Here is a 72,089-nt window from a genome sequence, read left to right as displayed (position 1 = left end):
AACCACAAAATTTCCCACATGTAGTGCTTACAGTACATGTTGTAAGATCAAAATGTGAACTAACTCCTTGTTTAGAGCAGATTGCCATCAGTTAAATGGTCCAGTTTTAATCCCATCCTTTCTCAAAGGAGACGGTCAGCATATAGTTTATGATTGCAAACTTCTAAAACCTTTAGAGTAAAAAAAAATTCCTGTAAGCATTGTGGTCTGATAAATTTATATTAACTAAACTTTTGGTGTTGTTTAATGCTCCAATTCCCAAATGTGTACCGATGTCTCAAATCCTATTTCTATGAAGTTTAGTAACAACAGCCAAAAAAATAAAGAATTAGACAAAATAGTGCTATTAAGATGAAAACAAAATAACCACAGAATATAATTACTGGATAAAACTGAACTTATTATTAGAGAAATGTTTATCTATATTTTATTATAATTTTATACTGTGTGGCCATTTAATGAAACTTATTATATAGTAAGAATTGATGTAGACACTGGTTTAAATACTTATTTGTTTTATGTCACTGTCTTTGTTGCAGTATATAAAATTTCAATAAAATATAAAACATACAAAAGTTTGTAATATTAAGCTCCACAATTTTTATAACTTTAATTAATTTGCTACATATAAAAATTACTGTGTAAAGAATTCCATTGCCTGCAACTGTTTCAATTAATTAACTGATTAATTATTTTAACTTAATTAAATTATTTACATGGTTGTCTAGGAGGTTTGGCTTTAATCATCTGATGAAGTATTATTTATGTATTCATGTACATCTTTATTTACTTATTTATCTGTTGTTGACCATCTAGTAGCTTCTTTTCTAGAGACCCAAGGAGACATTTGGCGAGAGCATGGGAAATTATCCCCTAATCTTTTAATACCCATTCATTTCTTGAGCAAGGGTAACTGGGGGATGAATGTGCCAGAATGGAAGAGTGAAATATGAATTTACCTGTTTGGTGAACGCTAAAGACAAGACAAACGTGATGGTGAAGAGCTAGGAGATCATTATTACTGGAGTAATGGAGGCTGGACTAGATAATTATTTATTAGTGCAAATATTGGATGACAAGGAACCATGGGATGATTCTGGGTTGTTGTGGGGAGACACTGGGGTGATACAACCCTTTACACAGATGAAATGTTCAAAATCAAGGTGTTTCTGGTAGAGATTGAAAAGATATTTCTGAAGACTAAGATTGAAAAGAGATTTTTGAAGGCTATCAGGAAGAATAATTGGATTGTACAGAGAAAATGGTAACAGACAATGGTGTTGATGATGATGCCAAGGGAGAATCAGAAAATATGTGTCAGATACAATGAGAGAAGATGAAGCAGACAGAAAGCAAATATATATGGCTCTATTTCAGAAGACTGAAAAACCAAAAGACCAAATCCCAAAAGACTGAAAATTCAAAGTACTGAATGATGGAGGTTGCCCCTTCCCCACTGCTGTGCAATCTTGGAGTTGGTATATATAGTTAACAGGGGGCTGAATGAGGCATTCAAGGGGGCTTCCCCTGCATTAAAAATGTGTTCAGTATTTTGAATTATCAATGTTTTGGGATTCAGGATTTTGGTTTTTCAGTCTTCTGTAGACCCATATATGTATACGGATATATATATATATATATATATATATATATATATATATATATATATATATATATATATATATATATCTTGTTTTCAAACCATTAGTAGTCATTCTAACAAAGACTGATGCACCAATAAGCATGCATGACTTATGGGCTGAAGTAATTTTACCATTAAACTTTGTAGTAAAGGACATAGAGGCCTTACACCTAGGTGCAGAGAAATTTTGTGAAGTGACATTTGAAAATTAGGTATTGTCAAAGCTGTGTGTCATGTTATTTAATAATAAAAAAAGACTGAGATTACATGGAGCAAGTGTTGCACCGAAAAACTTTCAAAGTAAAAAAATATATATATTGTACAGTTCAGTACTGTTGAACTCTTTTGATAAGATATATTGACTTAAATTTAAAGAACTAAAAAAGAAGAGTTGCCCAGGTACCAAAAAAAAAAAAAACTAAAACATAACTCAAACACAGGGTGCCACTCGACCACAAGACTTTCAACATGGTTAATTTGCTTAATATAGTGATTTTTGCTCAAACACACTGGTAATTTATTTTTAGAAATTGTTATGATTTTCTATTCATATATTTATAAGGTTACAAAAGTTAGTTTTTTGTAGTCATCCTAAAATGTTTAAATTGGCACATATATTTTGATATTCGGTTCAAAATATTTTTATTTTGTTTTTATGTGTTCATCTTTTATGTGTTTATTTACTGCTGCTTTTATATTCAACAATAGTGCACTGATTATTTTAGGAGGTTGTACCACTTTAATGATGGTGTGTCTTGATTTATTCAATTAACTGGCATGATTTTATCTATGTAACTATTGATTTAGGGTGATGTGTTTGTTCTGATGAAGTCCCATAAGACAGTTTATAGGGACAAAAAGCAGATACACTTTAACTGTTGTTTTTTTATCACATTAAAGTGGAATTGTGCATATCAATTGGCTTACAAGTTGGTTTATTGCACGTTTTCCCTGCCGAGTGGTACCCTGTGTTTGGAGTCATATTTTTAAAGAAACAAATGATGTTTTTGAGAATATGATTCTGTTGGGGGAAAGACAATTGTAGACTAGGCCATTAGCAGTGTAGGTGTCATTGGAAATACTGAATGGTGCTATGAGCAAAGGGGAATACTGCATTAATGTGGTCAATGTAAATAATGCTATTTTTGGTGGCATTATTACTTTTTGGTAAATTAATGCAATAAAAAAGAGGCTTTCACTATATCAAAAAGAGCACCATTTATGGCTTGACTGTGATACAGTTAGAAATTAGGAAGAAAGAGAATGCAATGTTACTGTGGAAGATTGAGATGTGTAAGAATATTGAGATGAATGTGAAAACACAGACGAAGAAAGCTTCAAAGGTGGAGAACGGCAGGTAAAACAATAATTGTACACAAGTCTATTAATAATAAAGCATAGATCGTACAATTAACAATGCTTATATAGTTTTGGATATTGAATTTAATGAATTAAATGACAGTGAGCAAGGTGAAGAGGAGAAAGTAATATATATATCACCTAATAATAGGGATAGCAAAGAAAGTGGAAATTGAAGGAGAAATGGATTAAATACAAAATTATTCAAAAAAGAAAAGATAGCAAACATATTTTGGCAATAAATGTGAACACTATTAAAGTGATTAATAATATTAATTAATTAATTAATAATAATATTAATAATAATATTAAGGGAAAATTGTAGTGCTTTTCTGATATAAAAGGGTGACAGCAGACATTATATGTTAATTAAATTTGAGATTTGTAGAGGAGAAATAGGAAAGGCTTTCTGAAAGATTACTGGGAGGAGAGATATTGTGAATGTTTAGGCATGAGGTGTGTTTGGGTATAAAACGTTTCATTAAATATAGGATTATAATGATATTGGGTGTAATAGAAAGTTTGTGGAGGTTAATTATATTAGATATTACAATGCAGACCAATGTCTAAGAATAACTGTACTGTATGCACAATCAAAATTAATTATTGGTGAGACTGAAGGCTTTTGCAAGCTTTAAGGATTTTGTTATTGTAAACATGTGTTATTATTGTGGGAATTTGTAAAATAAGAGGAAGGGAAAAGCAGACATGGGATGTGAAAACTAAAGAAATTATCAAAAATGGAAGACAAAGTCGAGGTAAATAAAGATACTTGATTTATAAAAGAGGACACATAAAAGCTGAAATAGAGCATTTCATATACTCAGGAATAATGGGGGAGGTTGAAGGTGGAAAAGGGAGGTGCATGTTTTTCAGAACTTATTGTTTTTTTGTGCATAGTTTAGTGAGAAAAGCCATAGAATAAAGATAGGAAAAGGTTATAAAAAGTTGACAGGAGAGTGTTTTAAAAGGCCTGAAATTACCAAGAGTATGGTGCATAGTAGGATCATTCAAATATTTAACTTTTTAAGTTTTGGAAAGTGGTGGGTAGTACTTAAGAAGAAGCTTAAAAGTGATTACATTGATATAGAAAGGAAGATGAATGTTAAAGAAAATGGGAGATATAAATTAATGGTGGAAGAGAATGACAAGTTTTTAGTACAAAACAAAAAAATGTTTATAAAACTTGAGGAAGATAAAAAGCAGAATAAAGTAAATGCAAAAGAACTGTTTAATAATATTGCATTTTAAGAGGAAGAAAATATGAAGCACTGTCTTTTTAGGGAAAACTGTAGTCTGAAGATGCATGCAGAAAATTAGGAAAATTAAAAAAGAGATGCGCAAACTTTAGAAAGTGTTAGTAAGGCAGTTCAAAAGATGATAAACCATATATAGGCATAAGAATAAAAATAAAAGAAAATAGCATGGATAGTAGTTTACAGAAGCTAAGCAGAATGAGATTAATACAAGTTTTATGAAAAAAGAATCAGAAGATACTATAAACAAAATTAAGTCAGACAGTCCACCAGGGCCAGATGGGATAGACTATAACATTTATAGAGAAATGGATAATGAAGTTAATGATATGTTTCTTGCAGCCTTGAATGTGGTTAGAAAAGGGGTAACAAGAAAGGAATACTTAAATGTTTTGTAAAATTAGTTGAAGAAGAATTAAAAAACAAAGGTCAATCACTTTGTGCAATTGCAATTATAGAATATTCATAAAAATTGCAGATTAGAACACAAACAGTACTGTAGTTATTGTAGGAGAAAGAGCATTTGACATGTATTCAAGGTAAAAAGCTAAATAAATTTTAATAATGGTGAAATAGTTAGTTGATTGATTTGTACAGAGAAAATGATGCAGAAAATAATAATATGTGATTTAGCAAAAGCAAACAATTATGTAAATCATACATAAGCATACATTATTCTTGAAGAGTATAGTATTGGGAAGAAAATAAATCTGCTCAAGTTCATTTATAGCAAGTTATGTTATTAGCAAATGGATGGATAGGAGGGAAAATTAAGGTATCAAGGAGAGTAAAAGCAGGAATGCTCATGCAGTGGATTAATAGCTATTCTGATTCTGAATGTCACAGAAATTTAAAGGGTATGGGATGGGAAATGAAGGTGTGGTATTACCAGTAATGATGTTCATGCAGATGTTTTAGTTTTTATAGCAAAAAACAGAGCTTGGGTAAGAATAGTTATTTTAGAGTTAGAAAGACAATTGTGGACAGTTGGAGTAAAATTAAAAAGGGAAAGTAAGAGATTAAGCAATGTGGTAAGTATAGGCAGGCTTCTTAAATTTCTATCAAGTTTGGAAACCTTGAACAACATAACATCACTCTGAACCTGTTGACTATCCTCTTTGCCAAACAGGCAAAAAATCAGCAACTTCAGAATATCAACAGAAAAAACAATATGAGTGCTACAAGATGGAGCCAAGGAGCATATACTTCTATAGCATAACAAGAATGGTTGAAAATGAATTTGCCAAGCTGCTCATTAGTCTAGTGGTTAAATACATAACTTTGCAAATGTAGTGCTTGCAGTTCAGTTCTGTATACTCGATTTATTTTTGTTGATTTAATGTTTAAAGGCATTCGGTTTTATGAGCATTGTATTCACTGATAGGTCTAGTAAGGGAAAATACAGGGATAGGATGACTTAAGATATTTCTTTGGAAATTAACTAGACCAAATAGAAGGATTTCTTGACTGTGGTGAAAACATGATGATCGAATGAGAGAGTTGTCCACATAAGTACCCATGTCTCTTATGACCATCTCTGTATGAAAAGGAGTACCATTTATAACATATGAGGTGAGAGCAGCTTGTTTCTTGAATGCTACTACACAGCATTTTTGTTTTTTGCATCTAACTTTAGTTATTAGTATACCAGGTATGTATACATTCCAAGCCTTGCTGGAACTATTTAGTATCAAGTGTATGAGCAGATATAAGTACCTAGCTTGCAGTCATCAGCAAGCTTGGTCAACCACACTTCCAGGATATTGGCTTAGATGACTGCAAACTAAATGTCAAATAGGAGTGGGTCAGGCACAGATTCCTGTGGTGCAAAACTTATTACAATTTTACATTCAGAGAGTTTACCAACAACTTTCATAATCTTGGATCTGTTTGATGGCCAATTTGAAATCCAGCAGACAGCATAGGGGTTTACATTAACATAAATATAAATGTAAGGTGGTGTATTTTGTGACTGTGTTTAGCCTTCTTACACAGGAGATAGTTAATATTATCAAGTATTATTGGTCTTTTCTTTTGAGAGCTAGGAGTTTTATTTAAAAAAATATGTATTAGTCCCCTGGTGTCTTTAAAGAGATGATGAAGTATAAAAGACATGGTCCTGAATGTGGGTGTAATAGAAGTGTAAATAGTTTTGGTACTTGGGCTTGTGGGGGGGTGCTCCATATGCCAATTTGTGGTGAAATTTTTTTAAGAGTATTAATGGTGTTAGATATAACCCCATAGCTGAATATTCATGTAATACAGAAGGGGTAATTTATTTGTTGAAATGTTGCTACAATCTTTTTTATATTGGTGAAAGTAAAAAATCTTTCAGGATAAGATTGTAGGGACATTTGAGAGATTTTAGGAACAATAAACGTGAAAACTCCTTAGCAGTTCATTTTAATACAATTCATGGGAAGGCTATAAATGATTTAAGTGGTTGTATTTTGCAACATGTTACTGCATATAATAGTTTTCTTTTAAAAAATAAACTGTTAATTTAAGGAAACAATTTTTATTTTGAAATATGGTACACTGACACCTGCTGGCTTAAATATGGAATGTAGTTTGAAGTCTCATAACAAAATATGTTTTGGATAATTTTATTATTGGTGTTAATTGCGTAGGGTATTTAATGATGTATTTTATTGATATTTATTAACTCCTAGAAGGCCTAAGAGCCAAGGCACTAGAGAATATTTTGCATTGTGTTAGCAATAAAGAGTTTTTATTTTTGATTGCTGGCTTTGTGGTGGATTTATATTCTGTCTGTGCTTGGCTGTTTTGAAGTTTACATTAAGTTGTCTATTTTTTTTCAATAATTCCTGCATAGGGAATAGTACCAAAAGCCTTGGCCAGGTCAAGATAAGCAGTGTGCACAGTGGCCACTGTTCACAGCCTCTGTGACTTTTTCAGAGCAGATTACTAGGTTCAAGATACAGAACCTGCCCTTCATAAAACCAAACCATACAAAACTATTAGTGTCTTTAGGTCTATGTAATTAATTCACCCTTTATCACCATCTGCAATTTTACTGGACTGTCTTCTGAATCTGACCTTCAAGCATGCCTCTCAGCTCCCCATAATTATGCAGAACACCCCTGATTTTGCCTCATATTTTTGTGGGCTTCCTCATTTTTGCTTTTCTTGTACATCACTGAGGATTGCAGTAAGTCAATAATGTCACACATTAAAGTTTCATCATTCTTATTATATAGAAAATGCATCTTGATGTAAAACCTGTTATTCTGCTAACTTTTTGAGTAAATTAGAGTAATATTTAAAAGCTGCCCCTGAATGTGACCTTTTATTCCTCATTATTTTTGGCTTTGTCCAGAATTTTTGAACAAAGAAGTTGAGAAGTATGTCTTCAAGGTCTCTAGAACTTGAAATTTCTGCTACAGAGTCACAGTCTTGTAAAGAGATTTTAACATTGTTTTGCAGGATACTTAATTATTACATGCCAATTGCATTAAGCTATCAGATGAAAGTTTTAAAATGATTAAAGGAATGTGGATTTTGTTAATTTGCAACTGCTTGGTACTTTTCTCTTTGCAAATTCTTTGCACGCAGAATACCCATCTCTCCTAGGAACATTTGTACACACCACCATATGATTGCTGTTTAGTTTTCATCAGTATCAATCTGCACAATGTATGTTCATATGATTACACATTGTATCTAAGCATTTCTAGAGCTGTCATATTTTTGGCCCTCTGAGCACCTTAGGTCCATAGACTTGTTGGTTTCCATTCACGTGGACATGACCATTTCTCAAAGCACTCTTGAGTTTTAAGGTCTCATCCATGCTTGCCTCTTTAAACTCAGGTTTCTTCTTCTTTTTTTCCTGGTGTGGATGTGACCTACCACATCTTATTGCTGGAATGTGGCCACCCTTACTTGAAGCTATAAGTTGTGTTGCCTTATCTGGATGAACTTTTCTCCTCCTTCAACAAGGATTACTGCATCCTTTGTTTTCTTTGTTGTATGTCTACATAGTTTCAGCATTTCCTTTAGGCACTCTCCATTGTGTAGCAATACTCCTGCTTACCCCAGTTTATATCTTATGACTTGGCTTACTAAATGTACTTGAATTGCTTCAAGATTTGATTTGGCAGTTAGCACAAAAGACTAAAGCTTTGAGCTGCTTGCTGTACACAGGGTGAAGGGTTTGATGCCTTCTGTGGGGAGCAAGTCACTTAAAACATAATGTTCCTGCATTGACCCTAAAGCTGGGCAGTTTCTCTAGTGGTCTTATTCAGCTAAAAAATAGGTAAAAAAATTGCATTTGATTTTAATATTACTTTCCCATTTATCTTGAACATTATTATTACTTATTTAACATTTATTTACTGGGAAATTCTGACTTGGAACAAAGCCAATTTTCAGCGGAGGCCCGGGGAGAAATGCTCCAGATGCATGTCTTTGTAACATGGAAGGAAACCACAGCACCTGCAAGAAACCCACACAAATGCAGGGAGGACATGCAGACTCCACACAGAAAACACCCCAGCCAAGAATCAAACTGGAGAAACTCTTATTGTGAGGCAACAACACTATCGCTGCACCATTGTGCCATCCAAACTTTATAAGAGTTATTTTCTTCACTTTTACATGTTGTAAATAACTGTTTTTTAGGACTGCTTATTTTTAGGAACCTTGAGCCTTTTAGCTGAATCTGTTTATATCTGCCTTCTAATTTACTTAGCATTCTTCTTTTCAGGAACCTTTAGACCTGTTGTTATACTAATTTATATTTGAATCCATTTATATTTGCCTTCTAATTAACTTAACATTCTTGTTTTCAGGAATCTTTAAACCTGTTGTTATACTGATTTAAATTTGAACAACCTGTTTCTATTTTTACTTTAGCAATCAGTTACAACATTATTTAATTTAGCTTACTTGTTTGCATACAGTTGGAATTTGACATCTTTAGCTCTATATATCTTGTTGTGAGCTGATTTTTTTTTTTAATTTTATTGCATCTGTTTCATAATGCATATTATTAATATATATGGCGGGGATCGTTTATTGGCCCTTCATCCATATATCACTTCAAAACTGCCTAATCGTACTTTCTATACTTGTAAACCTGAGTATCCCTAAAGTGTACAGTCTCATTTTTTTTCTTACCTTCTGCACCATAGTGTGTGGTGCACGGAGAATAGACAAACTTTCATATGCATAAGTGTCCACATATAAACTAGTCATGATTTTAATATCATCATTGTGAAATTTGAATTTACTGCTGTAATGTTCCGGAGGTCTAATTTTTACTTTAACCCTCATAGACATCCCTAGAATGCATGTGTGTGTGTGAGTACATCCACAGACGTTAAGGCATGTGCTATAGCGCATGCACAGAGTCATGTCCATTAAAGTCTATCTGTGGGCGTAATCCTATGCAAGCCTTCCAGTGAAGTTGGTAGAGGTTTAAGGAATATTTTGTGGGTGTTTCTTAATAAAAAGTTAAAAAAAACTTTTTAATAATAAACAGTCCACTTAACATTGGTCAGATGGTGGGAAAAATGCATCATGGCACCAAAGGGGTTGGGGCTGGGTTGGTATAATGGTTAAGGTGTTGACCTCACACACACGAGGTACAAGATTTGATTCTCACCTTTGAAAGGGATATTGTCTAGGCTTAAAATGACCCACAATGGCAGCTAACCTGGTATTTACCTATGAACCTATTAAGTTAGTAAGTGACGTGATGCATATAGGAAATCTGACTGTAAACTTTAAAAACAAGGATGGTGTTGAGGAGGCATACAGAGGTACCCCCCTTAAAAGCATGTGCCCCCATGAGTGCCCCAGTCCCTAGAATACTAAAGCAAAGACTCCCGTGGCTGAACACAAGAGCAGTTGACTATTTCTGCATACCTGTTTCTTACATTACATTATGCAGTCAGGCATTTTGAAAGGCTCCAAGCCAGTTGGCAGAAGTTAGTATTTTAAACAGCTGTGAGATGACTTAAGCATTAAGTATGTGTTGATGTCTTTTACTATAATTTAAGCTACCACAGCTAAGTGCATGTGTGTGTGTGTGTGTGTGTGTGTGTGTGTGTGTGTGTGTGTGTGTGTGTGTGTGTGTGTGTGTGTGCATGTGTGATACCTCAGTTAGATAGAGATTTCTGATTAAGTGACCTGTTCAGTGTTACACAATTGGTGAATCAGTACTGGACCCTTGAGCTGGTGCCATACCTCTCAACCTCTTAGAGCCAGAAATCTGGACAAAGCCATACATAAAAGTGGGACAAGGGACATTTTTTAAACATTATTCTTACAAACTTAGAAAGTTGCTAGAATAACAGGTTTTACATTAGCATGAATTTTCTGAAGGGCGTGATGTTGTTGTTGTGTCTTTCGGCTTTTCCCGGTTAGGGGTCGCCACAGCAGAACTCCGGTCTGCTAATGATTGGCAGTAGATTTTTACGTGCTGAGTTGCCGGCCCTGATGCACAACCTTCAGCGAAGGTACGCCCATTCACGCATATCTCCACACAGCAGACACTCTAGCTGAGAATCGAACAGGACAATGTCTTACTGTGAGGTGAGAACGCTACCGCAGCACCATCACCGCAGTCTGAAGGGTATGATGTCTGAAACTCAAATAGTTGTCATTATTTTCTAGCTTAAATCTTTAATTATTTGTCAGTAATTTGCCAGAAAACCACAATTTTATAAAAAACGGACCAAAAATAGGAGGCAAAAATCTGGACATTTTTCAAAAATCTATACAGTTGAGAGGTATGGCTGGAGGCTTAATCCTGCACATAAATTGTCAGACCTCAATTACCATTTTCTGATAGAATTTCATAGTTCTCATTGTTTGTTAAATACAAGTCCATGCAACACCTGTTGTAGTTCTGTTAACCATTTAAGGGATTTAGAGTTGTCTGACATTTAAGTCTCTGAGCTGTTATTGAATTACTTTTTCTTTGTCAAAAGTATATGGTTTGAAACATCCCACATCTATTTACTTATAGTGCGATGGTTAGCAAGTCACTCATACTGTACTCCTGGGTTACTCCAAAAAGGGGCACTTTATTCAGTGGGTTTACCTGGTTAAAAAATATATAAAAATGGTATTTAAAATCTGTCCCTTTTGAAGCCACCACCCCTTACACAATTATTTTTAGTTTTGTTTAGAATTCTTAAGCAAATAAATTGAGAATTATTTTGATATGTTCCTTGCATTTGTGATTTTCTGGATTACAGTCACTAAATTGTATATTTACTGTATTTGTACTGTATACTTTTTACTGTATTTTATTGCTATTAATTAATATGCATGGTTAAACTAAAACTGTCTGTCTTACAGGGCCTGAGAAATACGTTTTTTACTGTCACACTGTTTGTAAAGCTTTATAGCTAGTTTCACTGTGTGAAAGGTATTAACGGGAAATTTTCTGTACTTGTTAAGCACCCATTTGTTTGTTCTGATTTCCGGCAAAGGAGTGTATCATATAATGGACTTGTTTGCAGTTAAAAGCATTCTGTAGAGTCTCCTTGCTCCTTTATCTGTTTAAAAACTTGCATTTTGTGATTCACTGCTGTTCTTCTGCTGTGATAAACATTTCTGTAGTGTTTACTGTCTAAAAGAATGTAGGCTAGTAGCTTTAGTATTGTTCCCCACCCTCCCTCTCTGTTGGTCTTGCTGTTATACTTGGTGGCTTTGCAGTTGCCCGCCCCTACTGTAGATTTGATATGGGACACTCCTCCCAGTCTAGTGTCATTAGCTCATTCTACCTAATACAGACAGAACATCTGAGAAGGCCAACCCACTTAGTTTCTTTCCTTCTGTTCCTCCTTTCTCTCTCTCCTAAAAAAAAAAAAAAAAAAAAAAATTGCCTGAATCTCTTTGTGTTCTGACTGTGCTTCCCAAACATTTTGGAAATATAGAGTATATTTTATCGCATTTATTAAAACTGTATTTGCCCTAATATTGCTACAACTCAAGTGCTCTAGGTTGCACTGCATCCAAATAGTTTTAGTGTGTTTCAGCTCTTTTCTGTATATATATATATATATATATATATATATATGTATATATATATATATATATATATATATATATATATATATAGACTTTTCTGTATATGTAGACTAGCTACTTATTCTACTGTATTACTGCCTCTTAAATCGTTTTTCAGTTGTGCACTTGCCTTGCCTAATTTAAAAAGTTTGAAATTGCTAATTTTGTAGAGTTCTAATTGCATTTACTGTTTAGGGCTACACAATCAAGTGTGTTAGCCTTTTCTGTGTTTATTTACTGTTTGATTGCATTGTTTAGCTTGTTTTAACCAAAAAAAAAACAAAAAAACCCCCCAAAAAAATACTTTCTTGTTTGCTCGTTTCCTGCCTTTCCTAGCTAGTATAGTCCAGATCCCAGGCTTTGCTGGTTTCAGGACTTTATTTTATGTGTTCAGAGCTATCCAGACCTTGCTGTGGTAGAGGGAAGTCCTACTGCTTACCAGTGGGAGGAGTGAGCACTGTACTGCCTAGCTAACACTGGAGGAGTGGTTTCCAGCTATGAAATTGTAATTGTATTAGCCATTTTGGGCTAATTTCTATCCCTTTCAACCTTCTGGCTTAAAAACGTGTGTGTATGTGAATTTTTCACATCATGCAGCACCACGGGGCTACAGTTAAACTATTCCAGGTGCCAGAAAGTCTGCTCTTCAAATTTTCCCTCAGAACTAGCTGGTTTCTCAGTAGTAGCATTAAAGTCTGAACCCCTTTGACTAGCACTTGATCTAGAACCTGCTAGAAAGCAATAGGAAGCCTTCAACTGATACAAGCACTAAACTCTCCTTGTTAATAAGGAGAAATTAACTGTAGGCACTAAACTGCCTATAACTGCAAAATACCTTGCAAAGGTAAGGGAAAACAGCTCTTGTACTTTACAAAAAAGCACCTAAACAGGCATATCCAAGGGTCAGTTTCCGGTGATTTCTCCTGTCCACCTGGTGAATCTGGGCATACTGGGGCAATGCAGCAACTGCCTCATGTACACAGACAACCCTCTCCTCCTACCACCCAACACTACAATCTGTGAGAGATGCGCTTACATAGCCAAACTGGAAGCAAAGATCTCTCCAGCCAAGATTAACACCTGCACTACACCTCAAGCAGCACATAGCCCTTCAAAGCCCACACCGTCAACACCCACACATAGGAACACTAAACCCACATATGCGGAGGGCCTTAACATTATTCTGCACAAGCAACAAGGACCTGCAAAGCTGAACTGCAAACAAACACCAGTCACAACCAAAGTTACACATAGCTCACAACACCAGTGTGCCACCCAACAACAGCCCCTAAGGCAAGACAACGTACCCAACACTTTAGTCATAGGTGACTCTATAGTCAGGCACACTGATGTCCCACTCACCAGGATGAACAAGGAGAAAATTACAATCAGCTGCCTGTCGAGTGCTAGGATCCACCACATAATGCATGCACTCAAGTCACTCCACAACAAGTACAAATATGACTCTGTCATTGTCCATGTTGGAGTGAATGATTTGAGATGTACCTTCCTGGACTACATGAAAAGAGACATGGAAAAGCTCTCAGATCATGTGGTCCAGGCAGGTATGACCCTAGCCCAGAGTAGCATCCTGCCTTCTCCCAGAATGATGCCACAGTATAAGGACAAAATGATTGACTTCAACAACTGGCTAAACTTCTGATGTCATTCAAAGGGGAGCCAGTATCTGTCTGCCTGGGACGATATCGAAAAACCATGATGCTTTGTCAGAGATGGTCTGCACCTATCACCCCTGGGATTCAGGTTACTGGCTAAAGCTCTTGCCACCCCTATAGTGCCTTTTTTTGGCAAGGTTCAAATGACAAAACCATCACCATAACAGATACAAGCATGCAAAATCTGAAGGTAATGCTACTCAATGCTAGAAGTCTAAACCTCAAAATGCACTCTTTCGAGGCACTCCTAAAAATGGAGAACATCGATATCTGTGCAGTAACTGAGATCTGGTTCAAGGCTCCAGAGAGCACCTCTGCAATAACAGGCTACAACTCTTACCACATTTTTCAGCCACCAAACCAAGACCAAAACACTAAAGGTGAAGGAGTGTCCTTATTCACCAAGGATATTCACACCTCCAGGCTAATTGCCCAACACACTGCATCTGAAATTCTCCAGGTGTAACTAACACTAAGTAAGACTGCAATCCAAATTGTAGCTTGCTACAGATCCTCCACCATGCCTCAAGATTCTCACTACACCTTTCTAAACATACTGGAAAATATTAAGATACAACCAAACACCCTAATAATGGGTGATTTCAACTACCCTGCCATTAACTCGGAAAACTACTCGGGTACCATCACCTTTTCCCAACGGTTCTTGGAATTCATAAATTCCAATGCCATGGATCAACTAATCCATTGTCCCACCAGGGGCTCCAATATCCTAGACCTGATCATTACCAACATGGGAGATAGATGCTCTACACCAGTGGTCACCCCCTCATTGGACAGGTCTGACCATAAACAAATCACCCTTGACATCCACATCCCACCCTCACCCCCCAGTAAGGAAACCTCCGTAAAAGAACTTCTCCAAAGCCAACTTCATGCTACTCAAATCAGAAGTGACAAACTTCATGGCACCCATGCAGACGGGAGCTGAAAGTTCGACTGCTGAATCCTACACTAAGGCACTGTACAAGCACATCCACTCATGCATGAATCGTGCCATCCCAAATAGAAACAAGACGATCTCCTCCAAAAAAGGAAGCCAATCTGGTGGTCCCCTGCCATAAACAAACTATACAATTTTTATTTATTTATTTTATTTATTTATCCTTTGTTGACCGGGAAAGTCCGACTAGGTTCCACATAGCCTGTTTTCAGCGGAGGCCCGGGGATAAATGCTCCAGATGCATGTCTTTGGAAAGTGGGAGGAAACCGGAGTACCCGGAGGAAACCCACGCGAACACAGGGAGAACATGCAAACTCCACACAGAAGGCACCCCAGCCGAGAATCGAACCGGTGAACCTCTTGCTGTGAGGTGACAATGTTAACCGCTGCACCACTGCGCCGCCCAACAGAAGGAAGAAACTGTTGCAGAAAAGAGGAAAATCCCAGGATGCAAAAAACTCCCTTTCCAGCCTCAGTAAAGAATCTGAGATCCCTCATAAAATCCTCCAAATCTAATTACAAAAATAAAACTGACAAATATTCCAAATACAACCACAAGGCATTCTATAGTTGTGTCAAGAATCTATATAACAATGTTCAGATCTGCTCTGCACAATGGCATTAAATATACTGATCCCAAGAATATTGCCAATATCCTGGCAGATCAATTTAGTGCCAACTTCACCCCCCTCTCACCCCCTAAAGGGCCCATCTCAATACCAAAAGACTGCCAAATTCCGGTAATCACAGCCACACAGGTATAAACTGCACTCTCCAAAGCTAAGAATACAGCATCCATGGGACCAGATGTCATCCCAGGTTGTGTACTAAATGAATCGGCACCTCACCTAAGTGTCATGTTTAATCATAGCCTCACCTCAGGCTTCATGCCCACTGAGTGGCACAGAGCTACAGTTATCCCACTACACAAGGGAGAATCCAATTGGATCCCAGGAACTACCGTCCCATCAGTCTGACGAGCCTGGTCTGCAAGGGCATGGAACGCATTATCATGGAACTTATAAACGAAGACATTGGAAACCTTCAAACACTGGACCCCACCCAGTTCGGGTTTGTGAAGGGCCGATCTTATCTCCTGAACCTGATTGACTTCTTCAAATCAGTCTCCAGAGCTGTGGACGAGGGTAAGGCAGTCCACACAGCCTATCTGGACCTCACCAAGGCCTTCAACACCATCCCCCACTCTGAAATCATAGATAAACTTACTAAGCTGGGCATAAATCCCTATGTCACTCAATGGGTTGCCAACTGGCTTACTGACAGAACCCACAATGTAAAAGTAGTCGACTCCAAATCCAGCTCCAGACAAGTGACAAGTGGAGTACCTCAGGGTTCAGTCCTGGGACCGCTCTTGTTTGGCATCTACTTCTCTGAAGTACAGACCAACATTAAGGGACTCTGGCTAGCAAAGTTCACAGATGATTGCAAACTGGGAGCCATTATTGAATCCCCAAATGATGTGGATAGTCTACAAAAGGGCCTTACAGAAACAGATGCTTGGTGCCAGAGCCATGGGCTCAAGCTTAATGCCAAGAAATGTATAGTTATCCCCTTTGGGAAAAACATGTATCCATGAATTACCACATAGGTGGCAGTACACTAAATGCCAAAAGTGTGATGAGAGACTTAGGGACATAGGTGGAAAGTGGTCTCACCTTCGATAACCATATTGCCACAACAGTCAGGAAATCATTCTATGTGGCACACCTCATCACTAAGGGCTTTTCATCCAGAAAAAAAGGAGGTCATTGTCCCACTGTACTCATCCCTCATTAGACCCATTATAGAGTACAACACTCCATTTGGTATGTACCTCACAAGACATCTGCAACAGCTGGAAAGGCCACAGAAATTCCTCACTAAAAGAATCACAGGCCTAAAGCAGATGCCTTATGCTGACCATCTAAAAAAACTCCAGCTATACTCTGTGGCATATTGTCTACTCAGAGGTAATCTCTGCTTAACATACAAGGCCATGTCAAACCCTGAGCTGTTGGACATGCTCCACTTAAAGAAATCCCAATCCCTCAGAGCCACACGCTCCAGGGATCTGAATCTTGTCATCAGAATGCACAAAACATGCTGGAGGGATAGGTTCCTGACCCAGAGACTCCCCATACTCTAAAATAGACTGCCCATACATGTCAAGTAGAGCACCTCCTTGGCCTTCTTCAAAACGAACTTTGACGTTTGGATGGGAGATAGGAAATTCACCCTGGGGATCATGTCAGTCACCCTGCTAGACAGGAGTCCAAGGAAGTAAATATTGTGGGAAGAAATATCCGTGGAATTGTTATAGGTAGGCTTCTTGTATAGGCCCTAGGGCCAATAGCCTAGTACGAACCTATGAACCTATGAACCTATGATCTTTGCTTTGGACTCATTGTTTTGTTGACTATCAACAGTGAACTTATTTGTCTGTGAATAAACTACACAGCATGAAGTCTACAAGTTGAATGTTAAAACATATATTTTTAATTTAATTTTGTATTTGCTTGCACAAGGATATGAAATGAAGTATGCAGGGCTGCAACAGTTTAATATTTATTGCACAAGTTACAGCTATGAACTGTTAACAAGCTGCTTCCTATAGTGCAGCATTTGATTTCCTAAGCCTCACTTTTTCTATAGTGAGACTGGCCAACAGTAACATAGCTAGGGTGGGTTAAAGGGGGGCAGCTGTTCCAAGCACAAAGTTTGAGTATGAATGGGTGATCCCAGTCACTCTTCAATAACAGCGCATACTGATTTTAGAAGCCGCTATTGCATTTCCAGTTAAATTTGAGCATTATATTGCTCTGTGTGTGGTCTAACTGTAGGAACTGCTTGCAGTGTAGAAGAAAAAAAAGTAGATCTTTTTTTAAACAAATCTGAGCATGAGCGATATAAACTGTAACAACTAGTTGATACAAATGATGCAGTTTTAAAAAGAAAACAGAGTTCCGTGTTACTTTTTTTAAACAAATATGAGGGCTGTAGTGCTCCATGACGGGTATACACTGTAGCATCTACAGACTGCAAATGTAGCAAGTGTTTTGCTACAGTTTAAAATTAAGTTTGTTTTTGTAAATAACTTAATCGCTTTAGCGCTCCATGTTCCTTGTTCATCAACCAACTGCTTTTTACAAATGTAGCCAGCAGTTTGCTACAGTTTAAGGAAAAACAAGAGTATTTTTTTTTTTTTTTTTTTTTTTTTCAGATAAGGAAGAAGAAGTGGGGGAGGGTGGGTAAATAAATAGGACCTGATTGGCTCCTGGATTTCAGTTGCACTAAGCAAAAAATCATGGACTTTGTTTTGGGGGGGGCTCTCCTGAAGTGGAGATTAGTGTAGGAAGCAGGACCTAGATGAACAGTTGGCTCCTTTAAGTCACCAGCTACCAGATTACAGACCTGTGTTTTGTATTTATTTTTTTTTGTTTTTTTATTCTCACTCCTGATGTTAAGGGCATCAGATTGGTGATGGCTGCAGGCATTGGATAAGCCAGCTATGTTTCTTCTGACCAAGTTATTTCACCAGACAGTCTTCCTGGGCTGCCGCTGAAAAAAGACACTTGTGTTCAGTAGGCTGTCCGAAGCATATGAATGACACATTTGTCTTTTGAATTCCTGCACACTTCGGATAGACCCTGATTAGTGGTTTACGATATGCTACATCTATTGTAATTACCAGATTACCAAATGCATTTTCAATGAAGTTAGTTTCAAAAGGAGAGCAGTTTACTGTTGATCAGGCTGTTTTCAGTGGAATAGTATTTTATGTTGTGCATTAAATTGCATTCATAGTTTTTGCTATAAATTTTTTAATAAAAGCTTAAAATAAAATCCAAATCTCTGTGATTATAGTAAAAGTAAAGAAGAAAGTAATATGCCTGCTAACAAGTTTAATGGTAACTTGGGAGAGACATCCAAATAATGGGATATTGGTATGGCTGTAAGTGGGGTGGGGGGGGCTCTGGCCCATTACTGTGCCTAGGGCCATACAGACTATGATCTGTCACTGCTCTTATTGATCAGAAACTGCACCTCAGTATTTAGCCTCATACGTGTGCACTTTCCTTTTGTTTTTCTATATTTTAAACCAGGCAAAGGAGAAACCCAGAAACACTGTCTGGTTAAGCAACTTAATCAAACTCACACAGAAGGAAAAAGGCAATAGAAATAATTCAAAGCCTGTAGCCATGATGACAGGAAGCAGCTCACCAAGAGTTCAAAGCCTTAGGCCTCATCAGCAACTATCAGGCCTTCTGTTGTGTCTTCATTTCTGATAAATCACTGAGGGTTACAAATAATTAAGGTTTATAGTCAGCAATACTAGTTGTTAGAGCTTCATGGTTTTTGTTGTTCAAATGTTCAAAAAATACATGTTGGTACAGAAAACTGTCCTGTTAACTTTTTAAGTGTATTAGAGTAGTTTGTGTCTTATGTGTCTCCAATTTTGCAAAGCATCTTGGAATTTAATTCATATTTATACCCTTTTGTTCATTAAGTTCTTTTTTTTCTGTTAAACCACTGAGGATTATTGTCAATCAATAATGCCAGTAATTACAGTTTCATATTTTTTTATTGTACAAAGAATGTACATCCTTGCAACACTTACTGTTCTGTTAAAATGTTTGGAGCTGTCTGGCATATATGCTAACAAATAGCATCCTGTAGTGAATGGTAAAGGGTTTGAATGCTGTCACCTATCTTGTGACTTTGAGCAAGATACTTAACCAGACACTGTTCCCAGGTCACCCCCCTGAGAAGGAGCACTTTGCCCATTGAGTTTACCTGGTTGACAAATACATAAAATAACATTTAAAAATTATTTCCCATTATTTTTGGCTTTGTCCAGAATCATTAGGCATAGAACTTGAGAGGTAAATTTTGTGGCATCTGGCAAATTGTTGAAGATTGCAGTCACTGAATAATGACAGGCACTTGAGTTTCATATTTTGCATCATTCAGAAAATGCTTGATAATGCAAAGCTTGTTATTCTATCAACTTTCTAAGTATATAAGAGAAATATTTAAAAATGGTTCCTGACTTTGCTCCTTGCTCCTTGTTTCTGATTCTTAAACTAAGAAGTTGATTGGACAGAGGGGAGCTGTACTGCATCGTTCTGACATCAATGAGCTGAGATACTTTTCTGGCCAGTATTTCTGAATTTATTATTTCACTTGATCTCAAGCAAAATTTGAGGTGTACAGTCATACAAGTGGCTGTAACTGATGTGTGTGTGTGTGTGTGTGTGTGTGTGTGTGTGTGTGTGTGTGTGTGTGTGTGTGTGTGTGTGTGTGTGTGTGTGGGTGGTCCTGGACTTTTTCAGCTTATTCTCAAGTCTCCAATGTTTGAAAAGCTGGGTGTGTGGTAAAACAAAATACATTACAACTGTTATATAAAATTTTGTCTTATAAATAGTGTAAAAGGAAAATTGTGTGTCATAGCCAACTATTCTGGCATGCAACGAAAGACCGGGGGTTATCAAAGGACTTTTTATAAGTATAAAGTCCAGAGTTTAAAAATGATGTGAGCTTCCTTCCTCATTGTTAGTAAATGTGTTTAGTTTTACGAATCTGTCTCACCTTGTGCAATGTATTATATTATTCCATATTTAAAAAATGGAACGTTGACTATGGCTATAGTTTCTTCAGTTTTTTGCTTGTTGGTGTTATGGATGGTATGGTATAGTATGGTATTCAGGATGTTGCAAGCCTGCTGTTATCTACAGCTTGATGCCAACTGAAATTGCTTGCAATCTGTGGGTCTTTTGGATAGGGGTTGCTTGGCTTGTCCATCTAGGATCTTGGATTTTTCCAACTTGAGTTGTTTCTCCCAAGAGTCTATAATGGTTGAAGAAATGGATATCAAGTAAAACATGTATAAAGTAACCTTTTAACCATGCTGCGAGCTCCCTTATTAGTTATTAGTAAAGGTTCCACATTTTGTACATTTGTTCCACCTTATGAAAGGTAATATAGTGTTCCATATTTAGAAGATGGAAAGTCGACTATGACTGCAGTTTCTTTAATTGTTTTGTTTGATGGTACTATGGATGTTACGATAATGTCAAACCATACTAAACTGTCTGAAAATTAAGAAGCCTCAACTTAAGAACTTAAGGATATGCAGTTTTAATTACCTCAGTCATTAAAACTACAGATTCTTAAATTCTGTCGATACTTGTTCATTGGCAGTTATAATAATATTCAGAAAATGATAACTGCATCATTTAAAATCCAGCACGTCCAATTAAAGTATTCTTATGCGACAATGGGGTATTGTGATAAGACATTCCCTTATGAGTGCTACCCACACTACTCAGCTGTCCCCATTTTTTGCAGAATATCCCTGATTTTACTTCAGATATTTTTCTTGTCCCTAATAACATTTTTTTATTTTCTAGTAAATTGTTTGTGATTACAGTCAACCATTACTGCCAGTCATTAGAGTTTCATAGTTCTTATTCTTCAATAAATACATATTGATGCAAAACTTGAATTAGCTTTTTAAGTGAATTAGAGTGATATTTAAAAAATGTTCCTGATTTTACCCCCCCCCCCCATTTTTTGGCTTTGTCCAGAATCCTTGACCAAATAAGTTGAGAGGTACAGTGCTACACCAAAACATTCAGATCTAAATTATTTCCATTGGTGTTATTTCAATAAACCAGAAATAGAGTCCAAAGTAATTTGTGTTGCTGCATTTGTTTGATATAGTTTTTGTCTTTATCATTATTGTTTTCCTTGTAGGGGTCTTGAACACTTATATACTTGTTTGTAGTCTCAGTAGCTCAACAGGTAGTGCTTATGTCTTTGGTATATGCAGTGCTGGGTTTTTTTCCCAACCTAGACACTTGGATTAATTTTCTAGTACTAACACTACAGTGGCACATAAGGGGGATGTTGTACTCCTGGGTATAGCATCCTTTAGATGAGATTTTAAATCAAGGCCTCATCTGCCTGAGTTGGTTGTAGCTCACATGGGTGTAAATGATCCCATGACACTTATCCATATAAGTAAGGAAGTTCCCCATTGTCCTGGCCATATTTCACTTAGTCAGTATAAATGCCAAAACCAGGTGTCCACTGTAAAGAGACTATTGACTTAGTGAGACTAACCCAATCAACAAAAAATATAAATAACTACACAATGGAGGCACTATATATTATTTTTTTATATCTTTGTAATTTCTAACAGTAGAAAATCCGAAATTCAGAAAAATGTTTGGATTGCTCAAAATACATCCTTTGGATAATCTTTCTTTCAGGCTGATTTTTGCTAGCAACAAAAGCAAAAAGAAGGCCTAGCTATTTTTGCTGATAAAATTTCCAGAAAGTGGTAGAAACAAATAGCTCTTATATAGAAGATACTTTTGTTTTTCTATCAAAAATAGAAAGCTTAGAAGTGAATGAAAATGACAGTTTGGTAAAATTGGACTCCAAATCATTATACACAGTCATTTACAATGAGGAAGGTATGAATGTAATGAGAGGAGGACTCATTAGTTCTAAGCTTTTCTCAGCAACTACAGTACAACTAATTATGGAAGCTATTGATATTATTTAAGTTACAACTATTTTGAATTCAATAATAAAATGTACTGTCAGACAAACAAGGTGGCCATGGGTGCAGCCATGGCACCATGTTATGCAAATATTACTATGCATGGCTGGGGGAAAGTAAACATTTTTGATAGTAGCTAAATCCAGAACATTCTCATATATAAATGCTTTATTGATGATGTGTTTAGGCTTTGGAGGGAAAGTATTGAAAGGGTCTATATTAAATTAGCGAACGCTTAGAAAAGCGAATGCTAATTCATCGACCCCTTTTAAGCAAAAGCTTAAAATCTCAAACACCCGGAACAGCGAATTTTTTCCCTGGGAAAAAAATTTCTGTTCAGAGAAACACACACACACAACACAAGCACACCAAAAAAACAGCAATCCACACACATATACTTAAAATCCTACATCTACCCTACACTAAACTGTACATACACTACTATCTATCCACTTACCTTAACCCAAACCCTAACTCTAAGGTCTGTCACTATCGCACACTCACCTGACCCACGCCCTAACCTTAACTCACCTAACCCACACCCTAACCCTAACGTCCGCACAATCGCACACTTACCTGAACACAACCCATAACTTTCCAGCACAGTGCCAAAAATATCGAAGCCACAGAAATGGCCAACCAAATTCTTTCCCTAGGAAAAAATTTGGTGTTCTGCAGCTTTGCTATTTTCAGCGTTTGCTGTTTTAGGGTCGATATTAGAACATTCGAAGTTTTAAAACTTTGATGTTCTAATATAGACCCTATTGAAACATTAAATAACCTCCATAGGTATATTAATAGTGCCGATTCGTTTTTAGAGTTCACTATACAATACAGTGACACTAGTATTAATTTTCTTGATGTGATGGTGTTCAAAGAAAATGGGGGGCTTATTACTAAAATCTATAAAAAGAAATTCAGAATAATGCTTATCTAGACTATTTAAGCATGCACACCAAAAAAACTAAATATAATATAGTAAAAGGGCAGTTAATAAGAGCCAATAGGCTTACAAAAAAGAATTTTTTTTTTTTTACAAGAAGGTACTAGTCAATGCAACAGATTTATAAACAGAGGATATCCAGTGAAAATGGAAGAGAATATTTTTTTGTAACTATACAACTATAGAAAACAAGGAAGTAATGAAAAAGAAAGTGCAAAAAAAGTGATTTATAACTTGTCAATGCAAGCAGCTAATAGTGTTGATGATGCATGGGAAATCAAGAACATAATATAAAGGAATATGAATATTATAAACAGCAATTCACAATTAGCTAAAGCTGTAGGTGAAACTCCCATGTTTATTCAGAAAAGAGGGAACATTTTTCATTTTATGTAGGATAAACATCAAGAGAGCTATAAAAGAGAATCTACAAACATAAATATACCACCCAAGCTGGGAATGACAAAAATGCTTTAAGCAAGCACTACAATTAAAAAAAAGTGTAGGGGGGAATTAAAATTTATTGTATTATACTATGTTGCTAGATAAGATTGCTGAAGAAGAATTGGGGCAGAAAGAGTATCAATGGCAAGTGAGAATGAATGCTTGTTATCCACCTGGATTAAACAATAGAGAATTTTTTATACCCTATCTAAAAAATAAAGAGTTAAACATTGAGAAAGCAGTTAATTGAGTCATGTGATTATGTGTTATATAACAAGCAAGAGACAAAAGCACACACTGGATACTTGGTTGTTTTATTTAATGGTTTTAAACAGTTTCATTAAAAGTCTTCTTGGTTTTCTTTCCTGAGCTAGATCAGCTATGCACTAAGAAATAAATGGCAGAGAACAAAAACTGGTTCGTAGTTACTAGATATGCATTCCAGAATACCATTAAGAAGCCTAGCCCAAATTTCGAATTCCTCCAAAGCATTGTCTGGTTAAGTGACTTGCAAAATTTCACAGGGAACAGCTCATTGGCAAGTTGAAGTTTTAGTTGTAAACATTAACTGTCAGAGTAGCTATTTAAGTAAATGCAGAAATGCTTTACAATCCCATTTTGTAGAGAAGACTTACAACAGCATTATACTACAATGACAACATAATGGATGTTGAAGATCAGATGGTTCTGATCATCACTCCAAATAATGCAGGTTTTCTAACCTAACAAACCCATTTGCAGTTGTTTGATTTTGTAAAGAAGGTACTGCAAAAATATATTACTAAAATTCAACACACTTAGACTACTAAAATCCATCATCATTAGACTATATTACATAATCCAGACATTTAATGAATCAATTCATTCTGTAGTGCAATGAATAAAGCAAAACAACTAAAGACAATATGAATGCTGCAGCAGCTTTTGTTCAACAACCCACAAGTTATTCACAAATCAGAAGTATTGTTGCATACAACATACTATTTTGGGGGAATGCTTATATGCAGGACACCTTCATATCATTTCTGACTGCCCTATGTCTTCTCTGTCATCAAGAATAGCTATCCTGACTCATATTACTCAATACAGGTTTAACCTACTTAAATGGTAGACAATGCTTTACTGTTGCAGCATACACCTCCAGAGTTAACAGAGAAGGATCTAGGACAAATGGGGCCCAATGCAGGTAATGAATCAGGTCCCTGCCAGTGATAGCAATATTCCACTACTTGGTTGTATTTCCCCAATTACCATAAACACTGTTGAAACCTGTCAGTGTACATATTATGTTCTTTTATTTGCTTTTACATTTATATCAGAGATTTAGATTTCGTTTAAAAATTTTATTTCTAGTTTTGCATAAAAAACACTGACAGCCATTTTCTAAACAAAACACTTTCACATTGAAAACAGACTTAGCATGAGAAACAGTAAACTTCTCTTCCCTTGAAACTCACATTTAGTATAATGCATTTGCTAACAGCCTGGGACAGCTCACTGGACACAAATGTCCCTCTTCAAGAGTAGTCCAGGAGTACTTTGTCAGAGTCGCATAGAAGACAATTGAAGGCTGAGGGAATTAAACCAGATAGTACTGGAAGCAGCTCTTTAACAACCCATAGCTTTTCTCATCTGCACAAAATGTAGACAAACTCTTATAGCTCAAATGCAGTGTATTTCAAACCTGTGTGCCTGCATTAAAAATGTAATCATAGTTAAAATATTAACATTAAACTTATAGACATCATGCTGTCTAATTTATTCACAGCTAAATACTAAATACATTGTCAATATTCAACAGAACAAGGAAACCAAGGATCACATCCACAGAACATGGCTCATATGATGATGCTCTAGCAAAAAGCAATCAATTTCCTTCTTGTCATTATACCATAACTACTCTGTTTCATAGGTAGTTACTATGCTTGCAGTCCAGAGGACCATTGGGAAGCTTAGCCCAAATTTCCAGTTGCCTCAAAGCACTATCTCATTAAGTGACTTGTTCAAGGACAGCACAGATGTAGACCACTCTGAACCACTTAAAAAGTTAACAGAACAGCAGGTTTTGCATCAACATGCATTTTGTGAACCACAAAAACTATGAAACCTAATGACAGACATTGACTGATTCTATTGGTGTGGAAGATCAAGGCGTCTGACTCCTGTAGCTAAGGTAAAGGGTATGATCCTAAGCAAGTCCCTTAACTAGACAGCCCTCTTACAATTGGGGCATTGTGCACACAACTTCCGCTTCTGTCAAAACAAACAGCATAAGTATACTGCAGCTTGCTTGTGAAGCACATTGCCATTCAAAAAGTGCCCTTCTCAACTCTGTTCTCAAAACATGCCCATCCTGTGCAGCAGAGAGATCAGCAGTATGGATTCTCATGCTCTTTCAAACTTACCTTCCAATATTGGTAGTTCTTGTGGATGTCTACTACTATTAGCTGCACTGTGGGAGAAGGGGGTGGAACCTGTGCTTGCTTTTCCTATACAACCAGCAATATATCACTTGTTGTGCAGTTAACCAAGTCAATTATTTTTTTTTTTTGTGGGGAGCCATGAGCCCTCCTGAAGTTGTGTGCCCTTGGTGACCACCCATTCTGCCTATATTATAATTTACCACTGCTTGCAGTTTCTGGAACCTATTTTCATTTTAACATTTTTTGCTCAAATTACTCTGAGTTTTGTTCTCAGAGCATCTCTTACCTCTTTAACAGTAGTTTGTCAATGCTCAGAAAAATAAACTAGCTGAATTTCATATTTTAAGGCTTCCAATTTTTATTCCAAGTGCTGATTGACTCTCTCCCACATTCTTCCTGAGTTGTCAAAACTATCATTGTACTCCAGGAGCTGTTAGCTGACAACTCTTGCTTCTACTGCAAAGAACTTTTAACAGATATTTATACTAACCCAGCCACTGGGGATGCACAAGCCAGTGCATTTCTTTGTGCCAGTCCCAAGCCCGGATAAATGGGGAGGGTTGCGTCAGGAAGGGCATCCGGCATTAAACTTCACCAAAACATTTCATACAGACACCAAGAACATTTTTTATACCGGATCGGTCGAGGCCTGGGTTAACAATGACTGCCACCAGTACTGTTAGCCTACAGGGTGCTGGCAGAAATTAGGCTACTGTTGGCTGAAGGAGGAGAAGAGGCGGAAGACATGGCCAAAGGTAGGAAGAGAGCAGAAAGGCTAGGACTGTGGTAGTGAGGGTCAGAACTTTGAATGTTGGCAGTATGACTGGTATAGGGAGAGAGCTAGCTGATATGCTGGACAGAAGGAAGGTTGGTATATTGTGTGTGCAAGAGACCAGATGGAAGGGGAGTAAGGCTAGGTGTATCGGAGGTGGGTTCAAATTGTTTTATCATGGTGTAGATGGGAGGAGAAATGGCGTAGGAGTTATTCTGAAGGAACAGTATGCTGAGAGTGTTTTGGAGGTGAAAAGAGTGTCGGATAGAGTGATGTTTATGAAGCTGGAAATTGATGGTGTAATGATGAATGTTGTTAGTGCGTATGCTCCACAAGTTGGGTGTGCAATGGATGAGAAAGAAAAATTTTGGAGTGAATTGGATGAAGTGGTGATGACTGTACTCAAGGGTGAGAGAGCGGTGATTGGAGCAGATTTCAATGGGCATGTTGATGAAGGGAACAGAGGGGATGATGAAGTGATGGGTAGGTATGGTGTTAAACAAAGGAATGCAGAAGGTCAGATGGTAGTGGATTTTGTGAAAAGGATGGACATGGCTGTGGTGAATACATATTTGAGCAAGAGGGAGGATCATAGGGTGGCATACAAGAGTGGAGGAAGATGCACACAGGTGGATTATATCTTATGTAGGAGGGTCAGTTTGAAGGAGATTGGAGACTGTCAAGTAGTGACCAGAGAAAGTGTAGTTAGGCAGCATAGGATAGTGGTTTGTAGGATGACGTTGGTCATCAAGAAGAGGAGGAGGAGTGTGAGGGCAGCACCAAGGATCAAATGGTGGAAATTGAAAAAGGGTAATTGTGAGGTGGAGTTCAGGGATGAGTTAAGGCAGGCACTGGGTGGCAGTGAAGAGTTACCAAATAGCTGGGAACTACAGCAGAGCTAGTAAGGGAGACGGCTAGAAAGGTGCTTGGTATCACATCTGGACAGAGGAAGGGCGGCAAGGAGACATGGTGGTGGAATGATGAAGTACAGGAGAGTATACAGAGAAAGAGGTTGGCAAAGAAGAAGTGGGATTGTCAGAGAGATGAAGAAAGTAGACAGGAGTATAAGGAGATGAGGTGCATGGCAAAGAGAGAGGTGGCGAAGGCTAAGGATAAGGCATATGAAGAGTTGTATGAAAGGTTGGACACTAAGGAGGGAGAAAAGGACCTGTACCGATTGGCTAGACAGAGGGACTGAGCTAGGAAAGATGTGCAGCAGGTAAAGGTGATAAAGGATAATGAGGGAAACATACTCACAAGCGAGGAGAGTGTGTTGAGGAGATGGAAAGAGTACTTTGAGGGGTTGATGAATGAAGAGAATGAGAGGGAGAGAAGGTTGGATGATGTAGGGATAGTGAATCATGAAGTACAATGGATTAGCAAGGAGGAAGTAAGGATAGCTATGAAGAGAATGAAGAATGGAAAGGCTGTTGGCCCGGATGACATACCTGTGGAAGCATGGAGGTGTTTAGGTGAAATGGCAGTGGAGTTTTTAACCAGATTTATTTATTTATTTTTATTTTTTATTTTACATTTGTTGACCGGGCTAGTCTAGCTGGATACATGTCCTTTTTCAGTAGAGGTCTGGGGAGATAAGCTCCAAGACATGGTCTAAATACAATAGTACAAGTTCAAACAACACAGAAAAAATATCAAATATACTAATAAAAATAGCAACTTTAAAAAGGAAAATAAAAATCATCAACAATGGTATTAAGTAATTAACGGTACAGAGTTTGTAACAGGATATATTATTGAGGACAAAAATCATAAAACAGTGAAATTTCAGGTATGCAGACATGTCAGGTTAGGTCATAGGTAAACAAAGGAAGTTAGGTGAGTAGTAATGTAGCAAAGGAGTTACTTAAGAAGAGAAAGTAAAAAGAGGATATAAAAAAGAAAAGGGGTAGATAAGAAAAATATGGTAAGATGGAAAAAAAGTAGCAGAGGCTAGTAAGCATTGGATAGGTTAGACAGATTAGTAGAAGTAGATGACTAGTCTGGTTTTGAACAGGGGCATAGCCAGTGAGTTCTGAGGAGAAGTTTAAGTCTATTTTTAAAGAGAGATAATGAGGTGAGTGAGGAGAGGTCACAAGGGAGAAGATTCCAGGATTTACCTACAGCATTAGAGAAAAGGGAATCCCCAGCTCTGTTGTTAGGTTTAGTGGTGTGGACTAGTAGTTTCTGAGATGAGTGTAAGGACTTCAGATTTGTGTAGGGGGTGATTAGGGTAGATAAACTTGGAGTATTCGAAGGTTTATAAAGGATGTTGTGGGCAAGGGTGAGTTGGTGAAATTTAATCAGGTGTTGTAGTTCTAACCATCCTAGCTGTTTTAGGTTAATGCAATGATGGGTTCTGAATGGGTTGCCTGTAGCAAATCATGCTATGTTATTATAAGCCATTTCCAATTTGTTGAGGTTATTCTTGGAGAGATTAGTAAAAATGGGAGAGGCATAAAGGAGTGTAGAGATCAAAAGTGTGTGGGCAATAGTAGTTTTAGCAGTGGGGGAAAGGAAGGGTTTTATCCTATAGAGGGTACCGATTTTTTTATTAACAGTCTTTATGGTATTATTGATGTGGATGTCAAAGCTCAGATTATTGTCAATGGTGACACAGAGTAGTTTGGTGGTAGAGTCAGGAGATATAATAGTATCATTGGTAGATGTTACTGAGAATTGGAGAGGGGAGGACTTACGAGTAGGCATGAAGAGGAGGAGTTTGGTTTTTTTAGGGTTTAAGAGGAGGCAATGCTGAGAGAACCATTGTTCAACTATGTTGAATACTTTTTGGGTGAGAGCATGAAGGTCATGGGATGATGTAGCTGAACATAATAGTGTTGAGTCGTCAGCATATTGTATGCAGGTGGCTTGTGGGATAGCTAGATGAAGGTCATTAATAAATATAGAGAAAAGAAGAGGTCCAAGTATGGACCCCTGAGGGACTCCTAGGGTAACAGGTAGAAGGGTGGATAAAGTGTTTTTGCCAAAGTACTGCTTGTTGTCAGTTGTCAAGGTAGGATTTTATGGAAAGTGGGTCTAATGACAGAGATTTCAGGATGTTTAAGAGAATTTGGTGGTTTACCATGTTGAATGCTTTGGACAGGTCGATGAATAGAGCAGAAGAAAGGTTATTCAGGTTTTGGTGCCTGTTACTATAGTCAGTGAAAGACAAGAGGGCAGTGGTAGTGCTGTGCGAGGGTCTGAAACCATGTTGACAGTTGTAAAGTAAGTTATTTTCAATTAGATGGTGGAGTAGTTGCTTATGGATACACTTCTCCATAATTTTAGCTAGGGGAGAAAGTAGGGCAATGGGGCGATAGTTTGATATTTTGTGGAATGTCCTCCTTTATGTAGGGGGATTATGTGGGAGACTTTCCATAAGGTGGGGATGTAACCTTCAGTAATTGATCTATTGATCAATATGGAAATAGGATAGGCTATGGCCTTGGATGATATCTGTAGATATTCAGAAGGCAGTAGGTCTGCAGAAGGAGAGCATGGTTTTAGTTTATTCAAAAGGGTTTGAATAAATGAGGTTGTAACAGGTTTGAAATGAAAAAGGGGTGGTGGGGTTTAGGAGTATGAGGGTATTGTGAAGGTATTAGGTGATAGTTGACTGGCTAGTAATTGGATAGTATCTGTTAAAAAGGTATTGAAGGTATTAGCTGTATGGATTGGATTATTCAGGTCTGTATTTTGAGGGTTTGGTGTAGTAGATTTACCTGGGTGGAGTAATTGCTTGATGCTGGCCCAGAATTTCTGTGGGTTGTTGTGATTAGGTTGTTGATAATGTAAGTAGTAGTTTTGTTTATCAGAGAGTATGGCCTTTTTAGTGTCATTTCTTAGCTTTCTAAATGTTAGTTGGTCAGTGGTGTTTTTTGTCATTCTCCATTTGGCCCAGTATTTATTTCTGATGTGAATTTTATGTTTGGTTTCGTTGGAAAGCCATGGGGCAGGCTTGGCCTTAATTCTTATAGATCTGGTTGGAGCATGATGATTAAGAATGGCAAGGAAGGTAGAGTTAAAGACGTTAATGGCTTCATCTAAAGGAAGATGTTTTAAGGGAGCCCAGTTGCAAGCTCTAAGTTCAATTTTGAATAGATCAGGGTTAAATTTCTTTTTGGATCTAATATGTCTGGTAGAGGTTGGGGTAGGGGTGTTGGCTTTATGTCTAATGATATAGGTGAGTGAGTGGTCACTGATGTCATCAGGGAGGGTTCCAGAGTCATAGTAGTGAGTATGATTGTTAGTGAGAATCCAGTCTAGTGTGTTAGCTTTCTTGTTAGATTTATTTATTCTGGTGGAGGAGGTAATCGTCTGGGAGAAACCATATAGGTTTATGTGAGTGGTAGGGAGGCTGCTACAATAGGCATTCCAGTCTAAATTCATATCGCCTAGGATAATGGTTTCTTGAGGTAGGTGTTGGGATAGTCAGCAGAGGATATTTTCCAAGGTGGTTATGTTATTTCCAGGGGGCAGATACATACAGATAATATAGATTGATTTAGCATTGTTAAGTTCAGGTTTAGTAATGAGAATTTCTGTTTTGGAGTCCAGAGGTATGTTACAGTTGTAAGTGGTTAGTTGAAAACCTGATTTAAATAGAATAGCCACACCACCATCTTTCTTAGCTACTCTGTCAAGCCTTAGGATATTATATCCAGGTGGGATAATTTCATTATCTTTGATGGCAGGTTTTAGCCATGTTTCAGTTAGGCAAATAATGTCAAAGGTGTACACTTCTAGGAGAGCATGGAGTTGAGTTAATTTGTTGTTAATGCTACGTATGTTGAGATTGTTTAATGAAATCTTGGAAAGTCAGAGGATGCCTGAGGAATGGAGAAAAAAGTGTTTTGGTATCGATTTTTAAGAATAAGGCTTATGTGCAGAGCTGTAGTAACTACAGAGGGATTAAATTGATCAGTCACAGCATGAATTTATGGGAAAGAGTAGTGGAAGCAAGGTTAAGAAGGGACGTGATGATTAGTGATCAGCAGTATCGTTTCATGCCAGGAAAGAGCACTACAGATGCGATGTTTGTTCTGAGAGTGTTGATGGAGAAGTACAAAGAATGTCGGAAAGAGTTGCATTGTGTTTTTTTAGACTTAGAGAAAGCGTATGACAGGGTGCCTAGAGAGGAGTTGTGGTATTGTATGAGGAAGTCAGGAGTATCAGAAAAGTACGTAAGAGTGGAACACGATATGTACAAGGGTAGTGTGACAGTGGTGAGGTCTGCGGTGGGAATGACAGATGCGTTTAAGGTGGAGGTGGGGTTACATCAAGGATCAGCTCTGAGCCCTTCCTTATTTGCAATGGTAAACTTGGGAACGCATACACAAACTCACAAAGTTCTCCAATTCAGGATGGTGCTGGTAAGTTGACACACACTGGTGAAGAATGGTAAATCCCGCTATGCAGCTCTGGAATAAATAAGTCCTTTCTTGTTCAAAGGTTATCCAAACAATTACCACGTTCAAGCATCCAAATATAAATAGTGGACAAAAGGTAGAACTAAAACCAAACTGGACCAAACAGGGCCAGAAGTTTATTAAAACATTAAGCAACAAGGTACAAAAATACTGCTTTTTGTCCTTTCACCATACAAAGACTTCTTCAGACAAATGGTTCTACACAAGAAACCAGCCTGTGTTATAAAGGCAATTTCAAATTCAAATTGTGCCCCTCCCCTGCTACAATCCGAATTTTCTCATTTCCTGATCACAAAGCATTTGTCATTTCCTCTTCCTAGTTATACACCCATTCAGTAATATACACAATTCACTTGCAAGAACAAGAATAAGGTTAAAACATTAAAATGAAATGAATAAGAGTACAATGGGTAAAAATACACAAAAGTAAATCCCCATTTCAAGTATAAAGTCACTAAATAAATATGAGTATTATGAACTACAAGAATAACAAGTCCAAACATACACATTTAAGCATTTAAACATTATGTCATTATATAATAATAATAATAAAGGTAAGGGGGGGGAGGGGAATGTTTGCAACATAATAATGACATAATGATGAACAACTCTGCTTTCTGTTAACTTCTAACAGAGTTTAATACTATGATGTATGAGAACCAGTCGATCATAAAACAATAAAAGGTAAAACCTAAAATAAACATTTTGTGACAAAATATGCTAAAAATAAAATAATGAAATAATAATATAAATGTCACAAATATATATTATGTATATATATTGAACAATGAAAATGAAGTGCGTAATTAAAACATTGTATGCTCTACCATTTCTACATGTGGTACAATGAATGTCAGAGATAAAATAACCTATCAATTCAATGCTTTCAATTTCAAAATACTAGAAATAGAATATTGTTCATTAAGCCCTGGTACTGAGCAGGCTCTTGTATGAAGTTGCCACAACAATTCTAGTCTTTCTAGAAGCAGGGGCGTCGGTCCCCCTCTATCATTGTGGACACATTCACCTATTACTCCAAAGCCAAAGGTATGATTCGAAAATGTCGCTATGTGTCTAGCTAAAGCATTGGTCATGTTTCCAGTTCGCATACTATATAGGTGTTCATACACCCTTTCCCTCAGTCTCCTCTCAGTTTTACCAATATAGAATGAGGGGCATGCTTTACAAATAGCTACATATACCACATTCTTTGAATTACAGTTGAATTTACCTTGGCTGATGTATTTCCTATTTCTCAGTGTAAAATGTTTGCCTATGTCCATGCGAGTACAATACCTACACATATTGCATTTATTCATGCCTAACATAGATGGCCTACAGTTATTCATTTTGCTTGTTTGCAAGATGCTCTTTGTATTTGCTCCCTTCCTGTATACTATTTTAACTCTATTTGGTAGTGCACTTGGGAGTCTCTCTTCGTCTAATAAGAATTTCCAATTCTTGTTAATATCTGAAATTTTGTAAGCATCCAGACTAAATGTTGTAATAAAGCAAAAACTATTAATGTCAGCATGTTCCTCCCTATTAAGTGGTTTACTTAACGTGTCACCTCCATTAGTTGTACTACTTAAATTTTCTCCCAAAAGTGGTATGTATATATTTTTCATGCGTTTCAATGATACTTCCCTTATAAGTGCATCCACTAAGGTAGGAGGATATTTCCTCCTCAAGAACATACCTCACAACAGTTCACACTCGAGGTCAAAGTCAGTTTCTCTGGATACCATTCTAGCTGCCCTCACCAGTTGGCCTTTCACAACAGCTCTCTTTGAATCACGGGATGGCAGCTAGAATAGTGTAAAAAGGAATTTGAGTATGTTGGTTTCCTGTAGCTCCTTGATACAAAGGTACTGGTTTCCAAGTCTTTTTCCAAGTATACATCAAGGTATGCAATTCTACTTGTATGAAAGCTGTGTGTAAAAGATAAAAAGGCGGTGCTATCATTGAAATGGATGAGTAATTCATCTGCAACTTCAGAGTTGCCCTTAAGCAATATAAAAATGTCATCCAAAAATCGAGTGTAATACCTGATGTTGCTGGCCACCTCTAAGTGGTGAAGTACATAAGTTCTCTCCCAGTCTGCCATCACCAAATTGGCGAAACTGGCCCCACAGGGAGAGCCCATCGCTACACCTATTTTCTGCACAAAATATTCCCCAACAAATGTAAAGTAGTTGTTATCCAACACAACCTCAAGTAGTTCACATAATAATGAAACCAACGCAGTTGTGGCCCCCATTTCGAGTAATAACTCCCTCACCCATCCGGCCCCTGTGCTTTGTGGTATCGATGAATATAAGTCCTTAACGTCTATAGTTAAGAAATTTAACTCTTGGTCGAATGGAATGGAGCTAATAGATCTCAAAAATGCCCAGGAGTCCTTACATATCTGTGGGAGCTGACATACAAATTTCTTTAAATGATAATCTATAAATTTGGCTATTGGGTAAGTTATACTACCTCTAGCATCTATCAAGGCTCTCAATGGTGGGTCCGAAATGGATTTATGGATCTTAGGGATCCCAAAAACAGTCGGGATCTTTGGAAATGCCATAAACAGAAAAATGTAAGTATCTTTGTCTATTCTAGCCTCTACAAAAAGTTCCTCAATCAGTGCTCTTATCCTGTTGTATGCTACGTTCAATTCATTTTTAGAAACACTTTGATATGTATTAGTGTTAAGGATCCGCTTAATCCTATTATTGTAGTCTGGTACATCAAATATAACAAGACCACCTCCCTTATCTGGTTGAACAACCCTAACATTGGTGGTCTGGATCAACTCTATACATTGTTTCTCTTCATTTGTAATGTTATTAGTAATTGAATTGTTACTAGGTTGTACATTATTCAAACAGTTAAAAATATCCCATTCGCATATTTTCTCAAACAAAGCTAATGATGTGTGCATTGGTGGACAAAAGGAACTAGACACATAAAGTGGATCAGGTGCTCCTTGTGAGGTTTTACTAGGACCAAATAAAAAATGCAAGTTGAGTCTTCTCATGAATAACTTTAAGTCCACCATAGTGTGTGCAATACTAGCTCTTGTAGCAGGTATAAATGTTTGACCCTTCGCAAGAAAATCAGCCATTATTTTGTCAACCTGAATGGTGGAAAAATTATAAATACAAAAGTCACCTTCTGAATTCTTGACAATTTCAGGTACTGGAACCGGTCCTGAATCAGGGTCAACATCATGGGCATCTGTTGAAGATGGAAAAATTATTTCTTCCATGAGTTCGCATACTTCACCTGTTGACCCCGCCTCAAATTGTAGTTCGAGGCAGGCATTGGAAAATGTTGCCCCTTCTCCTTAGTCCCTCTATTCCGGTTCCTGGTATCCGATGAAGGAATTGCCTGGTTGCCCTGTGTATGCTCACCCGCTACCTCGTTGTTCTCATTAAGGTTCACGTCATCCCCTTTGGTGTTATCATGTCGGTTCTCCATAGAATTGTCATTCCCCGATTGAGATTTGGAATAGATTTCACCTATATAGTATGCGAACTGGAAACATGACCAATGCTTTAGCTAGACACATAGCGACATTTTCAAATCATACCTTTGGCTTTAGAGTAATAGGTGAATGTGTCCACAATGATAGAAGGGGACCGACGCCCCTGCTTCTAGAGAGACTAGAATTGTTGTGGCAACTTCGTACAAGAGCCTGCTCAGTACCAGGGCTTAATGAACAATATTCTATTTCTAGTATTTTGAAATTGAAAGCATTGAATAGATAGGTTATTTTATCTCTGACATTCATTGTGCCACATGCAGAAATGGTAGAGCATACAATGTTTTAATTACGCACTTCATTTTCATTGTTCAATATATATACATAATATATATTTGTGACATTTATATTATTATTTCATTATTTTATTTTTAGAATATTTTGTCGCAAAATGTTTATTTTAAGTTTTACCTTTTATTGTTTTATGATCAACTGGTTCTCATACATCATAGTATTAAATTCTGTTAGAAGTTAACAGAAAGCAGAGTTGTTCATCATTATGTCATTATTATGTTGCAAACATTCCCCTTTCCCTCCCCCCTTACCTTTATTATTATTATATAATGACATAATGTTTAAATGCTTAAATGTGTATGTTTGGACTTGTTATTCTTGTAGTTCATATTACTCATATTTGTTTAGTGACTTTATACTTGAAATGGGGATTTACTTTTGTGTATTTTTACCCATTGTACTCTTATTCATTTCATTTTAATGTTTTAACCTTATTCTTGTTCTTGCAAGTGAATTGTGTATATTACTGAATGGGTGTATAACTAGGAAGAGGAAATGACAAATGCTTTGTGATCAGGAAATGAGGTCATTCGGATTGTAGCAGGGGAGGGGCACAATTTGAATTTGAAATTGCCTTTATAACACAGGCTGGTTTCTTGTGTAGAACCATTTGTCTGAAGAAGTCTTTGTATGGTGAAAGGACGAAAAGCAGTATTTTTGTACCGTGTTGCTTAATGTTTTAATAAACTTCTGGCCCTGTTTCGTCCAGTTTGGTTTTAGTTCTACCTTTTGTCCACTATTTATATTTGGATGCTTGAACGTGGTAATTGTTTGGATAACCTTTGAACAAGAAAGGACTTATTTATTCCAGAGCTGCATAGCGGGATTTACCATTCTTCACCAGTGTGTGTCAACTTACCAGCACCATCCTGAGTTGGAGAACTTTGTTATTTGCAATGGTGATGGACAGGTTGACAGACGAGATCAGACAGGAGTCCCCATGGACTATGATGTTTGCAGATCACATTGTGATCTGTAGTGAGAGTAGGGAACAGGTGGAGGAGACCCTGGAGAGATGGAGATATGCTCTAGAGAGAAGAGGAATGAAGGTCAGCAGGACTAAGGCAGAATATATGTGTGTGAATGAGAGGGAGGATAAAGGAATGGTGAGGATGCAAGGAGTAGAGGTGGCGAAGGTGGATGAGTTTAAATACTTGGGGTCAATAGTTCAGAGTAATGGTGAGTGTAGAAGAGAGGTGAAGAAGAGAGTACAGGCAGGATGGAGTAGGTGAAGAGAGTGTCAGGAGTGATTTGTGACAGACGAGTACCTGTAAGAGTGAAAGGGAAGGTCTACAAGAGGGTAGTGAGACCAGCTATGTTATATGGGTTGGAGACAGTGGCACTGACAAAAAGGCAGGAGTTTGAGCTGGATGTGGCAGAATTAAAGATGTTAAGATTTGCACTGGGTGTGACAAGGGTGGACAGGATTAGGAATAAGTATATTAGAGGGTCAACCCAGGTTGGAAGGTTTGGTGACAAAGCCAGAGAGGCACGATTACGTTGGTTTGGACATGTGCTAAGGAGGGATGCTGAATATATTGGGAAAAAGATGCTAAGGATGAAGCTACCAGGTAACAGGAAAAGAGGAAGGCCTAAGATAATGTTTATGGGTGTGGTGAGAGAGGACATGCAGGTGGTTGGTGTGACAGAGCAAGATGCAGAGGACAGGAAGAAATGGAAACAGGTGATCTGCTGTGGCGAACCCTAATGGGAACAGCCGAAAGAAGATGATGATACTACTTTGCTATTCACTGGAGTGGGAACATATGTGCTTTATCCTGAATGTTGGCAAAATGTGCTGTTTTTCTTTTTAGAAACATATTTTATTTTATTTACAATGCAGCACAGAATGACTTTCTATTCTTGAATTTAAATTAATATTTTTCTCTTTTTGCTGAGACAAAATGGCTTTGTAAATGACAATTTTCCACCTCTATTGTATTGGTAGCTACAGCCTTGACTTGTTACTCTGTAGCATACTAACACTTCATCCAAACCATTATCCTTGAGTATGACAAATTAGTACATTTTCTGCGTTGTGAACATTGCCAGGATTTGCAAACTTATCGCATTCACTGTTTTTTCATAGGAAAAAAGTCTTCCTTTTTTAACAATGGATTATGGTTGAGTTCTAACCATTTTAGCATGTGTTCTATACTTTGTTGTTATGGTGTTTTTTATATATCTTACAGTCCTCCCTCTACCTCACTAACTACTGTACCCCTATTGTGCACTGGTCAGAAAAGTAACCTGGAACCACCATTGTTTAAGAGGCACACAGCTAGACAGGGTCACTGGCCACATAGGGGTACCCAGTGCTAGAGCTTCACTTTATACCCGTGCATTTTAATTACAGTTCTGTCAACAATAAGACAAGCATTCTAACTGATCTGGTACATGTCATAGATATGGCATTTATTACAAAGACCTGGCTTGATAACAATTTTGGTCCTATCTTCATGGCATTAACGTTTCCATAGTTCTCTGTTACACAACCCCTACAACCAGTTCAGGTGAAGGAAGTGGATATGATTCTTTATTGCTCAAAGACAGACTATAGTAAAATTAAAGCTGAAAGTATCAACGTCTTTAAATTTGCCATGGGTTCAAGAATAAACTGTGGGTGTTGATCTAGTAGTGTGAAGGCATTCCTTCAGGACTTCATGGGCTTCCTTTTATGCACACTGTCACAACCAGTAATTTGGTATTGGAACTTTATTTATTTATTTTTAATTTATTTTACATTTGTTGACCAGGAGAGTCTGACTGGATATATGTCCATTTTCAGTGGAGGCCCGGGGACAAAAGCGCCACAAATTAAATAACAGAATGAAAATAACATTGGTAAACACAAAATATAAAAGGTTACATAGTTATGAATTTTTTACAAAACAGAAAAGCTACCACAAGCTTACAATATTTCAGGTGACAGAGACAACCTAAGTATGAAGAAGTTAGGTGAGGATATATCAGGGAATAATAGAGTGGGGAAGAGGGTAGGAGTGGACGGTCAGCCTGGGGGGGGGGGGGAGCAGGAACATATCCATGAAAGTTTTAGGTGTTCTTTGAGTCATATTTTGAATTAAACTGTAGAGTTTGCAGCGGTAATGGCAAAAGGTAAGGAGCTCCAGATTTTGCCTATGTAGTTTTGGAAGAGGGAATCACCTGCTGTGTTATTGCTTTTGGTCACCTTGAGAAGTATTTTATTCACTAGCGCGAAGTTGGCTGGGATTGGTTTGTATTATTAGTAGGGTGGATAGTGCTGGGGTTTTATCTTGTAGTAAAATTAGTTTGTGAGCAAAAGAAAGCTGGTGGAATGATAAGAGGTTAGGGAACTCAAGCCAGTTGAGTTGATGCAGTGAGAGGCAGTGGTGGGCTCAATAGGGGGCATCGGTGGCAAATTTGGCTAAGGTAGCAGATGTTGAGCTTGGAAATTTCTGTTTTGGGTAGGTTGGTGAAGATTAGTGTGGCAAAGAATAGGGTGGAAAGGAGGTGAATTTGAGCTATAGTTGTTCTGGCGGGTTAAGTTAGAAAAGGTTTATTTTTGTAAAGATTGCTTTGATTTTTGTGGATGTTTTTTATGGTTTGATTTATATGCAAGTCAAATTTGAGGTTATTGTCAATGGTAACCCCTAGCAATTTAGTGTGGTATCTGGAGAGATGATAGTACCATCTCTGAACAAAATATTAAATGAGTTGGGTATTGTGGTGGATTTGATAGGTTTGAATGGCAACAGTTTGGACTTTTTGGGATTAAGTAGTAGGTTTTTGTTAAGAAACCAGGTTTCAGTAGAATGGAAGGCTTTTTGGGTGATAGAGAGGAGTTCATGAGGATCATTGGCTGAGCAGATGACTGTTGAGTCATCTGCGTATTGCATGACAGTTACATTTAGGCAAATGTTGTGGAGATTATTAGTGAAAGTGGAGAATAGAAAGGGTCCTAGAATGGATCCTTGTGGGTCTCCGATAGTAATGGGTAGCAGTGAGGATAGGTTGTTGTCCCACCGAACTGCTTGTTGCTTTCCTTGTAAGTAGTTCTGAAACCAGGCTAATGTATGATTAGTAAGGCCCAGATCAATGAGAGAATGGAGTAGTTTAGGATGGTTGACCACGTCAAAGGCTTTTGACAGGTCCAAGAAGATGGCAGATGATAGTCTCCCTAAGTGTCTGTATTGGTTAATGTAGTTGGTGAAAGAGAGTAAGGCTGTGGTTGTGCTGTGGGTGGGGCGGAATCCATGTTGTGTGGAAGAGAGAAGTTGGTTATTAAGTAGGTATGGCATAAGTTGGTGGTGTATGCATTTCTCAAGTATTTTTGCTAGTGGGGACAGGATGGCATTTGGTCGATAATTGGAGAGGTCTGTGGATGCACCACCTTTATGTAGAGGGATGATGTAGGAGGTTTTCCAGATTGGTGGGATGGTATGTTCAGATATGGATCTGCTGAGGAGGATAGAGATTAGGTAGGTGAGTTCATTAGCTGCCAGCTGTAGGTATTCTGCAGGGATGCAGTCAGCTGCTAGGGTGGTAGATTTAGTTAGCAGTCTTTTAACATAGTTGGTGGGGATAGGTTAGAATTGGAAGGCTGTTTTTGGTCTAACTACAGGTTCAGGGAAATTGGTGGTGGTAGTAGTCGGTTGGTTTTGAGCTAGTTTGGAGATGGTTTCTATGAAGTATTTGCTGAATGAGTTAGGTATATCTGTGATATCGGTAGTGCAGGCTGGAAATGGGTAGAGGGTTTGCCAGGGTGGGGTAGTTTATTTATTCCTGCCCAGAACTTTTGGGGTTGTTTTGATGCCTATTTTGCAATTGTAGAAAATAGTTCCTTTTATCCAGGAGGATTTTTTTTTTGTTTAATTTCTAAGTTTTTGGAATTGTTCCTTATTTGCTAAAGTTTTAGTGGATCTACGTAGGAGCCAGGCTCTATTCCTTTGCACTGTCATTTTATTGTTGACCAAGAGGCTTGGTCCAATCACCACAGACATTCTGAGAGCTGTTTTGCTTGACCATCTCCACAACTCTAGTGTCACTGGTCTTGATGAGTAAGTACAGGTCTACAGCTAGGCCATTACTTCCTTAAATAATATTTTGACCTCATGTAGTATAAGACCAGTCAACCTCATTCTTTATGAACCATAGTTTGATTTTCAGCTCCACAAACTTCAGAGAACTGGTTGGAACCTTCAAATATGGCATTGTACTGGTCAGCTCAAGTTCAAGGGAGCCTGGACTACCAGCTTTCAATTTACTAGACTGAGATCTCCTGGAGGAATTATGGGTACTTTCTCCAGATCTCTACAGTAGTAAGCAGACTGTCAGCAATCTTCCAGATGGTGGGAAGGATGTGCAGTTGATTCCGACTCATAACTTGGAAAGTATTATTTAATGAATAAGGTGTGGTAGTTTCTCAGTACTTTGGCACTGAGCTTACCCTAATAAAAATAAGTGTTCCAACAGGGTTGTGACAGTGGTCCTCTGGAGCTGACTCCATCATTGTGCTGGATTGAGTTTCCCCACTAGATAATGAAGATTTAATCTCTGTCATTTCCATCATGCACATTATCACTGGTGGAGATTATCCTGGTTCCTCCAGGCTTGTACTGAATGTGTGGAGGTACTAGGCCCTATCCTATACAAGATCAGCTTTGCCTCTCACTAGGATGGGATACTTCTGTCTCAGGTAAAGGAATTATTGATTATCATATCCTGAAAATGGCTAGTTTGGATCCTGATGAAGTTGGTAATTATTGACCTATGTCAAACTTTTCCTTTCATGTTAAGATCCTTGAGCACTTACAGCCTTTAGTAATCTCCTCATGGCAAGAGAAAAATGATATTACTGTGTACAGGTCCTGTCTGATTTCTCATCTGCATTTGACATGGTGGACAACTTATTCTATTGGACTGACTGTAACACTACTGCAGTATCCCACATGTTGTCCTGAACTGTTTTATCTCCAGTCTTTCTGAATGATCCCAGAGAGAAGTTTCTAGTAATAACGTCTCTGCTGTCTACCCCCTGGAATATGGTGTTCCTCTGAATTCCAGTAATATTTACTGTGTACATACTTCTACTGCAATTAAGTATGCAAATGAGATCTTTGCAATATCATTGCAATGCAGATGACTTGGAATGCACCCATTCCTGAGTAAATGATAATTTTAGAGGTGCCAACATCTGGTTGTTTATTTCCACACTCATTGAAACCATAGTTTTGTTTATTTCCACAGTCATTCATACCATAGTTTTGTTTATTTCCACACTCATTCATACCATGGTTTTGTTTATTTCCACACTCATTCATACCATAGTTTTGTGTATTTTCACACTCATTTATACCATAGTTTTGTTTATTTCCACACTCATTCATGCCATGGTTTTGTTTATTTCCACACTCATTCATGCCATGGTTTTGTTTATTTCCACACTCATTCATACCATAGTTTTGTTTATTTCCACACTCATTCATACCATAGTTTTGTTTATTTCCACACTCATTCATACCATAGTTTTTGTTTATTTCCACACTCATTCATACCATGGTTTTGTTTATTTCCACCCACATTCATACCATGGTTTTGTTTATTTCCACACTCATTCATACCATAGTTTTGTTCATTTCCACACTCATTCATACCATAGTTTTGTTTATTTCCACACTCATTCATACCATGGTTTTGTTTATTTCCACACGCATTCATACCATGGTTTTTATTTCTACACTCATTCATACTAGTTTTGTTTATTTCCACACTCATTCATACCATAGTTTTGTTTATTTCCACACTCATTCATACCATAGTTTTGTTTATTTCCACACTCATTCATACCATAGTTTTGTTTATTTCCACACTCATTCATACCATAGTTTTGTTTAGTTCCACACTCATTCATACCATAGTTTTGTTTATTTCCACACTCATTCATACCATAGTTTTGTTTAGTTCCACACTCATTCATACCATGGTTTTGTATTCATCTTTGCCAGTTTGGGCTCCCAATATCACGTGTTCCTGCACATGCACAAGTGAGAATATAGGAGGCTGGCATGGTGTCAAGAGTGTTCATGTCAGCCAGCAGGGCAGGAATTATGAATTACAGAAGCATCCCAACCATCCTTGGAAAATGAAAGACTTTCAAGATGAACCTTGTTGGGACCATATAAAGGAAAAGTAGCAGGGTCTGTGACAGACTGAGGACGGACAGTGATATAAGCCCTCCCCAGTGTATCCCATGAGCTGCTAGTCCAAAGGGTCCATAAAAGGAGTTGTCTGTGAAAGGCTGATATTCTGCAGATAGCCACATGTATAAATGACCTTCATGCTTACCTGGATAATGGATCTATCCAGCCAGTTGTTGTTTTTTTTCAAACATCTTTATTAAATTAACACATATGGCAAAGGCTATCTTACATTTATATAAATGAAAAAAATACAAAATTATATCACTTTGGTTACAAGCAATTTACATCATAGACACCACTGAAACAACTATAGTTGTAAACATTATACATCACTTATAAACCATCCAGTCATTGTCACTTAAGCATTATATAGCTCATTCAAATCCTGCCTCTTAAACCTTGTTCCTGCTCTGCATATATTGTTCCCACAGTTCCCATTTTTCCTATGTAGTTTGCTCCTTACCTTTCCTAAAGATCCCAATTCCAGTTGTTTTATCTCTGTTACTATATTCACTACTTCTAGTAAAGTTGGTCTAGACTTTAATTTCCATTTTCTACTAATTGCTTTTTTGGCAGCCACCATAATTAGACTCAGCAAGGCTTTACAATGTCTAGGCAATTCCGATTCTATAGAATAACTCAAAAAAATCATCTCCCCAGTCAGTCCAATCTGCTCACCTAGCATCTCTGACAGAGCGATCTGTAGGGAATCCCAAAAGTCTGCCAGCTCATCACACTTCTAAAAAATATGTTTCCAACTACCTCTTTCTTGCCCATCACACCTCTAAAATTTGCTATTCACCTGAGGAAAGATTATTTGGCGTCTACTTGGGGTATAAAAATACCTGTGTAAACACTTCCAGACAAAGATCCTAAATCTTCTAGAATTGTTGCATATTTGGGAGATATACATATATCCCCTCATTGCCTCTTTGTGAATTACTTATCCAGTCTCTCTTCCCAATCCTTTCTAAGCTCCTCTAATTCTTACAATTATCATGCAATATTTCATATGCTTTACTAATTATTCCTTTTTAATGGCAGCTTCTATTCCAGATTCTATTAAAAACTCTACCAGTGCTGGCCTTTCATTTAGGAGCCCCCTATTTCTTTCCCTTAGCCTATACTCTGATATCACTCCTTGATAGGGAAGGCAATCTCTAACCTGCAGTCCAAATAAATTCTTGGCCTCTTCCCATTTATCCAGCCAGTCACTGTCTAAGTCATTTGTTACTGATCACTGGTAAAGAAGAAATGAAGTGACACTCGTATAGCGGCAAATGGATGGCACACTAGAAGTTAAAAAAACAAGCATAAAAATGTTCCTCTTTCCATCACAGGAACACTATTCTCAACAAGCACCTGTTCTATCTTCAGATCATCTCCCTGTTGTGCTGCATAGTTGTGTACCCTCCAGTTTGGACTACTGTAAATCCCTGTACCAAGGGTTGCTGTGTTCTGAACCTGATTATCTGCAGCTTGTGGAAAATTCTATGCTGGGCTAGTCACTAGGGCTTTAGGTACCACAACAGCATCATATTTTGCCAGTTTTGTTTGGGTTGCACTGGATTCCAGTCAGACAAACAATGGAGCGTAAAGCTCTTATCCTAGTTTATCTGTCTTTATGGCTTGGGTCTTTCTTACTTGCAAGACCTGTTTATGCGGTACTGGCTAACCCAGTCACTGTGCTTGGACTCTCAGGGGCTATCAGTGGTTCCTGCCTCTGCCCACATTTATTGACCTGTTATATAACTGATTTGCTGATGTTTTCCTCAATAGCTTTTCATGCTTTTAACTAATTTACTGTTTTCTATTTGTTTTAATCATCTTCCTCTTTTATTACTACTTTATAGAGTTTTATATTTCAATTGTCATTTTATCTTTTTTTTTACTTCTTGCTTTATTTTTTTAGTTGCTTTAATCGAATTTGCCTGAATAGTGCTTCATTTCAAGCAGTGAAATTAACCTGAAGTCCAATTAGAGTTAATGTCAGCATGAAAAATGACATCAGACAAAATAGTGATTATCCTAATTTGGAAAAACTACCTGTATAAGGCTGCCATCTGCCACGGTGGTATGGCAGTAGTGTTGTTACCTCACAGCAAGAGGTACTCCCATTTGATTCTCGGCTTGGCTTGAGAGTGCCTTCTGTGTGGAGTCTGCATGTCCTCCCCGCGGTAGGGTAGCGTTCGAAAGACATGCGTGCATAAATGGGTGTGCCTTCGTTGAAGGTTGGGCGTCAAGCTGGCACCTCGGCGTTTCATAAAAATCTACTGCCAATCATTAGCAGACCGGAGTTCCGCTGTGGTGACCCCTTAACAGGAAAAAGCCGAAAGACAAACAACAACCTGTATAAGGCTGCCCCTGAAAAAAGGGGTGCCTTCTAGTCATAAAAGCACAAAATCTGGACTAAGATTAATGATAATTTATATGCAAATAAACACGCAAGCAGTAGGAGAAAAGTCTGATATCATGATTAATATATAAATAATTATCTTTTATCTCTAATCTAAAGATGTCCAACATCAAAACAGCTCAATGGATAATGTTATTTCAATACGTAGTTATAAAAAAATCATTTGTTTATTTATTTAGCTTTGTTCCACTTGGTACAGAATTGACCCATATTCGAAATACTTCAGGACCATAAGAAATTATTTTTTTTTATTGACAGTAATACAAAATATCTTTGCCTAGCCATACAATAGAACCAAAAACAATTTTCTTACTAGTCTCAGCTGCAGACATATCCCTTTAATCTAGATAACCATTAAAAACAAGGATAACCACAACCAAGACACTGGCCAAACTTATTATATATGTGCTAAATTAAAAGCCTTGTTAAAAAGGTAGGTCTTTAAGGATCTCTTAAAGCAGTCCAGTGAGAGTCTTACCTGACACTGACAAAGCATGAATTCCACAGGATCATATGATTATGGAGGTTTGCAGTAGCTAAAACACCTGAGGTCTGCATGTGGTAGTCCTAGGTAAAGATCACTGCAGTTATGCTGAGAGTATATCAATAAATGAGCATTAGTCATTAAATCCTGTCTTGGGGAAAAAGATAATTATTTATTTATTTATTGCACTTGTTTACCAGGAAAGTCCACTGGGCCTGAAATTAGCCCATTTTCAGTGGAGGCCCGGGCAGAAAAGCTCCACATATAATTACATACAAAGAAAAATTATACACAAACAATACAGAGTATGTAAGGTAGACATAGCACATTAAATAAAGTAATAACACATAGAACAATTTGGTAATAATATTACATAAATTGATAATAACAGTGAAGAATTGTTTAAAATCATGGTCCATGTGTAGGAATAGAAGTTTTAAATATTAAGAAATGTTATTAGCAGAGAGAGGAAATTAGCTTAAAGGGTAAAAGAAGGAGGCAGAAGGCTTAAAGAATGGCTAGTATAGGCTAAAGTGACAGCAGAAGGAGTTGATACGATAAAGAGAAGGGGAAGATAAACTAGTTGTAGAGTGAGGAGGAGTGGGATCTTGGGAGGGGGTCAAGTTTTGGGTTGTCATTGGGGGTGCAAGTGCATCTCCAATGTGAGGAGAGATGAAGTTTAAGGGATTTTTTAAAAGCAGTGGGATTACTGATAGTTCTGAGCGAATGAGGGAGATTATTCCACAGCTTGGAGACAGTAAAAGAATACAGCATTTGACTGGTTGAGAGCTTAGGTTTATCAGTGTTTAGTAGCATTTTGTTTTCTGACCTAAGGTGTCGATTAGGACGGTAAATGGTCAGAATGTAGGAGAGGGATGGGCAGGCTGCTGGGTTGTAAATAAGTTTCTGGGCAGTAGTTAGTTGTAGGTTTATGAAGTGATGGGGGAATTCAAGCCAGTTTAGTTGATGTAGTGCAGAACAGTGGTGGGTGAAGAATTTAGTATTTGTAGCAACTTTGGCAACTGTATTGTAGCATAAATTGAGTTTAGTTTTCAGAGAGGACTGAATATTGGTGAGGATGGGGGCGCCATATAAGAGTGTTGGAAGCAGGAATGATGAGGCAAGAGCATTTTTTGCAGAGAAACTAACAGTGTAGTTGTGCCTAAAAAGGGCTCCTAGTTTTTGATGTTTTTTTTTTATATTGTTATGGATATGAAGGTTCATAGGTTCATAGGTTCATACTAGGCTATCTGCCCTAGGGCATTTATAAGCCTAGCCAGAGTGTGTGTGGCTTTCACCACCCCTTAGGATGAGAATACTATACCCATTAGTTTGCTGTGCCTCTGTCCAGCAGTGACACAGAGATGATTCCCGGGGTAAACCTACGATCTCCCATCCACTCGTCAAGATTTCTCTTGAACAGAGTCAGTGAGGGGCTCTGCCTCACATGGACTGGGATTCTGTTCCATAGTGTAGGGAGTCTCTGGGTGATGAATCTGTCCCTCCAGCACGTCCTATTTATATCCGTGTTGAGGTTTAATTCTCTTGCTCTCGTGGCTCTGGTGGATTTGGATTTTTTGAGGTGGAGCATGTCCATTAATTCCGGGTTGGACATGGCCTTGTATGTCAGGCACAGATCACCTCTGAGCAGACGGTATGCGACTGAATAGAGCTGGAGTTTCTTCAGTCGGGCAGCGTATGACATATGTTTGAGCCCCTTTATCCTTTTGGTGAGGAACTTTTGGGGTCTTTCCAACTGCTGCAGGTGTCGGGTAAGGTACATTCCGAATGGGGCATTGTACTCAATCATTGGTCTGATAAGTGAAGAGTACAGGGGTACAATGACCTCTCCTGATCTGGATGTGAATCCCTTCATGATCAGGTGGGCAATGTAGAAGGTCTTCCTAACCACTTTGGCAATGTGAGTGTCAAAAGAGAGGTTACTGTCAACTTGGGTCCCCAGGTCCCTGATAACTCCTTCTGTGTTTAATGGATTACAACCTATGTGGTAATTAGGGGTTACCTTGTTTTTCCCAAAGGGTATGACTATACATTTTTTGGCATTTAGCTTAAGGCCATGGCTGTGGCACCAGTTATCCATTTCTATGAGACCTCTCTGGAGGATGTCTGTGTCTGATGGGGTGTCAATTATGGTGTCCAGTTTGCAGTCATCTGCAAATTTTGTCAGCCACAATCCCCCTATGTTTGCCTGCACTTCAGAAAAATAAATGCCAAACAAGAGGGGGCCCAGGACTGAGCCCTGTGGGACACTGCTCGTGACCGGCTTAGAGTCTGACATGGCACCAGCACTCTAACCCTGTGGGTTCTGTCCTTGAGCCAGTTTGCAACCCATCTTGTGACATATGGGTTTACATCTAAGCTGGTGAGCTTTTCTATGATGCCCGAGTGGGGAATTGTGTCGAACGCTTTTGCTAGGTCAAGGTAGGCTGTGTGAACTGCCTTACCCTCATCAATGGCCTTAGTGACTGTTTCGAAAAAGTCGACCAAGTTCAAGAGGCAGGATCTGCCCTTGACAAAGCCAAATTGGGTAGGATCCAGTGTCTGTAGGTCCCCAATGTCTTTATTTATGAGTTCCATTATGATCCTCTCCATAGCTTTGCAGACAAGGCTTGTCAAGCTTATGGGGTGGTAATTTCCAGGGTCCGTAGAAGCACCGCCTCTGTGGAGTGGGACCACAGTTGCCATACGCCATTCTTTGGGTACGTATCCTGTAGTAAGGCTAAGATTAAACAGCAGCCTTATGTGTGGGTTTAGTTCCTCATTGAGTTCGTGTAGCACACAGCCGGGGACACCGTCTGGTCCCATTGATGCTGTGTTTTTTGCTTTAGAGAGAGCAGCTCTCACCTGGGCATCTGAGATGTTTGGGAGGCTAGACTCTGGTGGGATAGATATTTCTCCTTTTGGGGGCGAGGGAGGGGAGAAATTTGCACTGAACCTGTCTGCCAGTATGTTGGCAATGTCTGTGGGTTCAGTGATTTTTGTATAATTTTGGACTAATTCTGAGCATATCTGGGAGTTTCAAGGTTAAGTTGTCGTCAATGATGACACTGAGTTATTTGATGTTGGGAATGACTTCAATGATAGTATTATTTTGGGAATGAACAGAGAATTCAGACTAGTCAACTGGGCTGGGTTTTTTGGGGGTAAATATTAAGAGTTTAGTTTTATTGGGGTTAAGGGGGAGATAGTTCTGTGACATCCAGGATTCAGTTGAGGTGAATGCTTTTTGGGTAAGTTGCTGTAGTACAGAGACAGATTTAGAAGAGTAGATAATAGTAGAATCATCTGTGTATTGGATTATAGTACTGTGGGTAAGAGAAGTGTGGAAGTCATTGATGAATATACTAAATAAAAGGGGACCCCAGTATGGAACCCTGGGATACCCCTTTATTGGTGTTGATGAAAGGTGAGGAGCAGTGTTGCCAGATAGTAGATTGTTGCCTATTTCTGAGATAGTTAGAAAACCAATGAGGGGTGGAGGGAGAGGTGCCGAGGTTAGAGAATTTAGTAAACAGAAGGGAGTGGGAAACTGTGTTGAATGCTTTTGATAGGTCGAGAAAGAGTGCGGAGACTATGGATCCATCATCTCTAGCTCTATTAACTGTGTCCAGGAAGGAAATGAGGGCAGTGTTAGCGCTGTGTCCTGGCCTAAAGTCATGGTGAGTGGGGGAAAGTAGGTGGTGTTTAACCATGTGACTAAGGAGCTGAGTGTGAATGCGCTTCTCAAGTATTTTTGAGATGGGGAGAGAATGGCGATAGGCTGGAAGTTAGAGATGTCAGAGTTATTGCCGCCTTTGTTAATTGAGAGAACATATGCCTTTTTCCAGATATCAGATGTACATGATTCCTGAATGGACCTATTGAGGATAATGCTTATGGGGTAAGCTATGAGGAGGCTGATAGTTGTAACAATTCTGCAGGTAGGTTATCTGGGGTATTGGTGCATGGTTTTAGTTTATGAAGGAGTTTTTGTATGGTTGAGGTAGGTATGGGAGAGAGTGAGAAAATGGGTAATGTAGTAGTTGGGGAATGTACTGTTGTAGGGTTGGTTGGTTTGTGTTGGTGGGTGGGAAGGTGGTAGTAAGCTTACCAATGGTGTCAATGAAATAAGAGTTAAAGAGGGAGGCTAACTCAGAGGGTGTTTTTTCTGGGTTTGGGCATGGATTATGGGTAGTCCCAGGATGAACTAAGTTATTGATTGCTCCCCAAAATTTCTTGGGGTTGTGATTATGTTGGTTCTGAAGGGTTCGGAAGTATTCTTTTTTGTTTTTAAGTACTAATCATTTGGCCTGGTTGCGAAGTTGTTTATATTGCATGAGGCTGGGAGGAGTTTTGTTTTTTAGCCAGGCTTTCCAGGCTTTATCTCTAGAGGACATCATTTGCTTTGTGGACGTGGCAAGCCAGTTAGCATGTTTTGTCTTGAATCTTTTTAGTTGGAGGGGGCAAGACTATTTAAGATACTAAGAAACGTGGAACTGAAGAATTCCACAGCTTCACTGAGAGGGGGAGATTTAAGTGGATTCCAGTTACTATTGTGCAAAATATCATTAAATGTATTTGAGGAGAATTGGGAGATCTCAGATATATCTATACTGGTGTATGTTTGGTAAAGTGGTGGGCTTAGATATTATGAATGCTGGTGAGTGGTCACTTATACTTTCTGCAAGTGTACCAGAGGTGAAAATTTTATAATATGATACAATCCAGGACTGAACCTTTCCTTTTCCTACTGCCAGGTCTGGTAATATCTGAAATAAACTGAGTATAGATGTGAAGGTTGATGTCTGAGGAAAGGTTGTTATTGGAGATGTCTAACCAGTTAATATTAACGTTGCCTAGGATGATTGTTTCATTTTTTTATGTTGTTGGTTGTCCAGGCAAGAATGTCTTCAAGAATGGGAATATTGTTGCCTGGGGAATGTATATGACTATGATACAAAGGCTTTTATAGTCATTTAGTTTGAAGTAGGTGATAAGTAACTGTGGTGGAGAAGGAGGGAATGGGCTTTGAATATGGAATAACTGTAAAGGTGTTTGGATATAATAAGGTAATGCCTCCGCCTTTTTTTGTGGACTCTATCTGTTCTAAGGCAGGAATAGTTTGAGGGAAGAATTTCAAAATCCTTTATATATGGTTTAAGCCATGTCTCAGTTATGGCTATAAAGTCTAGTTTATATTGACTTAACCATGCATGTAGAAGGGAGGTTTTGTTTCTTATACTTTGAATGTTGATGGTGGTAAAATTGAGGGAGTTTGTGGAGTTAGGGACATTATGAGAGGAAGGAGAAGGGCCAGGGTTAGGGTGAATGTCACCACACTGGACTAGGCTAAGATGAACAGGAAAAGTTTTTGGATGGAGATTCTTATTTGGGTCTCTAGTATAGTTCTGGACAAGGTTATTAGGAAGATTATCCTGTGGAAAGAGGATTGTCGGTTTCCTAAAATTATATCAGTGGCATACAGACTAGAGCAGATTGCAGAGCAGCTGGAGGGGAGGACATTGTAGGTAGATGTTGCTGATGTGGGTTTGGGAGGTATATAAGTTGGGTGAAGTGATGAGAGTTGTAAAAGGAGAGAGAGGAAAACAGTAAAAATAAAGAGAAATATGTGTATGATGGGCATTACTGTGAGGAGTGGAGTACAACAGGTGAATATGTGAGGTGGAGATGGTAAAATATTAGAGAGGATTTGATAGTAAAGTAAAGGTAGGAGTAATTGAGGTTGTAGTAGTGAGGGAGGGGTGGAACTGTATGGTTTAGAAGGTAGGAAAGGAAGGTGTGAATAGACTAAGGAAGAGATGTGGAAATAAGAATTGTAGGTATTAGGTGCTGGTTATTTAGAAGGGGAGAGCAGGTGGAGTATATGGGAGAGGGGAAGAAGGGGTTGGGCTGTTAGAAGATAGTTTGAATTGGGTGGGGTGTGTTAGATGATAGTTTGATTGGGTGGGGTGTGGAGGAGGTGGAGTTGGATTGGAGGATGGAGGGGTAGGTGGGGTTTGGATAGGTATATGTCTAAATGAAATGGGGGTGTGTGGGAATGGTGGTAGGGCAGAGGAGCAGAGTGAGCCCGAGTGCAGCAAGGGTGAATGGAGCGGAACTAGCCCAGCTGACAGAGGCAATAGTGCAGAAAAAAAAACAATCAGGAACAAAACTTGGCTTATAACTATCAGGCGAGTTTGAGCCTGTGTGAACAGGAGAGAAAAAAGTATATCATTTGAATGGTAGGTACAACAGTTGTTTTCAGGAACAGTGCTCCTGTATAGGCAGGGCTGTTAGCAGCATACCTGAGTGGGATAAATGCAGCTATAAGAATATTTATTTCTTTACAATTTTAATTTGTAATCCTTTTACTGTTGTTTGCACTACATATAGGAGTTAGTTTGCCTTGTGGTATGCTGTCATCTAGTGGCCATGAAGGGGAACTACATGTACTAACCTTAACTTGCCTAAGCTTGAATGGGGGAAATGGCCAGGACTACGAGGAGGTCCATGCGGGTGTGCAAGCCACAAAATACAAAGCATACAATAAAAAATAAACTGAGAACTGTAGGCTAACACCTACGCTTTGATGAGCTTGGGATAGGTCTTCCTTGACTGACCGGAAATGCAGTGTATTCCAAAAAGTTGGGATACAACAGAGAAAGGAAGGGCAGCCCGAGTTATTGTAGGTGAGTAGCCAAGCTACAGTTTGATGATCTTGGGATAGGTCTTCCTTGAATGACTGGAAATGCAATGTAGTTCAAAAAGTTGGGCTACAGCAGGGAAAAGAAGGGTAGCCTGAGTTATTGTAGGTGAGTATCCGAGGGACAAGCTCACAACGCCGGGACTGGGGGAGGCGTTTGGGATGGGAATGGTATTTTAATATTAGTTCATAGGTAAATATTAAGTTAACTAAATATTAGGTTAACTACCCTGAAGAGCCATTTTAAGCTTACCCAACAACCCAAGGTTTGAATCAAACCCTGTACCTGGTGTCTAGGAGATGAAGACTTTAACTATTATGCCAAACTTACCCCACAAAAAAGAGTAGCATTTCTTAGATGAATACAGCATGGTCTCACTCACACCTGCTCCATAACTGTTATAAGGTAATCACACTCAGATTTTATACCCTTGATACCACTTTGGAGCTGCTACATGTCCAATAGGACACAACTGTTTATTTTACAGATAATACATGACTCCAATGGTGTATAGATTTATCTGGTAAATAGGAAAGAAATTAATTCTTTAAAGCTAAAGAATACAGGGGGTGGGAGAGCTGAATGGAGTATGTTATATACAATGATTCCTTAAAATATCAATTATACTTCAGACACAGAAGCCAAAGATCTGAGTGAATAATGCATGGAGAGGCCCTGTCAACAATCAAGTAAGAAAGAGACCTTGAAAAACTTATATCAGGTAACCTAAACATAGCCATGTAGTGAAGGTGTTGGATTGATATACTATGAATTAAGGCATAATATGGGCTAACAGTACGAGTTTGTCATGGTATTGTGTAAATAACTGGTGAGTCTACACTCTGAATACTGCACCGAGATCTAAATTTTACAAAGGCAGAAAATGCCAGCTTAGATTCACAGGGAAATACTACATTAACATCCCTGGTGGTACATTTTAAACCTAGCCATGTTACCCTTTTAGCACCTAACTTTGTTGATTTGTTATGCTTGTAACATAGGTCACAAGTTAATTTTCAATGATAACTCCTCCTCAGCAACTTGTCACTGTGAGAGAAATAGAATGACAGTTTATGCCAACCCTAAAGAAGTAACATCATAAGATTACACTGCAGAAATATCTAAAACATCACAGTACAGCAATTATCTGTTTTCCAACAACTGCATGCCATGTGTATCAGTGCTACTGATCTGCAGGCATTATGTTACCTCTGATACTTGTTGTTATCTAAATATGTTGGCCCAATAGTCTATATAAGTCCACCAATATTGACAGAAGAAGAAGAAGCAAGGTCCATTAGGGGACTGGCTAGGTATTGGCATGCAGTGCTGGAGAATAAGGTTTAAACACCACTGTACCACAAAGCTGACTGAAGGGAAAGAGGAATTCAGAGGCAGGGAAATGCCTAACTTGAGAGGAGCAGGAAGGCTTCATCATTCTTGCAACACTATCCCCTGTGGAAGAAACCAATGACATGCAGAATGTTCCTAAGAAATCAGAGCAAACACCTCTAAGAGGCGGGAATAAACAGTTTTAGAAATTTGAAGACATGCTGTAGGTGGATCGGATACTCTAAATTGGCCCTAGGTGTGAGTGCGTGCGTGTGTGTGCCTTCCGTGGAAGGTTGGGCACCGAGTTGGCAAATTGACACCATAAAACTCCACTGCCAATCATGAACAGACAGGTGATCTGGCAACCCCTAACTGGGAAAAGCCAAAAGAAGAAGAAGTTTGAATTAGCCTGCTATAGCATCCATTGGAAGACTGGGAAGGGGACAGAGTATAAGAACAAACTATGAAACTATCACCCTACAGTGTGGCAACAGATTGGATCCCATCACCCGTATCTTTGCCTGTAAGGTATATAAATGGTAATAGAATTTGGTAGTAGTTGGAAACCAGTTACCTGAGGTCAGCTGCTGAGAAAGCAATGAAAGATACAAAATATGTTACACATCACATGACAAATACACTGTAATAATGTTGGTGTACAAAATAAAACAGCACAAAAATAATACAAAAATCAAGACATGCTTAAAAATTATCTGGAAGCACATTTTATAAGCATTATTTTTCGATACATCACAATGTTTTACTTTAACATAATGCTATATTTTCTGCATGTCATGTTTCTTAGTTAAGCAAGCTTGGATACCATTTGCAAGCAGCAATCAAGAAATGTCATTTGTTTAAAAATTGTCTGAAAGCGCATTTTATAAGCATTATTCTTGAATACATAATAATGTTTTGCTTTAACATAATGCAAAGTATACCTGTATTGCCAAATCATGCATGCTGTGAAGATTTTAATTTTTTAAGCAGATGCCCCTATTGTAAAAGAGATATTTTCTGCATCTCATGTTTCTTAGTTAAGTAAGCTTGGACACCATTTGCAAGCAGCACTTTGCAGCCTCCTCAGCTGTTTCATTGTACATAATACCATAAAATATTATACAAGAAAAAAAAATAATATATATATATATATATAGAGAGAGAGAGAGAGAGAAAGAGAGAGAGAGAGGTCACAGAATATTCAATTTATTTATTGACAAACTATAATATGTGAAGTTTTCTGAAAGAGTTCAGTCCAAACGTTTTAAAAGTATGCATTTTCTTTTGTGACTACCATATCACTTATTATTCTACTGGGACAGATTTTTAAAGTTTTGCCATTTTTTTTTTTCATGATTAAGACATTGCTGACCTGTGTTATAGCCTGCCAATTAATTATTTTGGCTTGTGATATTAATGGCTTATGCTTTTATTTATTTATTTATTTTTCAGATTTGCTAGCTGAACAGCTATAATAATATAGAACTGAATTAAGATAAATTGTTTATAACAAATTTTTGTTTGTTTGTTTGTGTCTTTCGGCTTTTCCCGGTTAGGGGTCGCCACAGCAGAACTCTGGTCCACTAATGATTGGTAGTTGATTTTTACGTGCCGAGTTATCAGCCCTGATGTACAACCTTCAACGAAGGTAAGCCTTTCACGCATGTCTCCACGCAGAAGACACTCTAGCTGAGAATCGAACCGGACAGGGTCTTACTGTGAGGTGACAACGCTACACACTTTTGTGGGAATTATAATTGCTTTGGGTATACCTCAAGGAAAAAATATCTTTCTTCTTCCTTGTGAAGTATTGCAAGAGTTATTTCTGATCTAACATTCCAATATTTAAAATACTTATTGGGATCTGCATTGCTTTAGCTGTCAAGAAACAGTCATTACTTTTCATGAGAAATTTGCATAATTCCCAGGATATCTTGCAATAAGAATAAATGCCAACACTTCCATCTTTTTTTCAGATCTTTGGCCATAATATTTTATGACCCCATCCAAAAGCAGTTGTTTTAGGGTATGTCTGCTTTTTGCTTTCAGCTGTAATACACATTTAATTAACTATATAATAGAATTATTATGTATACTTCAGTTCACTGCAGATTGCACTTAATACATTGCTAGCCACGCCTATGTCATTTTTTTGATAAAATTTGTTCTGTGAGTAACTTTATGGATTTGAATTCATCAAAAAGTAGGTGAAATGTATTAAAATAAAATCAGGAAGCTAAATGAATTAATGCATGAGGAACGAGAGTTGCCAAGGTTTAAAATCCACACTTTATTTTATTTATTAAGCGCTTTTGTCCCTCTGTTGGGGACTTCATTAGAATAAAAAATGAAATGACCATAAAAACCATGTGCCTTAAATTATACAACTGTAATGAAAAAATAGTTCCCATTGCTTGAATTATTCCAATTTCAGACACATCTATTAAATACCATCTCAACCCATGGCTTAACCCTTTTGGTGCTTAATAAAAAAGTTTTATGAATAAAATATGTAAATAAAATATTTACATTAAAAAATTTTACTTAAGGTGAAAAAACATATGCTTTAAAAGTTGTTAAATAATGTTGCAGTAAAAAACATCTAAATAGATTTGTTTAAAATAAATAATATGGGGTCTATATCATTTCATTGAAAACTCATTTCATTGAAGCTTAATTCATTGACACATATTCACTGAAAGCTCACTTCACTGAAAACCCAATTCACTGAAAGCTCACTTCACTGAAAACCCATTTCACTGAAACTCATTTTGTTGCAAGGTATATATGGCCTATTCCCCACTGTTGTGAGATCCTGGAGTTAATATATAAAGTAAGGGTGGTGTGGGGGAGCATAGCCCACCACATTCGGAGGGTGTGGGGGACAAAGCCCCTCACATAAATTGGTTATATGTTGTCTTCTGGAAGAATATTTTCATTATACTTGTAAGTATCCATCTATATGCTTTAAAATATTTACAATATGTGGGGGCCCCCCACCCTCCCACACACCCCCTTACTTTATATACTAACTCCAGGATCGCACAACAGAGGGGAAAAGGCCATATATACCTTTCAATGAAATTAATTTCAGTGAAATGGGTTTTCAGTGAAGTAAGCTTTCAGTGAATATGTGTCAATGAATTAAGCTTCAATGAAATGAGTTTTCAATGAAATGATATAAACTCAATAATATGTACCCTAATGCATGAAAGCATAAAGTGTCGTTCTCTTTGGTTTTTAATCAGGGCAGGGATACTTTCATTACAGTTTTGTATAAATTAAGGCACATGATTTTCACAGTCATTTCATTTTTTATTCTGATGAAGTCCCCATCAAAGGGACGAAAGCGCTTAAGAAATAAAATAAAGCATGGATTTTAAACCTTGGCAACCCTTGTTGCTTGTGTGTTAATTCGTTTAACTTTATGGATTAATTGAACTGGCTGTTTAATATAAAAAGTGTTTTCTGCATTTCTGCTGTCTGATTCACATAGCTTACACAAACATTGAGGCACTGGAATCGGTGTGGTACAAGGAGCATAATCTGCTGATCAGAAGTCATATTTTAATGTTGCTCTTTACTGTTGAACTCACCTGAAAGTGGACAGGTGGCATGCATTGGAATAAGCTTCCACTGAGACAGCTCATGGGGAATGAAAGACAAAGAGCAGTTGGCAACTGACTTTCTCACCCAAGTGCATATGCAGCAGTGTGCATTGCTGATTATGCTGAGGTACCGCCACATGTGTAAGATGATCCCCTGCTGTCTACAGAAGCCTTTTAAAATATTCAGACTGAAGTCAGCTGCTCCATCCTTTAGTTCCTGTATTGATCCTCATTACACATTACAACTGAAAGCATCTGCTCAAAAACAATCCCCTTATTTCTAGAGTTTACTTCCATTACTAACACTAGATGTTTTTGAGACTGCACATAATTGTTCTAAATGGTGAAGCAAAAGAGAAAGATGATCACTTTAGATATCGATTATGTTCTCATCCAACATACTACAGTATTAAAACATGGCAGATTTTTTAGTTATTTCTTTCTTAATGTTAAATAACAGTTTAAAGCACAACAATTCCGTAAAATAACTATAGATATGTGCGTGCGCACGCGCGTGTTTGTGTGTGTGTGTGTGTGTGTGTGTGTGTGTGTGTGTGTGTGTGTGTGTGTGTGTGTGTGTGTGCGTGTGTTTAATGAGGTTAAACACACTAATATCACTGAAGCCCATATTAAGCAATTGTAGCAAAGAATCCATCATTGCATGACTGACAGGTAATGTAGACTGCTGATAGCCTGGTTAAGATTGAGAACACTATTTATGAGCATTAAGCCTAAAGCACTGCATTTTAAATATATTATATTCTTAAAATGCAGAGGCAACCAGCTTACCCAGTAAGGAAAAGGAGGAAGAAGATGAAATATGAGCTATACTAGCTACTAACCTAATAATAAGACAAGTCAGTATTATGCAATATATCAGCAAATGTGTCATGCAATGTATTCTCTGAAACGGGAATGGCCGTCCTTTGTATAAGCTAATAACTAACAGGCTAAGGCAAAGGTTGTGAGAAGGACAAGGTTCCTTTGATAGATGTATGGAATGTGACTTTAGTGGAAATACCACATAGTCTAGTGGCACAGGAGATGTAGAAAAAAGAAGGCATGAGAGAAAAAATGCATAGCTGGAAGAAGGAAGGCTGATGTGTTGAATTTTTAGTGAGTTCCAAGAGCTGGAGTATGAAGAAATACATTGCACTAGTCAAGCTCAAGACTGAGAGTCAGAGAAGAACAATGGTTTGGAAAGAATAATTTGTAGATCGTAGACTAAATGTGGCAAGTTATTCTAAGATGAAATGACAAGTCAGTCACTTTCAGCAAAGGAGATACAGTGGTGTTCTCTTCACTGTAAGAGATGGATAAATTAGCAGATTTTATTTACATGTATTGAAGTCTCTGAAAATTGGCAGTGGAATCTGATTTAACAATGAATGCATACCCTGTTTGGGGAGTGAAGACAATTTTCATAAGGGATTGCTAGGCTATCTACCCAGGGGGCTTTTTAAGACTAACCATGTTTCCCAAAGTGAGAATCAAACCCTGCACCACATGTTTATAAAGTAAACACCTTAACTATTAAGCCAAGCCCTTCTTTCAATGCTACAGCATTTCATGCTATGAGCAATAACAAATTTGTAGCAGAGTACACAGCATCCCTTTGGAAGATTTACTGTGCCATGCAGTGTGCCCATTGCAGAGTAGTAGTACGGCATGGCAATCGAACTCTAGTTTTGGATAAGAGTTTGTAAAGGCACTAAAGGGCACTAACACAGCTAATCATTATGTATTATATTTATTTTCTACTTTTGAAAAGGGCACAAATTGGGAGTATTACTCTGTATGTCAGATTTTCCTACTACAACTTTGGGCAAATGGTGAAATGAAGATAAGGGATGAATCCCGTCAGCACCACAATAATTAAAGTGCGACTCTGGGTCAGTGGGACATTTTACTGTGACAGTGGTACAAGTTGATTACTCATGCCTGACTCATTTTATCGGGTACTCCAAACAGCACTGCCTATAATTTTACTGAATTTTATAGATGAGTTGTTTGTTATTCTGACATGTACAGGTGTCCATGAGATCAAAAGGGAGCTGTATATTTGACAAATCAAAGTTTTTATTACTGCTGTCCATTTACAGACCATCAGTAAGTACACTGCCTTTAGGACTGGGGTCTGACAGGGTGACCACCGGGAGGTCCAAACACAGATCTTTAGGAACTCCAAATGGAGTAGGAAAGGGGAAGATCAAAGGCTAGAGACAATTAAATCCAGTAGTCACAATTAATTACATAATGGGAAAACCAGGTAATTATATTATTGGTGAGTACTTACTTATTTACATAAGCAGAAGTCTGGGAATGAATACTGAGATAAAGGTGCTGGTTTTGGGAAAAAAGATGGGTTCAGGGATGCTTTCCCAACTCTATACTTTGGCAATGAGTTCTGATAAAATGAATAAGATCAGAGAGAGTATCTGGTATGGCTGTAAACCCCTGCTGGGAATCAAACAGTAAACCATATATGTGCATGCATAGCTGGTATAAGTAACTTAGCCAGAGGACAAAGTAGAGAAATAGGGTAGGAAGTGGAATTCTCACTGGTGTCGCCCAGATATAGAAATGCTGTGCTGAGACTGGTGGAGACTTGAGAGTAAGTAACTAGAACTATGACTAGAGGAAGCTGTTATAACAGCTGTTGGTGCCTTTTGTAAGATCGATCTGTCCTAAGCTGTAATAGCTGTAATTACAGCAGCTGGGGCTATTAACCATATCTTTTTGGTTCAAATAAGATCTTCTTGGTTTTAGTTTGATCTGTCCATCTTTAGTTGTAGTAACATCTAGTTCATAGTTCATAGGTTGGTTCATAGGCTGGTACTAGGCTATCAGCCATAGGGCCTATACAAGCCTAGCCATAACAATTCCCTGGCTATTTCTTCCCACACTATTTACTTCCCTGGACCCCTGTCTAGCAGGGCGACTGACGTGATCCCCGGGGTGAATTTCCTTTCTCCCATCCAATCGTCAAGGTTCCTTTTGAAGAGGACCAAAGAGGCACTTTGCTTGACATGTATGGGCAATCTCTTCCAGAGTCTGAGGAGTCTCTGGGTCAGGAACCTATCCCTCCAGCATGTTTTGTTTATTGTGATGACAAGGTTTAGATCCCTGGAGCGTGTAGCTCTGAGGGATTGGGATTTCTTTAAGTGTAGCATGTCCAACAGCTTTGGGTTTGACATGGCCTTGTATGTTAAGCAAAGATCGCCTCTGAGTAGACGATATGCGACAGAGTATAGCTGGAGTTTTTTAAGGCGGTCAGCGTAGGGCATCTGCTTTAGGCCTGTGATTCTTTTAGTGAGGTATTTCTGTGGCCTTTCCAGTTGTTGCAGATGTCTTGAGAGGTACATACCAAACGGGGCATTGTATTCTATAATGGGTCTAATGAGGGATGAGTACAGTGGGACAATGACCTCCTTTTTTTCTGGATGAAAAGCCCTTAGTGATGATGTGTGCCACATAGAAGGATTTCCTGACTGTTGTGGCGATGTGGTTATCGAAGGTGAGACCACTGTCCACCTGTGTCCCTAAGTCTCTTATCAAACTTTCAGTGTTTAGTGTACTGCCACCTATATGGTAATTCATGGATACATGTTTTTTTCCCAAAGGGGATAACTATACATTTCTTGGCATTGAGCTTGAGCCCATGGCTCTGGCACCAAGCATCTGTTTCTGTAAGGCCCTTTTGTAGAGTATCCACATCATTTGGGGATTCAATAATGGCTCCCAGTTTGCAGTCATCTGCAAACTTTGTTATCCAGAGTCCCTTAGTGTTGGCCTGTACTTCAGAGAAGTAGATGTCAAACAAGAGCGGTCCCAGGACTGAACCCTGAGGTACTCCACTTGTCACTTGTCTGGAGCTGGATTTGGAGTCAGCTACTTTTACAGTGTGGGTTCTATCAGTAAGCCATTTAGCAACCCATTGGGTGACGTAGGGATTAATGCCCAGCTTAGTAAGTTTATCTATGATTCCAGAGTGGGGGATGGTGTCAAAGGCCTTGGCAAGGTCTAGATAGGCTGTGTGGACCACCTTACCCTTGTCCATGGCTCTGGAGACTGATTCAAAGAAGTCAATCAAGTTCACGAACCCAAACTGGGTGGGGTCCAGTGTTTGAAGGTTGCCAATGTCTTTGTTTATAAGTTCCATGATAATACGCTCCATGGCCTTGCAGATAAGGCTTGTCAGACGGTAGTTTCTGGGATCCAAGGTGGATCCCCCCTTGTGGAGTGGGATAACTGTAGCTGTGTGCCACTCAGTGGGCACGAAACCTGAGGTGAGGCTATGATTAAACATGACACTTAGGTGAGGTGCCAGTTCATATTGTAGTTCATGTAGTACACAGCCCGGGATGTCATCTGGTCCCATGGATGCTGTATTCTTAGCTTTGGAGAGTGTGTTTTTTACCTGTGTGGCTGTTATTACCGGAATTTAGCAATCTTCCGGTATTGAGATGGGCCATTTAGGGGATGAGAGGGGGGTAAAGTTGGCACTGAATCGATCTGCCAGGATATTGGCAATATCCTTGGGATCAGTATATTTAATGCCATTCTGTTTTAGCTCAGAGCAGATCTGAGCATTGCCATTTAGATTCTTGACATAGTTATAGAATGCCTTGTTGTTGTCTTTGGAATCTTTGGCAATTTTATTTTCGTAACTAGCTTTGGAGGATTTTATGAGGGATCTCAGTTTCTTACTGAGGCTGGTAAGGAAGTTTTTTGCATCCTGGGATTTTCCTCTTTTCTGCAACAGTTTCTTCCTTTTGTTGTAAAGTTTGTTTATGGCAGGGGACCACCAGATTGGCTTCTTTTTTTTGGATGAGAGCATCTTGGTTCTATTTGGGATGGCACGATTTATACATGAGTGGATGTGCTCGTACAGGGCTATTAGCTGTATCTTTTTGTTTTTTGATAAGGTCTTCCTGCACTTAATCTGTTATGATAGCTGTTAGGGCTATTTAACCAGTTCTTCTTGACTACAGCTGTAAAAATGGCAGCTGAACTTTATTTTCAGACTCTCAAGACGACCCCAACATCAGCGCCACCTTGTTAGTCCAAAAGTAGGCTCGAGCTAGGATACTACAGGTTGTTGGGCAAAGTTTCCAAAAAGTGGTGACGAAAAGAGGAACCGGATATGGGGATGACCCTTGTCGGTTTTCACAGATCATGTTACATAGATGTTACAAGAAATATAATGATGATATAGATAAGGGAAATTGAAAGGAAAAGCCTTATAATTTTACGAAGCACTGATGCAGGATGCCAGGGTCCAGATTTATTCAGTATAGCGGATTAATATATGCTTCAAAAATGATCTGGAACTGAAAAGGAAGGGCAAGATCACAGAAAGGAAACAGTTTACTGAACACTGATGAACTGTGGAAAGTAGATGAACATAGATCATGGAAACAAAAGCAAATTATGCTAGAACACTCCCACAGTCCTTGGAAGATTATCGTGCATGTTTTCTGCAAGACTGACCGAGAATGTGGCAAAAAGAGTAACTATGAGGCAGAATGTTTGTCTGTTTCCAGAATTCCATGAGGTTCCTGAACAAAGCTTCCCAGTGACCACTAAAGACTTTTCCTTTGCAAGCCTTGACGCACTCCTTGCACTGACACCATGCCTGAGGATAGGCTTTGAGGATTTCTGTACAACTGAATTGTCTAAAACTTGATCTGATCAAGTTCCAACATGTTAGTTTAATGTAAAGTTCTTTGGGAAGTTGAACAAAAGGCTTCAATGCACTTGACTTGCATGTGAGTGATGAACATCTGCTAAAAGGAAGTAGAACATTAAGGAAGTATCAGAGTGTACATCTTCAGTCTGGAAGTGCTAAGTGCCACCTAAGTAGCTACTCCTGTATCTGAATAAATGAGTGAAGACTAACAGCTATGCCGGGAGAGACCATTTCTTTCATAGAAAAGGTGATGAGAAAGGGGCAATGGACATTGAAGGTTTATGCAAAATGGCACCGGTGACATTAATCTGGATAGTTATGACAGTCCAAATAAATATACTCTCTCTACCAGAGATATGAAGATGTCTAGAAATCAGTGAACGAACTACAAGAGAGATTAGTAAGTACGTTGAGGGGGTGGGAACAATGTGGCCCCGGGCCAAGTGGCAAGTCTAGGAGCTGTAAGTATATCAGGTGAAAAAAGACAGTAAAGTGACAAGCAGAAGAAAGCAGTCAGTGTTAACTGAATGAGAAGATGAGATTCCCGTAGTTAAAGCAGATGAGGAGTAGTAAAAATTAAATGCAATTGCATGATATGGAGTAATAGTAACCATGTAAATTATTCTTATAAAAACCCATGATGGGATGTTAAGACAATGACTTCCAGAATAGTAACCAGCATCAAATTATGCCTAACTATTTTCTATAAGAATGTAATCAATGGTAAGTACCCAGTGCCTAAAACTGTTATAAGTTAGTTAGACAAGGGCAAGACCTGGTCAGTTTTGTAGGCATATTATGGCATGTATGAGGGAACCTTTTTTTCTTTCTCATGTATTTCTGGTTACCACCAACATCCTTATACTACAACGAAACTAAGTAAACTTTCATTTGGAGAAGATCACACACAGGAGCACCTATGTAACAGCCCAAAATGTATTGGTCAACAAACAGACTACATTAGAACAGCATGCGTGACCTTTTATTGATCTTTATGGAGAAAATGACCATGTTCTGTATTATTTATTAGTATACATTGAATCATTGACAATGTTCTCAAAGAACAATCTCTTGCAATGTCAGAGTATTATTTATGAATATTATTGTATACCATCATTTATTTCTTGAGTCTTTCCCCTTCAAAACATTGTATATTCTATGTATAGTGCACGTTATTACTTTTCTATGTACAGTATTATTGTGTTAGTATTAAAGTAATACGGCTGCCTTTCTTTTTGCTGGAGGCAAAGTTACAAAAACACGGTTTCAGTGGTATGGTAGTTGCACAGTGTCAGCTGTATAACAAAGAACTACTCCAGGGTGAGCTACCTTTCACTTAGCAAACCAAGGGGGTAGACCTGATTTTTACTTCTTGAAACCAGCACCCCAGCCCAAGAGCATCTGGTGAGATCCTTAGTCTGTGCCTTGAAAGGCTGAATTAGGATTGTTGTAGCATGAATTTGCATCAAGACTAGCAGCATTTAGTGATCTGGTAATAGCTTGGTTAGCCTTATAGGGTACACAGAGTGTATGAGTGACTACTTTTTTAAAGGGGAGGGGTTGCAGATGACTGGAGAATAAGCATACTAGTGTCAGTGTACAAGAACAAAGGTGACATTCACAACTGTAGTCAATATAGACTCCTGTCACATTGCATAGAATTTCTGGAGAGAGTGACTGATAAAAGTAAGATGGAAACTGAGCAGTTCAGATTAAATCACGATGCAACACAACTGACCTGATGTTTGCAATGAGGCAGATAGATGAGAATAAGCTAGAGATGATAAAAGAGTCCCAACAACTGGGCATTCCTAGACTTGGGGAAAGCATATGACAAGGTCTCAAGGCAGTCCTATGCTGGTTTGAAGTCCTAGAAACACTGGTAGAATTAGTGCAGGCTTAAGGTTGCTACCCGTCCTGTTGTCAGTGGGACACTCACGAGTTGAGCTGCCTCATCCCATTGCCCGCTGTGCAAAGTAGTGGGACTTGAAAAGTCACACTTTTTCAATCCCACTGAATCGCCGTGGAAAAGCCGCAATTACTTCCAGCTTTTCCACGGCATTTCAGTTACATCACCAACCTGGACCTGCAGGCAAAACTGCTGCCTGTTAGGTCCGGGTGCTTTAATTCATGTAGGCTGGTGCAGCAATTGGCTGCAATTCATGAAAGGGGTAGGGATTGGGGCAGGAAGATCCCTGCAAAGATTGCGGCTGTAGGAGTGCTTTGTTTTAAGTGTTTCTACAGCCGCTAAAAAAAGACCAAGATTTGTTTTTTGTTTTCTTTTCTAATAAGCCAGCCATCCATCCAGCCAGCCATCCATTCATCCAGCCAACCAGCCATCCATTCATCCAGCCAGCCAGCCATCCATCCATCCATTCATGCAGTCAGCCATCCATTCATGCATCCAGCCAGCCATCCAGCCAGCCATCCATTCATTCAGCTATCCATCCATTCATGAAGCCAGCCAGCCAGCCATCCATCCATTCATGCAGCCAACCATCCATTCATGCAGCCAGCCATCCATCCAGCCAGGCATCCATTCATTCAGCCATCCATCCATCAAGCCATCCATCCAGTTATTTATTCATCCAACTGTACTCCCACCAACCAGCTAGCCACTCCATCAGCCAGCCAGCCAGTCAGCTAGTCACTCCAGCAGCCAGCCAGCTAGCCACTCCAGCAGCCAGTCAACTAGCCACTCCAGCAGCCAGCTAGCCAGCTAGCTAGCCACTCCAGCAGCCATCCGTCATACCCACAACAGCATCTCCTTCACCACTCCTGTTGTGATGTCATGGCAGAGGGTGTGGCCAGTATCATATTGGCCACACACCCATGTCCCACTTTTGCCCACTTTAAAGATGGCAACCCTATGCAGGCTATGGATAAGAATCCAATGACTCGAGTATTAACAGACTTTATTCTCACAGATGTGTTTCCAGTGGGAGTAGGTGTACATCGGGGATCAGCTCTGAGCTCACCGCTGCTCATACTGGTGATGTACTACATTAGGAAACAGGTTGGAGGGGTCAGATCAGTAAAGTTGCTGTATGCACATGATGTGGTATTACAGATATACTCTAAGGAAAGACTTCAGCAAAGGATAGGGGAATGGAATGCAAAACTGAAGGCACATGGGATGAAACTGAGTACAGATAAGACAGTTGTAATGGCAGTAAAAGGAGGAAACCAGAAGAAGCTGAGAACTGAGATAGAAGGAAAAGGAGTGAAACACATTGATAGATTCAATTATCTGGGAGGAGTGGTTGAGTAGAAAGGAAGTCTGAATGAGAAAGTCAAAGCAAGCTAGAATCAGAGGGACTGCAGCCAACTGGCACAGAGTGAAAGGGAGTGTATGACACAATGCCAAAGAAGCTGAAACGTAAGGTGCACAAAACAGTGGCTTGATCAGTACAACTGTATGGTATAGAAACCTAGCCAGTAAAGACAGAGCAGCTGAGGAAGCTAAAGGTGATGGAGATGAAGTGTCTGAGATGTGTGGTTGGATATACCTTGTGGGACAGACAAAGACATGAGGGCATCAAAACGGAAGCCAAAGTAGCTCCAATTGCAGAGGAGCTGAAACAGAACATATTGTGGTGGTTTGAGAATATGTGCAGAAAAGCAGAAGACAACAGACAGGAAGAAGGCAAGAGGAAATAAGGGCCTCCAGCAAAGAGGCAGATGGATTGTATGAAAGATGACGTGTGACAATCAAACATGACTGTCAAAGAAGGTAGAAGAGTGGCACTGAATCAATAGAGAGAGAGAGAGAGATGGCAAAAGTTGACATGACACCCAAACCCCATGTAGAAAATGGGGTGAAGGAGGTTGATGATGATGTTGCAAAAACTTGGAGGGGGTTATATGAGGAAATACTGGAACACTAGTTTAACTCTAATCTCTGGATAGTGCAGTCTGTTACACTCCACAGGTCAAAATGGACTGGCCAGGACATTAATGTTGCTCAAACTATTCTCTGCCCTGAGCAGGACTTACAGCACCATGTATTTGCTGTGAAAACTGAAGTTTAACTGTTGCTTTCTAAATTATGTCCCTTAGTTCAACCATCAGTGAGTTGGTAACCAGTTGTGTGCTGTACTGGTAATGCTGATGGCACTTCTGGAGCAATTAATGGTTGCAGCACTGCTCCCAAGTTCTTAACATAACTGAAGGCACAGAAATGAGATACTGTGTGCAGCAGAATAGACTCCATAGGGAACCTGTTTATCAGTGTCGGAAAGTGGTCAGAAAAATGTATATACAGTGAAAAAAACACAGGGAATACATAAATGTATAAAGTTCACAGCTGTCTTATTTTGTAGGCAGACATTGTGATGTCATACACAAGATACAGTGAGTTGTCTCAAGTATGAGGAGATGATTATTGTACAGGTAACAAAAGTGTGGAAGAGAAGAAAACTATGTCAGGTCAAACTGTAAAAGAAATACATGTTGCTAATTTGAAATAATGGGACACAATCTCAAAACAGACATGATAACTGGGAAATTGTACAGAAGTCAAAACAGAAACACAGTGTCCAGGCCAAGGTCAGTTCTAAATAACTTCCTTATTATAAGGCCGGAAGTAATGAGAACATTTTATCAGAGCTTTTGAAAGGATGTGCAATCAGCACGATATAAGGCAAAACATTTAGCACACCTACTCTTTGAGAAATAATACATCTTTTAAGAAAACTACCTGATGTTACTGTCTGTTTAAGGTGTAATTAAGACTGCACTCTATGAGGCCTTTACATTAACTCTAGGAGGATAAAGGACAAACTTTGGATTTTCAGAAAAATGCAGAATATGCTTACAATGTACAGGAAACAAACACTCAGCATAGTGCATGAGTGTGCCATGGATGGAATGTTAGACACAAAGGCTAACTATGTCCAGCAAGATACCAATAGGCAGAGGTAGTCCTAGTGCAGGATTCCAAAGCATGGTTCACTTGCTTAAGTGAAAGGGACTATTTCTAAAATGGCTCCCTATTGAAATGTCAGCACTAGAAATGCTGAGTGCCAACACGCAGAAAAAAAAGACCAAAATCCAAGAGAAGAGCACATCTTAAAGCTTGCTCTTCTCCTTTAAACTTCTGCTTTTGCAGGAGGCAAGCCCATCCGCACCCCACAAACTTATATATACCAACTCCAAGATCGCCATACCTCTGAAAAAAAGAATATTCTGAGAAATGCCATATCGGACTTGATGTATGGAAGTTTGCTTTTTCGGCTATTTAGTTTCTATGTTTCGAGACTTGCTTTATCAGGTACCAACATTTCAAAGAGCTAACAAAAGGAACTGGTATTCTGGGTGAATAAAATGTATGCAGTGTAATCAGAGGGATCATATCAAGCCTAAGCATCCAGTTACAATGGCTAGGGACCTAAAACCTAATGATGCTTAGGAGTAAGCAGGGCACATCATTGACAATGGTATACCTAGCTACAGAAGCAGTGACAATAAAACCACATAAATATTTGTTTTCTATCTTAGTGTAGGGAAGGCAGACCTTTGTGGAGAAGGATACAGCATCAAGCATTACATTAGTTAAGCCTACAGTAGTGAGCAAGGAATGCCACTTACTTGATCAGTTCACCTCAGTGAGGAGACCAGGGGTACCTAATTTCAAGTACCAGTGACAAGGTTTTCCTCGAGTGTGTTAATGGGAGAGAGCAAGTGGCAATGTTTGATATCATCCCTCCAAATGCTTCAAAAGGGAATGACTGTGATTCCAAATATCTCTGCTTATTTGTATTCACATACATTCATGCCTGGAGAAGCTCACATGGGTGGGAGACATGAGTACGACTCAGGCCTGTTCCCACAGCTCATCAAATTTGTACTCTCCAGTTGCTGCTCTCAACAGGAAATTGGTGCTGGTGCAATTTCAATTTCTCTGCCAACAATGATAGGACTGAGAGTGGTCTTTTTCTTTGTCCCAGTGTTTGAGTGACTGTGGAGATCATATGTATAAGTTGAGATGCTGTTGGGGGACTTGTCCCTCACATGGGGGTACAAACAGGCTTCCCCTCTGCAAAGTATGTTTTTAAAAATTTAGTGCAAGGTTTGATTGATTGATTTTTTTCCAGTAAAATCTTCACTTATTTCAATTCAACAAGATATAAGGAACCTCCATGCCCACTTGCAAATGTACAATAAAGTAGATCTTGACTACACATGAGGAATATAATTCTCTCTCCCAGAAGGCTATGATAAACACTGTCTCTAGACATGCAAGTGCAAATACTATGCCAGGTTTATAGCATTCAAGATGTAATAAAATGAATAAATGTAATTCAAATATGTTTGCTTCATTTACTTGTTCTGCATCAAATGGGATCTGTATACCAATGTTCCTCTATCCTCTGATGTGTATGTGTTGATGGGCTTCTGTAATATTCTATGATATGATATTAAAATATTCAACATTATATATATCTGTGCTATATTATTAAAATATTCTGCATTGTATGAATCTGTTACCTTTGTTTATCCATAACCGTAGTTTTGTAATATTCTACACTGTCGCATTTATTTGCATTTACCCCAAGCACATGGTTACTGCCTTTGCATGACACTCCTGACTTAGGCAGCTGTGTCCTAAAGGGGGAAAAAAAGCAGTAAATGAATGGAGTTTTAGGTGAAAAAAAAAAAGCTGTCCAGTTTTCCTCTAAATGTTGCAATGCTGCAGACATCTAAGCTACTCAATGTAGAACACAAACAACAAAAATCATTTAAGTTTTATAGCACTGTTTCTTAACTTTCAAAATGTCCCAGAAATCAAGTCCTATGCATTGGAAGAGGATCTGGACTGCCCTGCAAAATGTATTTTGACAAAACATGTCACATTTTTGGTACATAAAAATATAGTAATCATTCCATAAATCTGAATAAAAGGGCCACTTTTATGGATTACTCTTATTATCCTGCAAATATAACAAATAAAGAAACAAATTAATAAAGTTAGCCAATGTAATGATCACCCACATTAGGAGAAATGTCACTGAATTTATAACCAGTAGATCTAGAGGTGCAGGAAAAAGTTGGGTTTGATGTGGTACTATATGTGGCGATATATTTTATATGTGCTAGAATCTTTTTTTATTAAATTTAAAAATAACTATAGACAAGACATTTAGAACTGCCAAAGCACAAAGCAAATCAAAACAGAAACCAAAAGCATTTAGAACTGGCTAAAATAAAATCAGCAAACTTTGCCTAAACAGATTACAATTAGGGCCAGTTTTAGAGTATGTAGGGTCCACGATAGAAGTTGAGAATACTGCTCCCTCATTGAGCTTGTATCAAAATCCTCTTATACAGCCATGGGTCTGTGAGGCTGCAGGCAGCGTCTAGACGTCCTATAGTGAATTTTACATTCCACTGTGTTTTTTTAAACACACCTTTCTTAAATTATCACTTGTGACATAGGCAAGTTTAAATTTATACAAAAGTAATCAAACTGTATTAGCACATTAACAATCATTATAATTCATATATATTGCTATATATCATATAACCTAAACAACTTTACATAAATTATTCAATTCTTGCCCCTTTTTTAAACAAGAAACATCTTTATTAAACCATCACTTATGACATAAGCAATCATACAGTTATATAAATGAAGACAAACCACACCGACACAGTCCTAGTTGCAAGCATTTTACATCACAAACCATACTGACAAACTCACAGCTGCAAACATACATCACTTACAATCTACCCAATCATTTTGTGGTGGTGGTGCTGCGGTAGCGTTGTTGCCTCACATTAAGATGTGGTCCTGTTCGATTCTTAGCTAGAGCATCTTCTGCGTGGAGACATGTGTGAATGGGCGTACCTTCGTTGAAGGTTGTGCGTCAGGGCTGGCAACTCGGCACGTAAAAATGTACTGCCGATCATTAGCGGACTGGAGTTCCGCTGTGGCGACCCCTAACCGGGAAAAGCCGAAAGACTCAACAATAACATAGCTCATTTAAGTCCTGTCTTCTTTTAAACCTAATTCCTCTCCTGTATGTATTGTTCCTACAATTCCCATTTTTTCCTATGTAGTTTGCTCCTACCCTTTTCTAAAGATCTCAATAGCAGTTGTTTTATCTCTGGTACCATATTCACTACTTCTAATATGGTTGGTTTAGATTTTGATTTCCATTTTCTAATAATTGCTTTTTTGGCAGCCACCATTATTAGACACAGCAAGGCCTTACAATGTCTAAGCAATTGTGATTCTGTACCATAGCGCAGAAAAATCATCTCCTTTTTCACACCAATCTGCCCACCCAGCATCTCTGACAGTGCATCCTGTAGGGAATCCTT

This window comes from Protopterus annectens, chromosome 2.part0, assembly GCF_019279795.1.
Source record: "Protopterus annectens isolate FY-2018-M chromosome 2.part0, PAN1.0, whole genome shotgun sequence".
In the NCBI taxonomy this organism is placed as follows: Eukaryota; Metazoa; Chordata; order Ceratodontiformes; family Protopteridae; genus Protopterus; species Protopterus annectens.
This window is presented reverse-complemented; position numbering follows the sequence as displayed.